The following is a 71,037-nucleotide window of genomic DNA, read 5'->3' as shown; positions in this document are numbered from 1 at the left end:
GAAGTATTATTTTATTTGAAAATTCTCATTATTTATCAAATTATAGATTAGATTAACTAAGTATATCAAGATGTAGAAATAAATATGAGCCTTTTTATCCACAAATGAAGGTTTTTTACTTACAAACTAAACTTTGAGATTTATTGTTGCGTCATATTTAACGAACGATGAGGCATAATTTCGCATACAATCGACCTTTAGTGGAAACTATGTTTGTACTTTGAACAATTTTCATTCTTTTTTCATGTTTTTATTTTTTAAATGTTTGTACCTGCTTTCAGTTATCAAACACATAATGCTTCATTTGTTTTCCCTAAATTTTGTAGGTTGTAGTAATTCCATAATACAGGGTTTTCCAGAAGTTATTATAGCTGTGGGACAGTTTATTAACTCTTACTTGCGTGAAACGAAACGAAACCAATGTAATGGGAATTGGACTCTATAGCACTCTTGTTGGGTAAATCCAAATCCAATTTCCAAGGAGCTTGTCCAAAACGGGTGACATAGAGTCCAATTTCCATCATATGAAATTCACTTCCACAAGAGTCAAGTGAGTGTCCCACAACTATGAGAACCCTGTAATAGACCTTACAGAGCTTTCCACGATTTATTGGTTGATTCTCATCAATTTTTGGTGGGTTCTCATATTTTTTGGTGCGTTCCCACGATTTTTTGGCCGTTTCCCAGAATTTTTTAGCTCAATTGTATTGATATCCAATCGGAAAATACCAATAAATTATGAGAACGAACCAAAAATCTATAGGATACGATCAAAAATTCGTGGGAACGCACCAAAAAATCATAGGAACTGATCAATAAATCGTGAAAAACCCTGTATATCGGGGTTGTTTTGTAGTTCATATAATTAATCTTATCATGTTATGTTCCTTACATAATTTACCTAATTATGCTACTAACAAATCACTGCTCCATCACTTCAGATGTTGATGTGTAATTGTTCCCGAAAAAAATGTTACATTAAATGTAAATGAAATATGAAGTAATTATTCATACCAATTCAGATGCAATGAACTTTTGTTATAACATTCCCGTTTCATTCCAACTTCCAACCTTCCAACAAGAGTCTTGCCGTGATAAAATGATAAAGTTTCGTGCTAGATGTTGATAAAGTTGAGAGACACTCGTTTTCATTGTTAGAAGCACAACCTTAAATCGTAGCAACAACATCAACCTCAAAAAATACACCCGAGCTCCATTTAATTCCCATTTTCACAACGGACCTTGTCCTCCATCCATCACCGCGTTGCGCTTGCAATGCACGAAAAATTAACCTGTCAATTCCCCATCCACACGCGTGTGTGTATGTGCTGGTTCTTTAGTTGGTACTCGAAAGCACGGTTGTACTCTACGCGGTTCTACTCAACCGGTGTTTTGAGATGGGCTACCTACTGATGGGGTTAACTGGGCGCTTCCACCCCTACTGGGCGCCTCCATCAACCGGGCGTCTCCATAAGCGATTGACCCTTCTGGTGAACAAAAGCGATATGCGGTTTGTGTTGAAAATAGAACACAACTAAAAACACACACCTACACTACAGAAAATAGAGAGCAAAATGCGCGATGGCAAAAGAGCAGCTGCGATGAATAAAATGTTAGAAGGTATAAATAATATCTTCCATTTGCTGTTGCTATTGCTGCTGTTGTTGCACAAAAGGAGATGGTCAAACCGCACTCATCGGTTGTATACGCAAGCTGGGGTTATACACGGGGGATAACCACACACATACACACACAAACACACACACATACACACACACACACACACACACACACACACAAACAACCCTTCCTCAAGGATGCACCAGTGCAATACTTTTTGATTGCTACACGGATGAGTTTACTAACGGTTGCACACGGTTTCTACAGCCCAGAGAGCCTGTCGGTGAAGCATGTGTTCTTTATCCGTTGCCCCTTTCGGTTACATTGTGTGTGTGTGTGTGTTAGTGTGTGTGTGTATGTATGAGTTTTGTAGATTTTTGCTTACTCGCGCGTGTCCGAAAAGTTAAACAGCGAGTCTGCCTGCGAGGTACGGCGGGAACGATGAAAAAAGTAACAAAATCCCCGCTAGGCCGAAAGTGCATCTCACTCTCGGTGCGTTTGTTTTTCAGACCAAGCGGTCTAGCAAGTGAATCTGACGCGCATTAAGAGTAGAGAAATTAGAGATATAGAGAGAGAGAGAGACTGTGTATAGATAAAGGGGTGTACAAATAGCAACGAACACACCTCATCCATGACAGAGAGATAGAGTAAGATAGAAAGAGAGACAGAAAAAGAGAGAGAGAGAGAAACTAAGAGGGAGAGAGGGAAGAAAAGAGAAAGAATCAGTGTTAGGGCAAATGATTTGTATTATGAATTTTATTTCTACCCATTTGGCATCGGTTCAGATTTTGGTTAAACTACCTCCAACCACCACCAGCACGACCAATACTGCCACCTTTACCATTCAAGACCTGGCTTAAAATCGAGCACACACTAACACACTTTCTTTAAAAAAAAAAAAAAACAAAAACAAAAAACGAACAACATCGTTTGTAGCACGCTACACGAGCGCGAGCATCCTTCCTCCCTACTCCAACCACTCCTCTACTCCTGCTACATTCTCCCATTTCCTTCTCCCTCTCAACCGTTCGGACAACGGTGTTGGAATTATTGGAGCGGTCCGACCGAGACCCAGCCGGGCTGGCACCTTTCCTCGCTGGGACAAGATCCGATCACGATCAGTATTACGATAGAATCGTTCCAAGCAGGATCGAAAAAGCACCATCCTCAAACTCCTCCGGACTCTGTAAGGATAGCGCATCTTCCGTTTGTTCGCTTTCCATTGTGTGTGTGTGTGCTTACGTGTTCGGTGGTAAAAGTGTGCCGAGGAGAATCGTCCTGTTTTCGATTAACCGCATCCCCGTGCGAAGTGCCTGCTGTGAGTGTGTTGACAGATTATCTGTACACCTAGTCAAGGGCAGTAAAGAAATAAAGAGGAGAAAGTAAGATAGAGAAATAGACAGGGAGAGAGAGAGATAGAGAGACATAGAGATAGAGAGAGAGAGATAGAAAGCGAGATTATGCGTGAACCTAATCCTAACTTGGTATGGGGAAGCAAGCGAATGTTTCTTGGCCTGGACTGTGCTGTTTTGTTTGATTACGTTTCATTCTTTGCTTGTGTGCTTGATGTGCTTGGTGTGAGTAACGCACGGTACGTACGGTAGTACTCGAACACTGATATGCAGTCTACTATGTGTGTGCATCCAGTGCCAGCAATTCTGGAACGGATCATATGATCACCAAAATCACTCAACAAAACAAAGTGACTTTCTCACAGAACCGTTGGAATAGTTACCAATGTGCTAAGGTGCGTGGTGGCTCATACATGTGTGTCATCTTGCCTGGGGAGCTCCAATCAACCTGTGCAAGCCATTCTGAAAAAAAAAGTGTCGTGATGTTCCCTCTCCATAATTGGAGTGGACGTCAATTCGAGGCGGGGAATACCTAGCGTATACGCTTGCTCTCCAACACCAAAGACGGCCATGATCGCTGGGACTGTATACTGCGCAGACTGCCATCAATCTACCCATCTACAACTCTTGTGATGCACACTCACGCACACAGTCGTGCGCTGATATATCAACCTCCTCTACGTCGGCTGTGTGTGCACAGATTGGAATGTTTGATCCACAGCCGAACGCAAAAGCCCCTGGACAAAGCCGTCCAAAAATAGTTTTTGCTCCTCCTAAACCGCCCCTGCCACGATGGGGAATTTTGTTTCGGGTTTTATGTTTAATTTTCCGATTGCCCACGGGCCTGTGGCCGCAGTGGTGCAGCGGTCAGCTCGTGAGCAGACCGAGCGTGCGCACATCCCATGTGCTATTTTGCACCACTAATAGTTGCGCCAGCAGAAACGGGGCTGCATGCCTGTCAGGCAATGGTGTGTGTCTAAGGGGATGTTTGTATGACGTTCTCTTTGAGCAGTTTTGAGCCAAACGATGTGCAATTTTTTATTTTTTTGCAGCAACGGGCATAAACAATGGTTAGGTAATGCAATTTGCGATGAGCCACAGGTTTGTTTTTAGTCTCCTTATTTCAACTGTGGCCAAGATAAGATCGCTTATCTTCATCGGCATTGGTGCTCGCTTTTTCTCTTTCAGCATCCTGCACGAAAAATCCATTAATTTTAAAATTGGATTTATGAGATCATCGCCATACGCGCAAAAGGGCATTCGGAGACAATCGATTGTCTTTTAATGGTTCGTCTAACCCTGAAGCGTATGTGCTTGAGCAGAGCGATAGAGATACAGATGGAGATAAAGAGAGAGCGAGATATTTAGAGAAAGAGAAAAGTAACATAAATTCCTGTCGTGTGTGTATGTGTGTGCTTCTCGTTTCCATTTCCTATCCATGGTTTTTTTGGTTGCACGGCTGCACTGCACGGCTATAAATATCTCTTTCGCCCACTGCGCAACTATTCCTTGTCCATTTCTACAATGAAAGGTGGTAGAGGAAAGCGTGTGATGTGAAGGAAAAGGGCGGGGATGGGGTTATGTCTGACTCCGTCTACTGTTTGGAATAAACTAACACACCTACATATACAGGCTTACCGGTTGTCTATCCCCTCCATTCCGTAACCTTGGATTTGGCCCGAGATGCGCGAGGATCCTGGTCACGGCACCAAGATGGCAAATATTTTAAAGCAGATGGAGGGAGGGCCCAACGAGTGAATCGTGCATATGTGTGTGGTAATGTGGGTGGGTGGGATTGTGTCCGAGTGATCCGAGTAGTACGGTTGCGAGCGACCCCCAGGCTTGCTAGTTGGCAGTGAACGCTCCGGCGACAACGATCGTATCCTTCGACCGAAACGGTTTAAGCTTTGCTGAAGTAGGTTTTACCCACAGGTTACAGCTGCACTACGCCAAGTAGGTAGTTATTAACGCAGGCACGCACGCACAGGCCATCACAATCAAACGCATCAGTGTTCAGTGAGCGAGATTTTGTTTTCCAGTAGTGGTGCATTGTGGTTCTAGTTTGATTGGTTTTTTTTTGTATAATTGTGTGAAATATTATTTGATATTATTTGATTGTTTCGGTACTACCTTACTGATCTGGTTAGTTCTCTGTGGGTAGGGACGGAATGTCCTGCCTTTTGTCACGTTCCTGCCGTTTGTTTATGTTTTAGTTTTTTGTATGAACAGCTATTTCACTAGTTTCACTAGTTGAGAACTAATGATTTCAGTGGGGCAGGTTTAGAATGTTAGTAAAACCTTCCCCGCCATCGCCATCAATTCAGTGAACACACAGTGGCCGCATCATGATCATCACGCGGTTTGGATGAGATTTTATTTTTAGACCATCCAACCGGAGCGAGAGCCGGAGTCTTGCTTTCCTTCAGCTTTGATCACAATGTATGTGTGTGTATGCGTTTGTATATGCGTGTGTATTTTTGTGTGAACTCATGTATATTTTACCATAGGAGTTTAGCAGGAATTTCAATATAAGGATTCCAAGACCGGTGGCAATGGGTGGATGTTGAAATGTTGTTTCACCTGCTCCGTGACGGCATTGCTGTACGCATGTGAAGAGTTGAAACGATTATTCAACTTTGAAAAACCGTTCCCATGTGCACTGCGCACATGGAATGAGCTATTCATTATCAAACATAGGTATAGCGAGCGTAGGAAAGAGAGATCAAAAGCCCTTGCTAGTCACAAACGGCTAGCCTGAAGGGGTGGTTAAAATGATCATTTTGAAGGATTTTACCTCTGAAACTCGGATCTCCTACCTATGAAAAGAAATGTACTTGTTGCATGGGAATAGGTGTACATAGGATACAAGAAGTAAAACTATACTTAATCTCTGTTCGCAACTGCATACATATGCGTGTGTGTGTGTTTTTAGTAGTTGTAGTGGTTCTGCGATATGAAATGTGCAGTAGGAAAAGTGCAACGCGTACCGAGAGTTATTTTTTCCCATCCAAGTGGGTGCCAAAGTCTCACACATGACTTCAATCATGAACGTGTCAATTGCAGTGTTGGCTGGCTCCTTAAACACCAACACCCCGGTCGAGCATACATTTTTACTTGTCCGGTGGATTGTCGGGATTCAGCTCACGTTTCTAGCAAGCACACCCACAAACACACACAAACACACATACATGTATACCGTACCATTAAGCATAAGCGAAAGTTAGGTACGGTTATAACAGCTCCTTCCAGAACCCTTTTTCCGCTGGGGTCGGACGCCGCGTCATTTGCACCGTGCGCCCGAGCATCTAGAAGCTGCCATCCCGCCGGGCGTTGTATTAGGGCACCGCTATAAAGTGCGGTGGAAAAATAATTTAATAGAGCGGCCCTGCCATGGGCAACCAGTGTCGATTTTGAGGTGCGTGCTGGCGCAACACATGGGATTTCCTTTGTAGCTGGGAGTGAAATGCACAAGCATGCAAGGGACGAGAGTGAAGAGGAAAATTTGAAATGTTCCAAAGCATAATATATCGGCTGCACTGGACGCTACGGAATGGGGAGGAATGGGTAGGAAGGAGAAGAGGAGAAGAGAATGTGTGCGGTGTGTAATCAATTACACATCTAAAACTGAAAACGGGCGGGTAGTTTTTCGTCCGTTGCGGTTGCTGTAGCGCTCGATTTCATACATTTCCGCGCTTACCGCTTGGGCTCAAACGATGGTGATTTGGTGTGCCGAAATTTTTTGTGCTAATTTTGCCGCTGCTCTCTAGCTCTCTCTCTCTTTCCTGCCTCTTGGTGAAAGGTCAGCAAGTTTGGGTGTATTGATGGGCCAAGTCGTGACTTTGATTGATTGATTAATGGTTTCCGCAACAGTTTAGAAGCGTTCCTCCGCTGTTTCAAGCAAAAATCGACCCCAAGGTAAATGGTTGGGGCTTTTCGTCGGTTAGGGTGAAATCGTGTGCTACTTTGAATATAACACACCACCAACAATGAGCGAAAAGCACTATCAGCTTATTTTGCCGCAATTAAGATAACGATCTTCATCTCCCGACTGTCTCGGTTCCAATCTGTCCGTTGGCCGCTTAGGCAATCAAGCTAATTGTTGACACGTCCTGTTAGAGTGAGAGTTTTTCAATTGTGTTGCAGTCAAAGCTCTAGCAGTGATGAATTTCTTGGCACAATTGAATGTTCCCTCTCGTTGAGTTTTTCTATGGGTAATCGGTTCGGGAGTGACGGGTCCAAAGGTGAAATTAATCGTTACTCATTTTTTTACTGTTTGTACAATGATTGTTGGATCGTACTGGCGAGAAGTAAAAAGAGAGAGAGAGAGAGAGAGAGAGAGAGAGAGAGAGAGAGAGAGAGTAAAGCACTAACAAAATCATTATTTGAACACGCGAGTTCACATTCCTGTCGGAACGCTACTATGTGGTTTTTGGGGTTTGCCTAATGAAGTCGTTCAACCTATACATACAATCCTGCTACCAATATAGAACCAACAGTGTTGTCGTCTTACCTTTGCCACCTTTGCCTGGTTTACGCAAAATAGGAAGAAATTATTTTCTTGTTTGAGCTTATGCAAACGAACCTCGCTCTCGGTTTTAAAGCCAAATTATCTCACCGGGTGCACTTGTTGCTCTTATTCTTGTTCATTTTTCCTTTTAGCGAACGAAACACTCGACTAGAACACAATCCCAAAATGTTCAAGAACCATCTTGCTATGATTGGCATGAATGAGACGCCAAACAAAAAGGCCAAGTTTTGGCAGTCATACATCAGATCCTTGAAGGGTAAGTATTTATGTGGAGTGTAGTTTTTGGCGCCTTGCTCGAAATTTCCCGTCACTTTCGTCACTAGCCGGCATTTGACTAGTTGGTTCAGTCGTTCAGCCGTCCAGCCAATCGTATTTTAACGAGTCTTAATGTATTCCTCCGTGTTTTAGGATCTGATGATATTCGTGCACACGACACTCCGGCCTACCGGCGGCCGATTCTGCTGTTCGACGAACCGGACACTGCTGTCGGTCGCATCAATTCGCCCGGTTACCATTACCTGCCGGTTCACCGCGAAACCTATGGCTACTCGCCTCGTCCCATCTACGACCATCACTACACGCGTTCGCAGAGAGCACGTAAGTACGGAAACGGTGGAAGGAAAACAAGACCCCTGTCCCTGCCACGGGAGAAAGCTAACAGAGCTAGTTTCATTTCCGATTAATATGCAAATCGAGCGAGTAAGGGAAACGGAAGCTATAGCGTGCCCTCCTAATTACTAAGCCTTAAATATTTATATTTGTTTGGCGGTGGCAAATGGAAAACGGCCGTTCCGTTCATTTTCGATTTTACAATTTAGCTATTCATTTAGTTTTCCAACAGCCGCAATGCGCGTCCAGCTGAGACTCAGAATCATGCATTGAATAACCTCATCTCCCAGGGCAGGGTGCAAAAGTTTGCCCTCAAAAACGCGCACTATTGATTTTTTGACTCGTGAAGATTAATCTAATTTCACATGATTTACCATCCACAAGCACGGCAAGCGGCCGGATGTAATTACACACCCTAGCTTTCGATCTCAACCCTCGGTGCTACTCGGGCCGGTTATTTTGCGTCAAAAACACACACGGTGAAAATTAATAACACAGATAATAAACGATCGGCAGTGCTACTATTTCCCATCACGAAGCGCCTCTGTTGCATACATTAATCCGACCGCTTTCCGTGCTCTCGTTTCCATTGTGCCGATGGGGGACAGTCGCACGGCTTATTGCATTGATTCTCATTATTTTGTTTCGTTTTTGTTACAGCAAGCGTAAACAGACTGGCCGATGCGGAGAAAGCCTGGGCTGACCATTTGGAACGGATGAGGGATATCGACCGCAGGTAGGGCTCTGTTCCATTTACAAGATTAAAATAGGATTTGTATGAGAAAATTTTAAATTAAGTTTTGGGAAGCAATTTTCCAGCGGACGGGGTGGACTAGATAAATGGGCTAATAATCAGTTTAAAAATCTCTATTTCCGAGTTGTCGTTGCTGAGGAAAAAATGCCTAACTCTAGGCGCAGTGAATGGATTGCCTAGCTTGTAGGCAATCGGTATAACCTGAGCGCCTAAAATTATGCCATTTTCATGCTTCCTATGAATGGTTTGTGCTAAAACAAAAGCTTTTACCCAAGAAAAAGGAAAATGAAAGCCCAGAATAGCACAGAGGCTACCATCGTACATTGTTTCGCGAGAAAAATGCACCACCAGCTCGCGCTTCCCAAGAACGGTTTTCCAGTACATAATTGACAATAACAATGCAGCCCCCGAAATAAAACCTCTGTTCATTTCCAACTTGCGAGTGGGGACAATTTAATTCAATTCAGCACACGCCATATACTACAATGCTCCCGATAGCACCACGACCCTCTCCAGGAAAAGGACAAAACAGAAACTCGAACACGAAAGGAAAACGCTACCCAGCCCAAATGCCCAGAAAATTAAAAAAAAAAACACCAACGGCTTGCGGGTACTTCACTCATAGCCGCGTTGGAAGGATTTGGTTGTTGTTATTTTTTTGGTTCTTTTGCCTCCTTCCAAGTGGGAGGAAATGACTGGAAATCTTTCGCCGTACCACCACGCGTAGTACTGCACGGTGCTTCACGTTGGAATAGTTTCACTTGGTCACGTAAAAAATGAACGACGGGACTGTTAGGGGAAGGCTGTGTGCAGTGGCAAAAGAGAATAAAAAGTAGAAACTGGTGGCCTTTCACGATGAGCTTAAAGTGTAAATTGTACCGACATGAAGTTTGGTCCGACGGTTTGGGATGCCCCCTAGTGTTGGGTGGTTTAGGGTGGAGTGGGACGCATTTTTGCAGTCGAAAATACGAAGAAGAATGCTGAGTGTTGAAAATATTCAGTGCGCTGGTGGTTTTCGCTTTTACTCCTCCCCTTGGGACCGACATGATCCGTCCTGGGAAAGGATATTGGATCGCGCACTGAGTTTCACCAGCGATTAGCATCATGGCACTGTGGGAGTGGCGACATGGCAAGAGTGGTCATAAAGCGATTCTGCTTGAACCGATGAAGCCGCACTTCTGTATAGGGAGAGGACCCTCTGAACTCAGAAAAATCAGACGCCCCGATTAAAAGATGAATGGCTTTTCCTTAAAAACTACATAAAATTATACACTTTACATAAACTTGGCCACCTACGTCCTCGCCATCCCTACTTTCACGAGATATCATAACGAACCAAGTGGATTATGAGGAACATGATAATACCCGTCTTCAAAGGAGAGCATTCCCAAGTTGTCGTGGCCCATCCGACATGTTGAGAAAAGTTTGAATTGAGCGCACGGCAAACAAGCAAGGGCAAGTTTTTCCACGCCTAAGATAGCCCTTATCATACCTCATCTGCACTGCAAGTGAATTGAATCGTGGTTTAAAGTGTGCGCTCGGCACATTTTACTACGAGTGGTCGGGGGGGGGGGGGGGGGGGGTACATTATACATGAAGCACAGCATCCCCCTCTCAGTAGAACCATTCGGTTTGCAAGGGAACGCTGTCATCGGATGCCGTTTCGAAATGTCACCAAAGGCTCGTAAATGCTTTACGGAAATGAGCAAGAAAGAAAGAGGGAGTATGATAGAGAGCAGGAGAGAGAGAGAAAGAGAGAGAGAGAGAGAGAAAGATACACACTTGTAATAACACACAGACACATTTAATAAGGAATAGAGAAGCTTAACTATTTTATATTTATTTTTTATTGCTTTTCTGGCGCTGGCACACGCTCGTTACAGATACCCATCGCGCTATGGACTGTACCTCAAGGACAAACCGAGCCAGGTAGTGTTCCCGCAGGAGATGGAGTACGAACCGGAGACGAAACCGCTGTACTCGACGCTGCACTAAGGCGAAGCCACGCCGTGCCCGGCCAGTATGCTAGAAGGCTTGCTGACACTCCCTATTCTGCTCCTTTATCCGACAGTTGAATAACTTTTCCTCCCCTACCCTTGTCTCTCCCAACGGCTGGCCAGCACAAATTTCCCCATTTCCCATTTCCGCTTACTTGAGAATCAGAAAAAAAAACAAAAGGATGGTGAGCAGAACGTACCCATGATAAGGTGATCAATAAAGCGAATACGCTCTCGACGGTTTGCACGAGGTATGAAATCTAAGTATGCAGCACGCAGAGTATAATGGCATGATAAGAGCCGAGCGCAGGTTCGGTTTATACGCGGAGAACCGCGGGCTACCGGGCGTCTGTCCGCGGATAAATAGTACGTAGTAGAGGATGAAGGAAAATGGTAAAAATGTTACTTCTTTCGCAGTAACTTTAACAAAAAATAAAAAAAAACATACTAAAAAACTCTCCAGTTAAGAGCAAAAAGGAGAGCGAGAGCGACAGAGCGAGAATCTTTTAAAAAACACAATCATGCATAATCACTAACAATCTTGACAGATGAAAGGATAAACGGACGAACGAGATGTTGTGTATTTATATTTATTTTGTGTTGGTTGCGTTGTTTTGCATAAACGATTTCTAAAAGTTCCCTATTTCTACTAAAAAAAGCACAACAGAAAGAGATAAAGGGATGGAGAGCGAAGAGCAGAGTACATTGAAAATTAATTACAAATATATACATATATATGTGCGGTGTATACCGTAAGGCGTACACGCGTAAACAGTTTAGAAAAGGACGAGAAAATCGAAGAAAAAAGAACAGTATCAGAAATGACGGTATTATTTGTTAACAGATTGCATACGAAAGAGCATAGATCAGGCAGCAACAGAAATACACACACCCACACATATAATGAACCACAGACAGATGCACACTCATAACTATATATCTACACGTACATGCAAACATACACGGACAAGCCACCTTTAACAAATGGAAGCAACCGCCTAGCGCGAACGGCGCATACCGGACAGGACAGAACAAGCTACACTACACGGCAGTAAACAGCACACACGCAAACACACGCTGTAGGCTAAACGAGAAGCCGAGAACGAAGAAGGGCAGTATATGAGCTAGCGAGATCGAGCTGAGTGGCGGAGTAGCGGATGTAGTTGCTATTTCGAATATTAGCGATTCTTTCCCTTTCCTCAGTTCCAACGGACCCTTCTTTATAGCCCTTCTTCTCACACTCTCTCCTCGTCTTTTAGACAAAATCTCCCTCATTCAATCCCCCAGCCGTATACACCACATCGTCCCGAGTTGTTCTCCTTTCAACGGCTGTTTTGTCGTCTCACGTTTTTGTGGCGCACTCCGGCGAACCATGCACATACCCGGGATCCTGGTTTACTGTGAGCTGCTCGCTAGCGGTGAGCATTGTCAAGCTCCTGCACTGAAACTCCGAGTAGAGTGAGAAAACCAAAAACAAAGAAAGGGATAAGGAAGGAGAACGATGTTGGCACGATGTATGCGTGTCTCGTTGATCAACGATCAAACGCTACGCTGGAGGCGAAGGCGCATGACATGTTGGAGGCGAAAAGGACTGTGCGCGAATGTGTGCGTGTTTGTATGTGTGTTTGTGGCAGTGGCTCTAAATGGAGCATTATAATAACTCATGTGAGAAATAAAATACAATTTAATAAAAGAAATAAAACGGATCAGAAACTGAACCAAAACAAAAACAACCAATGCGATTTTTTTATACAACCACGAAAGTTACCACGTGATTTTGAACTTTACTTTAAAATTCTCTGATAGTCTCTTTCAAGCATTACGCCTTTAGTGTGCGCTGAACTCAATATTTTGTTCCGAAACTGAAATTCTCTTTCAAAAAAGTCAGCAGTATATTATTGATTCGGTCTGCTATCGTGTTCGGTCGTGTGTGCTTTTGGTCTCTCACTTACATTCTTTCACCCTCTCCTGAGTTCTCGTTATTTCAGTATCACCAGTAATTAATTATCCACTGACAGGTTTGTAATCAATTCCAGCCACAACGTGGGGCATTTTGAAGCATAAATTGAAATGTGTGCGAGTGCGATGGACTCATTAAGTAAGACAGGGAGTGCAAAAATGCCACCCGCTCGGAAAGCTTCAGAACAACAACGAAACTCTTTAAACCCGCGGCCCGATTCTGACGGCAGAATGGCTTTTACCATCTTTATCGGGCTGTATTCATTCACGCACCACCTGCAAAATTGGTTTTATTTTTCCACAAAGAAGTGTTTAGAGATGGCAGTTTTTAGGACCAGAAAAAAACAAAATGAGACAACTTGCTATGCTTTGCGAGCAAGGATAATATAGGAGTATTTTTTTTTTAGAAAAAATCAACTAATTCAAACAAGTAACGATAAACTGGTCAGCAGAGTGGAACGGGTTTTTGTAATGAGTATTTGAGGTAACTAGTAGCACGTATGTAACTGTTCCTTGTAGCTATTCTTAAAATAAATTTGAAAAATTAAATAGGCTACACATTTTTATTCTAGGCACCCTTTACACCTTATTTCTAGCAGTTACAAAAAAATGCACATCTCTAGCGCAAAGCGTGTGCATCGTCCATCGAAACGCGACAGAAAGGTGTCCGTTGAAGGGGCAGAAACAGTGAAAAGCAAAATCCCATTAACGCTTTCGGTCCAGGTGTGAATCCCCCGTGATCATGGTTTCGGGATTCGGACAGGGGTTTCGCCCGCCCTAGAAATCCGGCAAATTATTCCATCTCATCGCACACCCGCGTCCCCGGCAATTCGGCACGCCAATCAAATGGGCAGTGGGGTGTGAAATTTGAAGTTTTGCACTTCCCCGCTCCAAATCTGTCTCGTTCTCAGTTACCATCGTTCCGCATTTTATCGAGCAGAACGCGGCTCGGACGGTTCGCTTCATCCGCTTCTGCGTGTTCGCTGTGTGTGCCATTATTTAAGCACATAACGATAGCGGAAAACAACTTGAGTCAGAAGCCTTTACGCAAAACTGCGTGGAAATTGATTAGATTACTGCACAACCACACTAACCGCTGCCCACCGGAATGAGTCGGGACAGGCGGTAGCGTCATCAGATGGCGTTGATGAGGGTGGGTTTTGGACGATTCGAGCTCACTTTATCTTTTACTAGCCCGCGAAAGTAGTGCCGGGTGACAGGTGTTTCTGAGCGTGGGGCAACGTTTGAATCAACTTGCTCACCGCGTCAAGGCCGTAAATTTGATCAAACGAGTAGAGAAGGGGTAGGGAGGTTGTGTCAAAACAAGCGATGAAGTTAAAAATATGTATCCTGTCTGGAATCATTTTTTAACCTGGAAAGCAACTCATTACTTGAAGAATTTTTCAACAGAGCAAAAAAGAAGCAAACAGAAATCTTTTCTTGCGAACATTTCAATCACCCGCACACGTTCGTATCAAATTATTATCGTACTGCTTGCAACTGCTCACGTGACAGCAGCGAGAGAAAAAAAAACGCGCAAAGTGTGCGCGAAGATGAATAAGCCACTTGTCGCCGCACTGGTACGGCAGGAGCAGAATACGTTAGGCTTGCTCGAGCTTGCGGCGAGATCCGAACAGTCACGGGGGGGGGGGGGCAAACACAGCCAAATCGCTTACGTTGACTTCCTGTAGCTTTTGCTTTGGTGAAGCACTCTCCGCTTCCAAGTTTTTTGTTGATGAGTTAAGTGGTTTGCCCAACTTTGGTTAAAGCTTTCTTCGTTCAACATATTTCGTTTCCGGCACCGGAACAGAGGGCCAGCGCAAGGAACAAGCAAACGCTCTGATAAAACAATTGCCCAGGCACTTTTCCGTGCCGTCAATGCGTTTGTTGTCATAGACACTCCTTAGCTTAGGCTTTACCCTCAACCCTCCAACTCCATTCCTTTCTTAATGAAATTTGGTACAATCAGCAAACCAGGAAATAGAGAGCAGCACGAAATAGAGAGCAGAAAGCGAGACAAAAAAAAACGCTGCAGAAATGTTATAAATCTGAAACTCTAAATTAGAATTGGAAATCCGTCCTCCTTTTTCAGACGCATTCTCCCGCCTCACCACTTCAAGAGTGAGATTGTGCTACATTCGGGAATAGAATGGAGTAAGAAAAAAGATAAGGGAACGCAAAGACACCAGCAATGAGTAAGAAGACGCACGTATTGAATGAAAGTTTCCTCGTTGCGTACGGCACCCGCATCGAGACGTTAAAACCGAAGCGATTCAATACGAGGGTGAAGAAAAGAAAAAGTATCACAAGAAAAAAGATACTACAAGGCTGTGTGGGTGTGTGGGAGGCATGGTTGTTGCAACATAAATAAAAAAAATCAGAGAAAAGAGAAAGCAGCCATTCCTCTTTCTTGCACGCTGGACGGTTTAGCTGTGCACTACCGTTCTACAGGCGTCGCAGCAGCGTAGTGGTGGTTTCGCTCCAGGCACTAGGCTCAAGGGACGAAAAAAGCATGCGAACCCTATAGGCGCAAACTGATGCCATACACACACACAGCGTTTTCACTTTGGAACTTTTATGAGTTTTGTGCTCCGACAAAAACATGCCCAAAACTTTCGATGGCGACAACGTGAAAGTTTTTTCTTTTTCTTTTATGGTTGGGTGGGGGCTTGGGGTGCTGTGTTTGTTGCGGACGTACCGTCGAAAAAGGGCGAGCTTGGCGGGGATTTTTGGGATCGCTACGGCTGGCACCATTTGGCCATACTCATTACAAATTTGTGGTCGCCATGACATCACGGCACCGCGTAATGGAGCCCGAACCAACTTTTACTGTTTTGTGCAGGTAGCACAATGTCCACTCCGTTCGGTGGTGCATTTTTTTTAAATATGTAACTGAAATTGCACCAGAAGGTGGAAAGGTGGATTGGTGGAATTTTCCAATTAGTTGGCACAAAGCTCGAGCACCCACTTCCGACGTGGCTCAAAGATCCGTGCGTTCTGGTAGTTCGATCGGTATGTCTGGAAGCAACGAAACAAGCCGTGCTCGGGCAACTTTTCATTCTCTTTCTCGTGAGATGGCGATGGTTTTTGGTCCTTCTTTAAAATTCATTTCATTTCGGATTCGGGTCTTCGGCAGAAGCAAGCCCCTAGAGAACATTTCTCATTCTTTTTTCACTATTTCCCAAGTACCTCTTTAAATAACTGCCACCACCACCACCCAAACAGTCAAGCACTAAATTACTGTCGAAATTAGTTGAAGCCATTGCCCTGGAGTTGCAGCACCAGCGTGAACACTCAGCAGTAATGTAGGGGAAGATGAGTCAAAATGGCACTGTAAAGGATTTCGCTCTTTACCCATTGGGTACACCACTTGACATTGATATTTCTAGCGCAATCGATGTATCATTGTCTTTTTCATGAAATAAAAAATATAGTAGACGTATTAACAACAAATTACATGTATAAAATGATAAATGTATAAATTGAAATATCATCATCAGAAGTCGTGAAAATGTATTGCGAGGGGTTAAATGGTTTCGCTATTACGAAAAATAGTCATATACGAAGTGTCAAAACACATCAAAACAATGGGGCATAAAGGACAACAACAACAGACTTTAGGCTATGGTTAAAGCTGTTGCATCTAGGTTCAATTTTAGTGGTTTAGATTGTAATATTTTTGATGGATTTTAACCTGTAGCACTGATTTAATTGATTATTGTCTCGGGCACTGCGTTTCTATGGACTCACTAACTCGCGGCAATCACTGTTGTTCTTGCTTTTGTTGTAAAAAAAGATTTTTTTTAGAACAAACTTCTTACTTACTTATCCGGCGCTACTCTAATTTTCCCCAAAAAATTGTCGCGCGTCCTTTAGAAGCTGTGTAAGTCGAATAACATGTTTTTCATCCAAAATATAGTTGTTAAATAGTTATTTCTGATCAAACTTAGTACATTTATACTATTAGTTACTTACATGGTACAATACATGTAAAAAGTCAACGAAAATCTTTGTCTTTTTTGAGATTATAAACTTTTAACAATAATGCAATTTACTGTGCATTTGATAATTGTTGGAGAAAGCTGTGAACAATTATTGAAGTAACTCGGAGAAAGGCTGCATATTGTAGCCACCTTTCCTTACATCACAGCCTCATGATTTTGCTCCTGCCGAAACAGGCCTACCATTTTGTCCCACGTGAAACATTTTTCGAACTTTAACTTTAAAACCATTGCATTCAATTAAAATGCTTACTTTTTCCATGGAAATGATAGATAAATGCCAAGTACTTGTATACACATCCTTTATTTTCTCTAAGTATCTGCTAAACGTTTATAATTGATTATTTTCGAGACGGTGGAAATAACATCGTTTTGTGCAGTAGTTTAGTTTCCTTGCTTATTCATTTATTTATTAAAATCTTACGTTATACAACGTTAATAGTGTGCATCACGCATTGTATTTTATGTTTTTCGATCTATAGAAGTATAGACGTTTTAATTGTGTTAATTTGCCAATGATGCAGGTGACCTATTCGTCCCACCTAATCATTTTGCCGCGCTTTCCCCTAAATCCAATGCCATTACCGCGTTTCTACCAAGTTTTCGAGCGCACTCACACAAAGAAACCCACAAGAAAAAGAGTGTAACAACTATCAACCTGTTGACCCTGCTTTGGGGGAAAGAATGGCGAGATTTCATTTGTTGTTCTCTTTTCTTCCGTTTTTTCTCGGCTTTCGCAAGTACCTTTCGATTTGTGAAGCACTAAATTGAAATTACCTTCCACCGTTCAATGTGCGAGGAAGAAAAACAAGTAACTAAACCAACAAACAGCGTCAAGTACAACAAAACAACAAACAACGAACCGGGAGGGAACGAAAAGCAACCAAAACCCCAGAACACCATCAAAGTAACTGGTAACAACAGTTATTTCCTCTTCGCCACCATTCTGGCTGGCGATGATGCCGACGGCGGAGGCCGGATGCCAAGAGGCTTTGGCGTGTTATTGAGACAGCATCTGTTGCACGGTGCCAGTATCCCGCAGTATTTCAGTGCTCATAATAAACGGGCTGAGCGGATACAACCAGGCTTGCTGCTGGAATTTCTTTTCTAAGGCGTTCTTTTTTTTTACGATGCTCACTTCTCGCCCGAACCAAACAACCGGTGTGTTGAACAAGAAGTTAGAAGCAAACAACCTTTCATCCTTGAGTCTCGTCCCGGACTACCGAGAATACCATATGTGTTTGTGTGTGTATGTGTGTGTGGAATAAACGAAAAAAACAAACAAAATCTACAAAATCAATCATAAGGCTTGTTGCAGAAGCGAGATGTGGTTCGCTCCACACATTCCTGAAAGCATTGCATACTTACCAGGCGCAATCGATCTCCAGTGGACCAAAGTGGGCCATAATTCTGTCCGGTTTAGCGTGTATGTGTTTTTTTTGTCCTTCTTTCCTGTGGTTCTTTTCAGTCAAGGAACAACCTACCATCGTTGGATCGTTGTGCCTCACGGATGGCAAGCTTCGTTGAACGTTTTCTACTGCCATCCACGACGCAAAACATATCCATGAATATTAATGAACAGCGCCGTGCACTACGTCCACGGTAGACCGGGCAGAAATCTTGTAATGTGTTCGTATCGTATGTTTGGATTGTTGTTGTGTTGTGTTATTCTTCACTGTACGTTTTTCTCTTCTGTAATAATGTTTCATTCGAATTGCGAGAAAAAGCGCCTCTAAGGTAGGCACGTCGCATGATAGCTACGGAAAAGCTAAGCAAAAACCCCTTAACGATCACACGTCGGCGAGCCAAGTGTGATACTGTCAGGAAAAGAGGCACGGATGTAAAAATCATACGGGATGATTATTATACCGGTAACCTTTTGCGATCCGTTGTGGGTTGAATGATTTCATCCCTAAATGCACTAGGTCCATGCGTTGCAATGCACTCGATTTTTCTCGTAGGGAAGAGTAAGTTGCTTCGTATGTGTTGCATTAACAACCCACACGGAACAGCAACTTTTACCGTGTGCCAAGATTTATCAAGACAATTTCACGGCGTGAAGTATGAAAAGTATCTGAAATCAACAATTGTCATCCTTTATGGTTCGATGAAGTTCGACGAAATTACGAGTTTTTCACGCACATGGCGTAAACATATTCGCCATGAAACAGATAGATTTTGGTATGAATTTCTCATCGAATACAACCGATTTCGGCTTCACGTTTCATGGCGCGGCACTATTTGGCGGAATGTCTGTTTGCACGGTTAGATATGTTGCCTCGTACCACCTTTCCACGAACACAACTTTTGCAACGGGCCCTCGTTAACCATATGATGAAAGGAGCTTTATCACAGCTACCATGTTGGGCTGGTAATACATCGCTTACCAGTGCAATTCCATCAGCAATAATAATAAGCAAAAACAAATGATCTGCATATTGCCGGACGATCTCGAGTTTTCCTTTGTGCACGAGACATGCACTCTCGGCAAACTTAACTACCGTACCTTCCATGTTCAATTTATGCGCCTTAATACAGTCACCCGGAATCTTCTCCACAACTACTAACGACTGCTGCTCAAGTGTTAGAAACAGACAAAGCATACTCCACCTGCTTGAAAATTGGCTGTTTTTTTAAGCCATATATAAAAAAGGAAGGGTTTTTCGTAATAAAAGTTTCATCCTTTAACAGAGTACATGTACATATCATTGAACACAGCTTTACAACCGTATACCTGTTTTATGACTCGCGATCATTCGATTTTGATTGCGTATTTGCTTTCGAGAAGCAGTGCGGCTGTACATAACTTTCAGGCGCGTTTACTCGCACAGCCTGCCAGTGTGAAGTGAAGCGTACGACATATGCTGGACGGTATCCCTGACACGATTGTCTTTGTTGTCGGACCATCAATTCGACACGCTAACGCACTGCTGTGGAAGATGTTATAATAATTGCCAACCAAGCCATTCTTTATAGCTACCAAAAAGGGTATTTTCTTGTAATTCAAATGCTCGAAACGACCATCAGAGAGTAATGGATGACCTGTTTTCCGAGGAAAAGTTTAAAAGGAACTGAAGTGCTTGTAATTCGAATGCTCCAAACAACCATCAGAGAGTAATGGATGCCCTGTTTTCCGAGGAAAAATTTAAAAGGAACTGTTTCGATAACTCGGCGGAAATGTAAGTTTTTATTGAAACCGAGATGTTTGCACTAAGTCGCAACCAATCACATTACCATCGCAATTGCCTTGGCCAGTAAAGGAACTATATTTTGAAGCAGTTCAGGTTGAGCACTGGACGATAAAAAACTCACAAAAATGGCCTTTTCATTTTAATAATCGGAAGGGGAAACGAAACACATTAACTCTAACTCTGGGCTCGTTCGGGGAAAAAGGGCAGTTTGTCACATCGTTGTCGAGACGCTCGACTTTTTTAATATTGTTTGTTTGGCCTAAACCGTTACGAGCCAGGCTTATTTCTTCATCGTCCAGGGTCTGCCGGCGATGTCAGTGGCCCGCTAAGATTGTTTGACACGTCTTTACCTTTCTTTGCCCCTTGCTTTTCAACCCCGAGCTGGATCACTTTTCCAGCTCGACCGGGTCGTAATTTGCATTTACGCTGCCAAGCGGTGCAAAAATTATCCACCGTTGGGCGGATGCTTTTCCTTCATGCCCTGCCATTGGACTCTTATTATTGGGAGCTGATGGCTGCCCGCCCAATGGGGCTATCATCTAAGGCCTGTACAAAAAAGGCGATAAATAAACGTTTGCTCAAAGTGATGATTGTATCCGAGACAGCAGAAAGAAGGACCCGGCGGCTTTGGCTATATTTCGAATGACGATGTTGTAGCGGCAAGTAAAACCAAGGAATTCATTAAGGCGGTTTTTGTGCAGCGAGACGCCAAAGTGGGGAAGTGTCGGAGTAACTTGAGGATTTTTTGTTTATATTTGCTTAGTAGGGAATCGAGGAACAACTTTTTGCTTTCAATTGCCGTGTGCTCCAAAAACGCTCATCTTTTACGACCTTCATTTGAAAATGGAGTAAAGAAGGAGGGAGTGTAGTGAGCGACACACCATCTAACAAAAATTAGCAAATTAACATTTGCAGCTTCACCGGAATGCGATGGGTTGGAAACGTAGTGCTTACCTCACTTAACGTGGCGCTTACTCCCTCCTTGGGCATAACAAAGGCTCATATTTTCGAAACATTATTTCCCCGTCCGTAACTCCCCTAGACGATTCTTTGTGGTCGTTTTACCTTTCAGAGAAGCATGTACATCAGCGAAAAAGTCCACCTGCCAACGGTCCAACCTGGAAGTTGGAGGTCAATTCGTGTGCCTATAGGGGCTTAGCCAGTTAACCCACCAATCGGTTCAATAACGGAAAAGGTGCGAACAATCCAAACCATCGAAACTGGGGCGAAAAGAAACCGTGCAGCGTGCCATAACTTTCAGGCGCAAGTTCCGAGTGCGCGCGCGTGTTCAAACACGGGCTTTAACGAGTGACCGAGCGCCCGTGTGCGTCACGTGTTATATTATCTTAACGACATCTTCAATATCTCACTCTCGATGGCCAGCACTGGTTGTGAAGATTTTTGTTTTTCCAGAACATCCATTTTCACATGGATGTCACCGAGTGGCAAACTGTACGCAAGAAATAAGAAAAAACGTACACAAACCGACACTATCGCTAAACGCCTTTTGCTGGTGGCAGCGCGCTAACATTATTGAGTACGGAAAGCACGACCCTCTGGCATTTATTTTTTCTGTTTATTCTCTCTCTCTCTCTCTCTCTCTCTCTCTCTCTCTCTCTCGCTCTCTATGCAGAGATTTTGTTGGAGTTTCTACCCAACGCGTGTTTGTTGACTACATTTAGCCGCCCACACGCTTGATTTGTCGATAAGAATCCGCTGGGCATTGGACTGGGCCTTTTGGTTTCTTTCTCGTTAGCAAGTTTTACTAAGCCAAGGGGTATCTGGCAGCGGAAGTAATTTGGACGGTAATAAAGCATAAATTTCACGCACCGCCAAATCGATATACCGCCCGGCTGAGCATCTGGGAGGTTTTCGGCAATAAAACATCAACAGCAGTAGCAACAACAACAGCAAGCAAATCGAACCACATTTTTCTCGTCGTTGGGAACATGTGTGATGAAATATTTAAATATATTTCCGGTATCTTTGTAATTACAATAACAATCAAATTTTGCCCTTCTAATGTTGATCACTCCCTTTCCTCGTACTTAGGACCTTTTATTTCTTCGTCTTCCTCTCACTGCTCCGGTTTCGTTTTTCGGATGGCTCCTTTTTTAATGTTTATGTACACTCACACGCTTAAAATCTCTCGGGAATTCTTGAGGCGCTTAAATATAGATACACGGACCTGCGCTCAACCTACAACACACGCGTCGTTCATCACTCATTCCTTTTCCTTTTGGGAACTCCCGCCACTAGAAATTGGCTCCTAAAGGGACCTAATCAACTAAAGCACGGGTTGATTCACTTCCGAACGGTTACCGGTGTTTTCTTCTTTTGCTTGTGCGATTGTAGTCTGACCTTTTGATTTTTTTTTTCTTTTTTGGGAGCTGCTCCTCGGTAAAAATACAAACAAAAGGGTGTTACGCGTTACGCGCGTAGGAGAAAGGAAAGCAGAAACAGATAGTACCGCATCGCCAAACATCCAGATGGGTAGGGGCAGTTATGCAACCGATTCTTCGTTTTTCTGTTTGTTTGTGACAGTTCTTGACTTGAAAGAAGCAGCTTAAATGTAGGCAACATTAATTCATCTTCCCACATTCTCGTTAGCCGAGGTATCTGCTCACTTTAATCGCTGTTTATCGGTCATGCAAAAGAACGAAACAATATGTGACATTGCCATAACCCGTAACGTTTATGAGCCAGTCCCTTGAGGCAGGGGAAACCGTAACTTCCGAAACCGGAGGCAGCTGGACTTTTGTTACCTTTTGCCGAGTCTAATCCCAAATGCTTGTTAGACTTGCACCTCACTTCTCCCCTCAGGTTTGCATTTACACACTTATGCTTCTGAGCACGCTTTCATTATTACGCTCCTTCACTGGGACTGCCACATGGTCACTGGGATTTTCAAAGTCCACATGAGATTATCGGGGATTTTATCGGTATTCCCTGCTCTACTTTCCTCTTCCTTCTTTCCTTGCTTTCTCCTCTTCCTCTTCCAGATGGCTGGTATGCACAGTACATCAGAGTATGGAAACCGGTCAAAGTTTTCCCAGCTCAACCATATTACAGATGCAATGTGCGCTGGGTGGAAGAATGGTCCATTCTTTCGTTCTCGAATATTGAGCGCACACACGCACATCCACACAAACACAGGCGAACAATCCAATCAAGATTATTAGATCCAGACCTGTTTCCCTGGAAGCGGTAGTCGATGGTACGAGCCCGGTAAGGATCCCGGGAAGGATTCAACAGTCATCTACGAAAGTATTTATCAATTTTCCGACTAACCGGAACCATTTTCCGAATGGGTACGCTATCAGAGACCGAATATGGACTTGTCTGACCGCTTTGCGTTGTCAGGGAAAAGTGAGGAAAAGCAAGTGATCGAAACGGAAAATGCCAACCTTAAACATTAGATTAACCGGGCAGCTTACAAACGCTGCCACTCTCTTGAAGTACGCGTCTTTCCTTATTCGCTATTCCAAAAACATAAAAACAAACACAGAAACTTCGGGTCATTCTATGCCCGTCAGCAACTGTTTTCTTTTTCGCTTTGTTTCGTTGTCTCTGCACGCAACAGAACGATAAGTTTGCTGCGAGCTGGGTGTGCACGAACGGGAAGCAAATGTTAGACATTGATTTCATTTCAATCATATTATAGCATCTAAACGACTTCGTGAGACGGCTACCTTGCCGCACTACCGGGAATAGAGTTCTGGAGTGTGCTTGCTCCATGCGACCCAGGATCAAGAGCGTTCAGAATAATCAGCAATCTCAATGTTCGTGTGAAGGAGAGAATTAAACTGCGCCTTGATTTTTTTTTGTCCGTAGCGGGATGCGTTTCTGAGCACACCTATTTTCACATTGTGTGCTGCAGTGCTGCTTGGTCCTTCGCGGTGCGACTGTGTTTGAAAATACGTCACCATCCCTCAATCCTGGTTCAACCATCCCTTGGTGGCAGCCGTCCGTTCTACGAGTAGCGTTCGCTATCACAACCGCCTGCAGTCTTTGAGTAGTTAGCCGAGGTTGGCTTTGACCACGTGATACGCAACCGAAACGAATCGTCATCCGGGTCGGTTTCGATGATCTGCCAACGAGTAACGCCGGTGAGGAGGGAGGATGGGGAGTGGGAGAGGACGGAAATGGAGGCGGAGGAAAACAAAGAGCTGTTAGCGACTTAGGGAAAAGAGAGCTTTAGCAGATTTTGCACAACGTTTCACTGCACCTATATCAAGCGAAAATGTGTTGCAAATTGCAATACAGGGTTTACCTAGCCAATCTGGCATCGTAATCGCGTTATCGGTCGCCGTTAATACTCATTCGGGCGACGTAAACCCTCAATTGGGCACTGTCATTTATATTCGGGCCTTGTTCTTTTTTTTTCTTCAAGGACTGCCTGAACCACTGGTGGGGGCCTAGCTTTTAGTGACTTACTAATTACGCATAGCAGGATAGTCAAGTCCTACGTATGGGAGCACGGTCCATTCGGGCCTTGAACCCATGACGGGTATATTATCATGTCGTACGTGTTGACGACTGTACCACCAGACCGGCCGTGGGATGTGATCCATAAAACTGTTTAAAAATACGTAGCTGGCGTATTGCGTTATTAAGTATGTATGATATTATTTGAAAATGGTAACCTTAGTCAATCATTCAACATATTGTATTATTTAAACTATATAAAACCATTTTGCATTGTATGGGCATGACTTATTTTTTTTTAAACAGGTATTTGAATCATTTTTATTAGAAATTAAGAAAGTATAAATATTATCTTTTTACAGATCAGTTAAACTACGCGCTGAAAAAAGCTTTGTATTAAAAAGCTTAAATCCAGAGTAGGCTGCTCATTTTTTTTCTATGCACAAATCATAATTTACAAAGCCCGCATAGAAATGACAGAGCCCAAGTTATTTACGGCTACCGATAACGCATTTACGATGCCGGATTGGCTAGGTAAACCCTGTAATATGGGCACTTTTACGATTTTCCTCTACAATTCTTTTGTTTTTTTTTATAACACAGGTTTTTTTTAATCCTGTCAAGAGTTTCATTTTTAACGCCCTTATTAATGCAATCAGCATAACAAAACAGCTTTTGTACCTTTATTTGCAGCTTATTCAGTGTTCAGTGGTGCCACTACTTACCTGCGCGATTCTCGCACTGCTGATCGAATTCACGATCGAGACGGAGCTGTTCACGTGATCGGAGCCGGTGCTAAACCCGATCCTCGGATTCCAGAATCAATATCTCTACCGACAGCAACAAAAGGGCAAACGGGAAAAATGAAGCAGAAGAAAAACAGAACGCGGAAACAGCGGTATTAGAACGGTTGGGGTCATGTTGCGATTGCCAAAAGGTACAGCTGGCCGCTCGCACCATTCCTTCCATTGCCTTCTCCTCTCGACAGTCTGTCCTGCATCCTTCCCATTTACATACACCCTCCCCCACCTCCTGCCTCTCCTACATTTTCAGGTCCCACGGCAGTGCGTTGTAAACTGCATCGCGATGGTATCGCGGAAACGTGCCCGAACGCCGCGCACACAACTTACCGGAACGCTGCACGAGCCCGCGTCCGACGTACACCAGCGAATCGTTACCGGACATGTCCGAGTTGTTCCGTTCCGCGCCGGACTGGTTGACGGTGTTCTGGCGCAGATAGGCGGCCGCCTTCGATTCCGCCCCCTCCATCGGGCCGTTCGACGACGCGCAGCAGAAGCAGCAGCAGATTGGCATGCTGGACATTGGCAAACACACAGTAGTACACGGATGTACAGTCAAAACATCGATAGTTCGAGAGTGGAGTAAAGGGGGTTTAAATTAGAATCAAAGAGTGAGAAGCCAAGTAAGAGAGATAGAGAACAAGAGAGAGAGAGAGAGAGAGAGAGATAAATAGCGAAAAAGAGAGGAAGAGAGAGAGAGAGAGAGAGAGAGAGAGAGAGAGATTGTATGAGAATATGGAAAAGTGGGAATCAGCAAACATGGGAAAACAGAGCGAAACGTCGGCAGAACAGTCAGAAACATCAAGAAATCGGTCCTCTAGGCGGCCCGCGGAGACTGTGAGGGTGGGCAGGAATACAGGAACAAAGGGAAGAGAAGGCATGCCGAGAGTAGGGTGCGTAATGTTTGAATGTGTCTATGTGCAAGTATCCTAGCGCGCTTGTGTATAGACGCATTAGTAGATATGTATGAGTGTATGTGTGTATGTGTATCAGTGGCATGTTCTGAGCAAGGTGTACTAATCCGAAGTTGCGCTAGGCTGTTGACGGGCGAGCGGCACTGTCAGCGGCAAAGCGTCAACACCTGCCTACTTACCGTTTGCGGTAGCAGCTGAAGACGCCGAGGAATGCCTGCCGGAAGCGTCGGTTCATGAAGCAGTACGTGATAGGATTGCAGCAGGAGCTGATGTACGCCATCAGCTGCACCAGGGCAATACCGCTGCTGTTCACGTACTGGTAGACGAAGGTCGGCGAGTACAGATATACCTGGACGGATGGATGAAGGAAGAAAATAGGACTGCGTAAGAATATAGACATCGGCAGGCTTCCACCGTGTACACCGCAACCATTAACAGCTTCCTGGAGCAAGTGTTCTGCTAACTATGATGCCAGCCTCATCGTTTTGCGAATATTTTTTTGTTCGCATACCGTGCACACTCTTTACGACCTGCATCGAACGAAAAGTTTGAGGCAGAAACCTAAAATATCTGGCAAATACCGGAAGCGCTATCATACGTGTGGGAAGGATTTATAGTCGCTGCCCGTGCTCCGGCACGAGTGCACGTATTCCATTTCCACACCTTCCTGACGGGCCAAAGCGGCACGCCTCTTTGACGGAAAAGCTTCATTTTAAGATTGCCTGCTACATTTGTTTCCCCGCCCAGTTTCTTCTTTCCCGCCTCACCCAAGATGGGGTAGAAAAGTCAATCATCCTTTAGCGCTTCGCGACTGCAGGGAAAGGGAGGAAAAGTGCGGTAGCGGCAATGTAGCAGGAAACAATAAAAGTAACAATAAATAACAGCAATTCGCAGTTTCTGCCCCTTCGCCGGAACCGTAAGCTTAGACCTTAAAGGCGGACGATTTCTGGAGGTTCCCCGGGCTGGCGAAATCACTGCAATGAAGTATTTATGAAATATTGCACTCAACAAGTATATTCGATCAATCTTGCCGAATCAGCAAAACCCGAGGGCACACCCCGGTGACTGTTCGGGGACCCGACGCGTCCTAAGGGTGTCATTTTACGGTCCCCGCTCGCTAGCTTACCAATGACTAAGCCGTGACGGGGTTGGGGAGGGGGGAGGGGGGGGAGCGTGTTACATCAATTCATTTCTCCCAGGCTGGAGCACGGTTTCTGGTTTCTGATACCTCATAAAAGTGCTATGGTTTGTCGTGGGTGGGGACGATAAAAGCGTTCGTCAGGTCGGTGTTAGAAAGGAACTTTTTTTTTTGCAAAAAAACAAAAAACCACCGAAGCGTACCAGAGCGACCCGCGTAGCTTCCGCATATATTTGAACCATCGGTAGGCGAAATGAAGCGAATGATGCATAAAACATTGATCAAATTTATTTACCAGAAAAGGCAACATTTCAACCGGTCGTTACGCACGGCCCGGTTCTAGCCAGGGGAAACCGTTCTGTTTGGTTGATTGAGTTTCCCATCCTGTCTGGTGAGCAGCAGCACGCCGCTGTTGGAATGTCAAGCGGACATAACGCTGCCAAGCACCACCGTTTATAAGGTTGTATGTGTGTGTGGAATGGTGGTAATGTTGTCGGAAGCGGAGCGGTAATTCAATTTGCCTCAGACGCTTCAGGCAGACCCCCGAAACGCTCATTAGCGGTCGTACGACAAGTGTGTGCAAAATGGCGCCAGCGGAGTGTTGGACTACGCGTGAGTGTGAGACTGAGATTGAAAATTAATTCACCTACCGTGTTGAGAATGTGTAGCGGTGCCCAACAAACAAAGAACTCGACGATTATCACGAACAGCATCCGTATGACCTGCAGCGGCGTGGTGTGCAGAGGCGAAGGGCCCATCGATTGATTTGTCGTGTTCAATAGATGAAACAACCGGAATGTAATACAGATGCGGCCGGCGAGGACGAGAAGGAGAGGAAGACAAAACATTCCTTTAATGATGATACTAACCAGATCTTTCTATCTCTCTGTGTGTGTGTGTGTGTGTGTGTGTGTGTGTGTGTGTGTGGTTCGTGTACCAACACAACTGGAATGTAACCTCAAGGCATCTACCATCGACCAATGAGTATTAGTACACACATACACACACACTCGTGCGTTCTTGCTTGAGTTTGGTAACATTGTTCCGAGCTGAAGTTGACAAATGAACCTTTCCCAGGGTCTGCTTCGCCCTCTCCCAGCTGTTGCTGAAGGACTTCGCAGCGATACGGTGGTTCACATGCGCTGCTGCTGGGCTGTTCGAAAACGCTCTCAGCGACACGGTACCAACAAATTGGAGCAGGGCGGCGAGTTTGCTGCACATATTGATTTTATCGGGCAAGGGGCCGTGGGCGACTTACCTTCTTCTTAGCCTCGATACTCTTGTCCATGTAGGTGGAGCGGATCGCATGCCGGGAGAACTGATAGGCCGGATCCGGGTTGAGAGCGGACGGATCACAGTCCCCCTGGCCGGTTTCCGGTGCGGTGGCAGCACTACCCGCCGGTGCGCCAGGAAGCAGCACTGCGTCACCGGCTGGTTCGAGCCCCGGTCCTGGTTCGCCCGTACCGAGCACGATCTCATGCTTGGCGTCCTGCTGTGTACTCTTCACGATGGTGCTGGTCGGCAGCCGGTGATGGTGATGATTATATCCGTGCGCATGATGACAGTGGCAGTGGAGGTACGGGTGCTGCTGCCCGACCGACGCACTTTCGTCGAACTTCGTCTCGGCCAGCTCAGGCAGACCTTCCGGCGCAGCGGTGGTGCTGTTGCGCTGGTAGCGCTGATTCCGACAGAGTCCCACGTGCTGGTGGTGCTGCTGGAGACAGTGATACAGTGAGTTTCGTGTATGTGTGTATGTGTGTGTGTGTGTATGATGATCGGTGTGTAAAGATGGCTTCTTAGCACACCCGAAAGCTATTTGCTCCAGCAGCTGGCAACCCTTCCCATACGGAAGAGTGAGTCAGCTTCGGCGCAAACTTTACAAGCGGGCCCATTGAGTTCGCGTCTACTAGCTGCTGGTGTGCGCTGATTGAAATAAAGTTATCTCCAAACTTGTGCTCCCGTAACAAGCATTAATAGCTGATAGGCGGCCTACTCCGCCTGCGGCAGCAAGTTTCTGCCGAGCAGAGCAAACTTTCACGATGACGCTCTCGTCTATCTTGGCACCTTCGGAATGCGTGCTTCGTCTCGTAAATAGTGCTTTCCAACTATTATTTAACTCGGGCAGGCTCGTAACGCCCATCAACATCACCCCCCCCCCTCCCCCTCGCAACACTCAACTCTCCATACCCGTCCTTACCTTGGCGAAGAAATGGCGAAAACCTCGAAGTCTTCCGGGCCTGGTTTCGCATCCGGCACCACCACAGTAGTGCGTTCGCAGGTCCGCCCCGGAACCGTTGCATCCACCACCGTTGCTACCATTGCTAGAGCCGCTGCTACCGGCACCATTGCTCGAGCTGCCGCTTCCAGCACCGCTGAAGTTGCTCTTGTTGATCGTGTTGTTGTTGCTGGCAAAGTTAACGACCGCTGTAGACGATTTGAACGGTGCCTTCTTCAGGCTGGACGTTAGCACGAACCCCGGCTCGTGCCGCTTACCACCGGCCGGCTTCGGTGGCTTGCCCTTATCGCCCGTGCAGTGCTGCTCCCCACTGGCAGTCCCCACACTGCCAGCCGCGGCACCGGTGGGAGCTCCCCCGACGCTGCCGCCCTGACCGCCCGTACCGTGCTGCCGGCTCGTCTGCTGGTACAGCGAAGAATGTTTGATCTCGTGCCGGAGTCCGCGCCACAGCTTCGAGACGATCATCGAGTAGGCGAAGCCCATGGTGAGCAGGGGCAGAAACAGCAGCCCGACGTCGTGAAACAGCACGTACGCCTTTTCCCAGGCCGGGCTGGGCCACTCTTCCCGGCACTTCATCTGGCCGGTGCTGCGGCCGACCGGCAGCAGCCGCTGCACGTACCCGAGCGGTGAGTTCGCGAGAAAGCTGACCGTCCACACCAGGCCGATCATTTTGTAGGCATGAAATTGGGTCTGCCACCGGCGGGAGGACAGTGGCCGACAGATGGCAAAGTAGCGCTCAAGCGAGATCGCCACCAACGTCCAGACCGCCACCGACACCGAGACGGCTGTGAAGGAAGAGGAAGAAGATGGGGAAGAAGATGTGAAGCTCGGGAACATTACGTTGTGTGTCAGTGACAAGGGATAATTCTACCGTCTGATGAAGGAAGGTACAATGTCAAGTGTCTAGTAATCGGAAGGTAAACCCAACCCACAGACGCCTGGCTGGTTGTGTGGGCCAAAACACACTGACGTTTACTATCACGGTTAATAAAGCAATCTGTGATGGGCGGGATGCATACATCCAGGCGCACGATTAGCTGTGCGGCAAATGCAAACGCTGCCTACATAAATTAAAGGGTTTTTTTTCCGTTTACATGGCAACACTGTTTACATCCGTTCGGCCCCAACCCTTCCAGCCAGCGGATATCCGCCGTGAGGTAAATCGGACTAGCTTTGAGCTAATGCCACCCACCCCCCCCCCCCCCCTCTTTGCCCTTTCCTCACGGGATGTTGAATCAACCGAACAGCTGTTGTGCCGGAGTTCAATTTCCTGCAGTGGAGCAAGAAGCCAGCGTGGGCTTTCATGTTGTCGCTTGGATACAGCACACAGCCTGGGAGCAAATGAAACGGCTCTCCAACGCTGATACTGAATTGCTCTCTGCCAAACCGGAAGAACAGCAAAACACTGTTTGGTTAATCGACAGTGTGCATCCATCTGACGCCCCGACAGGAATGCTTTTGTACCATTTACCATCTAGCCACCTGCGCTGCGTTAGCGTCGAATTGAAAAAATAAAAAAAAATAAAGAAAGCCGAGCTATCCAACTCCGACTGTAAATCACTCACTGCTCGCTACTACATCCATCGCGACGGGAGCATACGCCAAAATTCCCAATAAATATCGACGCCAAACTTAAACGAGCGCAAGTTGTTGTTTTTTTTTCTATTCAAGTGGACACCGACACAGCCAGAACCGGAAACCGGAAGCACATTGCGAGCACACGTTACAGCCTCCGTAATAACTAGAGGAAAAATGGCATCAACCAAAATCTGACACCTCCGCTGACGAGCTGACAAATGTTTTTTTTTTGTTATCCTCTTTCTTTTACTCTCCACCAGCTGCCAATTCTCGATTCACATCTTGACTTCAGGACGTCAGGTTTCGTCAGACGTTATTGTCGGTACGGTGCTTGCCAGTATGGCTAATGGTAGGCTGTTTTTTCCATCGAAAAAAAAACCCATGGAGGCTCCGTGATACCACTTTTCACCTAAGACGTCGGATACAAATGATTTCTTTCCTGCCGTTTCCTTTTCATCGCTCGGGAGAGTTGGGCACGGGGCACATCGGGATTGGGCATTGGACTGAGACGTAAAGGAAATGAAAATGCTTAAACCATCCCGTCTCAGCCAGCTCTCCCATCCTCCTTGGGGAAAGGTTGGAATGGTGTGCGCGCTTTAACGTATTGCTGATGCGGCCTCCTTTGTTCTTCCGACGGCGTTTCTGTGACGAAGGTTCCGCCGGGAACGCCAGCATTCCAAGGGACTCTTTATGTGGATAGCCTGTAGATTTCCATGCATTTTGTGTTCCGCAACGTTCCACGGCATGATGGGCCACAGTAAACAACCAACCGCCTCTTCCACTTCATGAAGTTCTGGCACTTTTGATTCCTTACGGAAGCTCTCGAGGCTCCGTTATTTTTAAGAAGCATTGTGCAACTTCTTAACCAAGAACCTTGTGCTTACAATAATCGTGGCACAAGTTCCCATGCTACGCAGATGTGCGGGTAGCTCACAACTGAATAGTCAAGTAATCGGTGCCGACGCCCACGTAGACAGCGTGAAATCGATGCTCGACAGCGAACGACAGTTTGCGATGGCATTAGCGAAAGTTCGTCGTGTTTGATGAAAGATTTCTAATGTAGACATTCGCTTTGGAAAAGACGCGTTTTGCTAGTTGTTGCTACATGCCGATGCACGCTGTTGATTTCTGCTGCGACCTTTGAACTTTCAGCCTTATGCTTGAAGGTTATATATTTGCTTTAAAGAGCTACGTCATTAAAAAAAACACAATCTAGTGGAGGAAATTTGATAGCTACAATCTTGTTCTCCGAACGAGCAATATAATGTGTTACACTTGTTACCACTTTCCTTCGAATCTTTATCCACTTGTTATGGATCGCAATCCATGAGAATGAACCGGTGTCAAAATACGCTCGGATCATTGTCAAATCAAATACGGAATCAAATACGTTCGAATTGTTTTCAAATACGTTTGGATCGTTTTCAAAAAAGTTTAGTTTTAGCAGTAGCTACACATTTTTCATCTGCAGCTCACCATTTATTCAACGTCACGCAACGCATTTGGTTTATGAGGATAGAATACAGCAGTTATTTGATTGATAAGAGAATATGTAAGGATATGTTATATATTGTTAACATGTTATATGTTAACAATCTATCCTCATGTATTGTGATCCATAACAAGTGGATAAAGATTCGAAGGTACGAAGGTGAGAACAGGTTAGGCGAAAAAGGGTAAATCAACCAGTTCTGTATGATCAAGCTAAACATCTCTTTCATTGAACTTTAAACTACATTGACTATTATTGTAACCAATTCCGTATTTTCACATAACGATCGAAAACAACCATACAGCTTTTAATACCGTCGGGAACTTCGATTTTGTGTATTCCTTCCATCCGGCAGTTGCAAAATACGCGTCACTAGTTCAATATACCGTACGGTTCCATTTGATGGTTCCACCGTTGTATGCAATCTGCTGAACCGGACGATGAACGTCCGGTCTAGCGACCTATCAACCGAATGAAGCAAACAGACTGGTGGGTGTAGCACACATAGCACAACATCACTGCAGACTTTTATTGCACATTAATGTCGATTTGCAATCGCCCAAAGTGCCTCGGGAGCCGTGGGCTCTGTTTGCTTCCACGATGCGCAGGCTGGAAGTCCGTAAAGTGCGTGGGAGATTTCAGCACCGGAATTCGGAGTCCGGATTGCGGAAAATGGTACATCATCGCGCTGTCATACAGTACGTGCCTATTGCGTGATGGTAGCATGGGATAGGTAGTGCAAATGGATACAGCTTTATTTACTTAGCGCGAGCACCGGCAGTATGTGGGGGAAATAGCAACAAGGGGACAAAAAGGGGGTTTGTTTGTTGGATTTTGTTGTTGTTGGATTCGCCACAATGTTTCGATCACGATTGCCGTGTGCTTGCCTCGTTGTCGGCTAGTGTCGTCTACCGTATGGGTCTTGCATGTTACAGCAAACCATAGCACTAATAAATGTATTACCTTCTTTTTTTGCTGTTTTCGTTTTTTTTTATTATGCTTTGTTGTAACTACCTTGAACACGCTTATGATCATGTCGGATGTAATACGGGTATTTTTATGAGATTACTATTTCAAAACCATACTTTCTTCGCTCTCCTCTCGGGGCATGATACAATATCACTTCAGATTACACACTCGCACAGCTTTTGTTTTAAAAATGTTTGCCAAACAATGATTCTTTGTTCAGGTGGCTACCAAAAAAAATAGTGACCGTAGGAGTAAACCGGATGAAGTGGCTGCTCAATTTCATGGCCAACGTTGTTATTGGATTGGAGCATGCCCATACTCAACAAAATAAAAACTAGATAAAACATAAGACAAGGTAAAACGTGTCAAGCTGTGCGAGAACCAGTATAAACAGCCTAAAGTTAGTCGCAGTTTAGTGTAAAATATACATCAAATACAATATACAAATATAAAATATACATTAAGTATAAAATGTCTTCTTCTTCTTTTTGGCTCAACAACCGTTGTCGGTCAAGGCCTATCTGTACCACTTGTCGGGTTGGCTTTCAGTGACTTTTGGATAACCCTGTGTAGCAGGATAGTCAGTCCTACGTATGGCGGCACGGTCTATTTTGGGCTTGAATTCATGACGGGCATGTTGTTAAGTCGTATGAGTTGACGACTATACCACGAGACCGGCTAAAATAAAATGTACATCACACAAATATTCGTTGAAATATTTAATAAAGTTATTTATGCAAGATGGGGCATACTTTCCCGAAGTTCATATTGCCGTTTTATTGCTTGAGGTAGGAACAATAGTAGGGGGAAGTAGTGGCACAGCTGTCTCAGATAAAGAAGAAAGATTTTTTGTCCCTCATTGGCTCATAACAAAATTGAGTCTTTTATACCTCACTCTTTTCGGTGAAAATGAGCAGCTCGATTACAATCAAACCTTTTACTATTTATCAATATTGAAGTTTCGCCTTTCATTTAACAGCTGTTTCTAACTGTAAAGGTCGATTCACCTAAGATCTGAGCTGGATCTGAGTGGACAAAAAAAACCCTGCAGAAACCCGAACACCGGTGCACGTGGCACCAAATTATCCTGAGTGTGTGGCAGAATGGGAATGCGACATTGTTCTTTCTCACCTAGCACCTACCACATGGTAATGAGAACGCAAAAGATATAGCTCGGCAGCCCACACACTTAAAAAACCCGCCAGTCAATCTCTTAAGCGCTCAATCTTTGGATTATACCTTCATCAGCGATTGCATAATAAATTCTTAATGAGCCACTCACGCCCCAATGCATAGCACGGGGACGAGTAGGAAGTTCGTCAGCGATAAGCTAAGTAAGTGCAAGTCGTGTGCGGGCTGGTAATTGGGCCCCGAGCATAGTTGCACCGGGGCAATTTCCGAGGCGCAGTACATTTCCAGCCTCGCATACCCCGAATCCACTCAATCAGCCAAATTTGTATTTAACGTAAGCTTTCTGGTGGCGTTTTTTTTATCTCTTTCCCCTTATATTCCCATCGTCTTCAATTTATCTTCACCTCCCCCCCTCCCCCCCCTCACTGAGGGTGTGCGTAGAGGATATTGCTATTGGGATTCGCTTCCGCTCCACCATCCGGCGTGCTGACGGCTAATCAACAGACAGAAAACGGCGACGGAATCGAGCGCCTTCAAAAGCACGTCTGTAACGTAGGCAAGAGGCACCGCGTCCCTTAAAAAGGCTTTGGCGGTACGGCAGGTTGCATAGGTTTCCGGCCCAGCGCAGAACCTATTGGGCGAGCAGTTGAAATCACTTCGATAGCTTGCGTCCCTTGTGACTGGGGAGGGGGTGCTCGGATGTGATGGCGAATAGTATGCTTACATACTTATGAATAAAAGAAACACACTAATGGAATCTGCGCCTGAGTGGCGGCGACACTATCTTACCTTGGAAATATGGTATTAATTTGCACATGACGCTACCGAAGACGAACCTCCGCAGCACCTGGCCGGCGAGTGTAAACGGCATGCAGAAAACACCGAGCAGCAGATCGGAAATTGCCTGCGTTTTTTCCAAGAAACAAAAATAAAAACACGAAAATGCGAAGTGTCAGTAACGTTTACGAGGCGTTTTCTCCAGTGCTGCTAGTGCTGCGTCCCTACCAGATTCAGCAAATATACGTTGGTGACCGTGCGCATCCGTTTGTTTTGGGCGAGCGTTAAAATTACCAGCAGATTGCCGACGACCGACAGCAAGAAGATAATGGCGTACAAGGGAATGATGAGCTGGTTCTGGAACGTGCCGTCGCCACCGCGCGCACCGCCCGTGCCCGTTCCGGTGGCTGGCGGCAGATTACCGGCCGCACTGCGCCCGTCCCCGGACAGGTTGTGGGTGCCGCCGATCACAGTGGCAGAGATGTTGTCTCGGAGCAGCTCGCCAAGCGCAAGCGACAGGTTGGTACCGTACAGCTCGTTACCGTAGTCGCCGGCCATGCTGTTAGGAGGACGGTAGAGGAGACTGCCCGGACCGAACAGCAGGTCGTACTGGGTGAGTTCGGTTGGGGCCGTCGGTGGATCCCTCAGCTCGATACCGTACACGAACGGGCCGTCGGTCATTCTCAGACTGGATAGGCTGGGCGGACACCCCTTCTCTTTCTTTCGCTCTGATTTCTCGAAACGAAATGTCCGCCGTTCAGCAGCAACTAACTCAATGGAAAAGCTGAAAGTAGAATGTAAAACATACAAAGAAAACCAGTACATTCAAGATGCTGTCATTAGAAACAGTGAGTCTAATTTCTCGGCAAAATGGACGTGCGTCCTAATCGAACCTTGCGTCGGGGGATCGCCGCAGAGAAAGCCTGGTGTTTTGTTATCTATCCCTAAAGTCTACCGCAATTAGCATCTTCAGGCGGCAACTCACAAACAAAAGTACGCATCACTTTGTCAATCGCTTCTCGCTGGCTTCGCACAAAAGGAAATGACAGTTTCAGTTACAGTTCTGCTCGCGTCACAGTTTGCGACAAGACAGGCCATGCAACAAATAAAAACCTGCGAATCGCGTGGCGTAATTGATCGCTTGGACACAGATAAGTTAGTGAGGGATCCTAGTTGAGTAATTCACGTATAGAGAAGGAGGAATTAAATTTATCTCGAAATAAGATAGAGAGTGTGCAAACCGACTACATTGGCAATCGAGAGTGAACGGTTGGGTAGAATTTTAACCATTTCCGGGTGAGCAACTCGCGTGGTTTAATGTAGCCAAGTGAACTGTAGTCTTCCTGAATCACCGTATACTGTGCTCTGTTGAACGTTTGAGCAAAGAGTGTCGTACCGGGATGAAATTGTTCGATTTTAAACCCCGAGCACCGATCTCCAAGGTCCCCCAAGGACCTTCAATGAGCCCAGAAACATAACAACCGTCCCATAACAGCTGTCGGCATTGGCAAGATTGTCAATTTATCTTGCCTCCATCAGGAAATACTTCGCTTGGCAGGTACTCGAGAATTTAATAGCTAATTGATTAATGTTCCGATTAGAATTGTGGTACAATTACCCCGATGTTGTTGGTGTTGCAGGTTCTAGCGGTAGCAGCCGGCCATTTCCCGTCACCCGTGTCATATCTCAATTGTCTTGGCAGAGAAGTACCGCTCGCCCCAATATATTTGTTTTATTTACAACCGGAGGATAATACGTGTACTTGAGTAGCTTCCCTGCTATCTAGATTATTAGTCACGCATTTGTATATGTCTGTGAGCCCGGTTGTGAGCAGAGCAGCTCTAGAACAAACAGCACCTACCTCCATGAAGTCATCAAAGGTTTCCTGGGCGAAAAATGGTCTGGTCGTCCTATATTTCCTAACCATCTTGAACAGAGGAGCATGCTCGCTGGCGGTGGTGGTGTGAGATGTGGGGAAAAGAAAAGTTTTACTATCACTAGAATGTTGTCTCCTCCCTCGGCACCCATCTTCCTCCTACTTTTCATCTTATCAGGCTCCATTGTTGGAAGAAGAATACAACCCTTCCCTAACTCCGTCTCCCTTTCACACTAGAGGAAAAAAAAACTCTCAGTACGGAAGCCGTGCAAGGTGGCCGAAGGGCTTAATGCCACTCATCACTTTGTCTTGCCTTGGTATCGGGTTAATGTCGGAAAGATTCTCCCCCGTCTCTGTTTCTCGGGTCCCGCGGGAAAGCCACAGACTATCGGTATCAGAGTGGCAACCAACGGAACGATGCTAATAAATAAAACGAAATGGATTCTGTCCTTGTAGTAGTGGGACCCGACACATACACACACATGCATGCGTACTAACGCCTTCCAAGGCGGGAAAAAGGGATCGACTCGAGCACCTATTTAAAGGCGTCGTTTTTGTCGACGACACTATATATACCATTGGCTTCTATTTGTACTGGCTTGCTCCACAGCAGCGGTGAAGCGTGCATGACGTATGTTTTCCGCCTACGCACCTCTAAAAAGCGAATGGATGCGGTTGTGATCTACCGGACACATAACCCCAAAATACCGTATACTCTCCAAATGAATAAATCGGTCTGGCAACGAAAAACCGCAAGGATGTCTTAATTTGCTAAAAACTAGATGCTTATCACACTTGTTTGTGGTCCCTAGCCTCAATTCCCAGCAATAACCGCAAAAAAGCAAATAACATAAAATAAACGAAGGATCGCCTTTCAAGTCCAATTTAATCTCGACCTCGGCTCCTCCAGGCGTTTGTCTCCATCTCCAACGCCAACTGTGTACACACTTACACCCCGACCAGTATCTTAAGGCTGGAAGCGGAAAACTTTTCATTTTTAAACACTTTCCTGGTGGGGTTATACGGTTCCTGACCGGGAGGGACCACATTTGCCCAGGCAAGGGGCAACTAGCTTGAGCCAGGACAAAAACGGCCTCCCTCTAACTGGAGGTTTTGTGTGTCATCGGAGTTTGAGGATAGTTGCTCGGTGTAGCTTAAATTATACAACAAGAATGTGCACCCAACCTGCCCGGGGTGTCCGTAAATCTGACTCATTTGTGGATATCGCGGAACTTAGCAAAGGATGACAGAGCGCTGGTTGTGAGTCTGGGGATTTTGCCAAGATTTTCGGCGGTGCTATTGATCCTACGCTGGATGTAGCGAAACTTGTACCGAATAGATGGTTCCGATTCCCCCGCCGGAATATCGGATGAGGTTTTCTCTTCTCTGGATTAGGGGGCGGATTTCTCCGTTACTTTCCACACACGACATCACTTTCCAATTTTCTTTATCGGGGCTAGATCGAACTGCATCATTTCGGGTTCTGTTCAGTTGCAGGCTCCATCCGCGTTTATTGCGGTCGTTGTCGTCATCGAAGTGGGAAACTGCGGAGGCACTGCGATGAGCGCAGACAAATCAAACTCTACGGGCGCTACGTGCCCGTGCTGTTGTTGCCCATAATCTTCCGGACGAATTTCTCGCTGTATGCTGCGAGATAAGCTCCCAGCCCCAGACAAAGGACGCTTTGGAAAGAGCTGCCCAAATAGACACACGCTCGCGGACCTATCAAAGAGGATCCATTTGCTCGATGGAAGAGGCTTTGTAACAGCCGGTGGAAAGTATCATGTGCGTGCGATGTTTGGGCTTTACAGACTTTACCCCACTGCGTATGGGTGAGTTAATGTGGTTCCAACGTGTGCTGCCTTTGCATGTTGATATCCATATGTCGCGCTTCAATCGCACACCATTGAGCAAAAGCCCCTTCCTCTATGACGATTATTCGCCCCAGCTACCCGAGCTGATTGCGATGGGTTCACAAGGCGGTTATTCAGCTCCCTAGCAACAGCTAGGTTGGTGGGAGGTTGTTAAACAGCATGCCAGAAGCAAAAGAGCAGTGGAGTAGGAAGCGAATGCTTCACGTTCACCGTTCTTCTCCTCGCACTTCAAGTAGGTTCAGAGTAAGTGCTTGATATCCTCCCCGATAGGACGTCCCAGAAGTACGATCCATTTTTTGTTTGCTTTGCTGTCGGCTCTTCCAAACGGGCCTATAACTTTACACACGCAAGGTGAGCGGACTAGGCTTGTTTTTATTTCTTTTTTTGCAGAACAACACGCCATAATTTACGCACCTAAACTTAACCTCTACCGATCTCCCGTGACACTTCAAGTTGGTCGTGGTTGTAAAACGGATTTTGCGACTCGGGGCAGCAGGGGAGCTATCGGAGATCAGTCTGTCACGGAGTTTACAGGGCCTAGTGAGCAGATAGCAACCGTGCCATAATTAATCTTGTGTGCCTTTTGTATCTTCGTATTTTTTCTTTTTGTCATACATTTTCCTCACTAGAGTTATCTCCGCGTTCGGAATGTATGTGAGATTTTTATCATGATTTATCGTAATGTGTGTTGGCTGGTATAATAAATAGCACCTGTGTGGTTTTCGGCCCGTCCACACTTCTTATATTCCCCCTCCTTGGCATATTTGTACTTGGGTAATGAGCTAAATTGGAATACTTTCAGATACTGCCAGCCACTTGTCAGTTTAGCGGATGGTATGACGATTGCATGGGCGTACAAAAAAACCCTCCCAATAGTAAACAAATCAGTGTCATAATGAATTTATTTCATTATGCGAGGTGAGTGAGAGCTAAATTGCGGAGAAAGTCGATGTTGTTGTTCGTTTCAGGTAATATTGTGGCAGTTTGCTTTCAAAGCAAATTTAAATTCTGTGAAAATTTTTACGTGCACTCAAGGTGTATTAAAAATCAGGTGGTAAAAAGGGCCTTTGAGGGGACGCCATATGTGAGGGACCTTATGTGATTTATAAACCGTTTACCGCTGGTTTCCGCATACAAACTATAGCAAATAGCATAGATTTCTTTATTATTTAATTGCGTTTTTGTATGTGTTTTAATAATGAGGGAAAAATGAATCAATTAACGATACAGTTGATGATTTTGATACTTCGGAGATTTAAAATCAAGTAAATTACAATATCTATTTAATTTAAATCGCCCATGCGCCTCTTAGATATTGATTAATGAATGTGAAAATATGTAAAATAAAAGATTTCTTAGTTATTATCCTTACATTGATATATGTACACGATACATTCACGTTATTTCGTGAATTATTCTTGTTTACCACAATACCTGTACTCAATATATGTTTTAATGTCAAATAAGAGCTCACAAAGCCCAAAATATGTTAAAAAGGTGTATTAAATTCTAAAAATGTAGTAAATAAAATATATGAACAAGTTGAAAAAAAAACGTAAGCAGCGGTTTGAATCCTGGGAACCTTATGTCAAATGACGATTTGTCAATATGCTCTATATTCCACCACCTTCTTTAATCCACCTTGCGTGCACTGTGCAAACAGACTTACTGTTCATCGTATAAACTACGCCTAGAAGTATGCAATCGGTGAATCAAAAATTCGCTTTTTATTTCGCTTACGGATGGCCTTTTAGTCTTCTTCTTCATTGGCACAACAACCGTTGTCGGTCAAGGCTTGCCTGTACCCACAAGTGAAGTGAGCTTGGCTTTCAGTGATTTATTGTTACGATAGCAGGATAGTCAGTCCTACGTATGGGGACACGGTCTATTTTGGGTTTGAACGCATGACGGGTATGTTGTTAAGTCGTACCAGTTTACGACTGTACCACCTGGCCGGCCCTTTTAGTATTTAAAAAAAACATCCGTCGAAACACGTAGAAAACCCGGTAAATAAACGGTATAGGTCTTATGTCAAATACTTCCCTACTGAAAATCTAGAAAAGTTTGTGTTTGGAAACCACTGCTCCATAAAATCGGACGTTTTGCTAAGCCTCACCGAGTGGCTGCCTTAAAGTAAGCAGGACATTCGGCAAACCCCCGTTCTTAAAATATTAATTATTTGCTAAACAAGGCTCATCAAGCAGGCCTTACTGCCAACAATTCCATCTGTTGCACAAATTGGTGGTTATTTACACGTATTGATGACGGTATTGTTGGTCGAGGCGCTTCAATTAATTTCTATACAAGATTCAGGTAACCTTTATCCACCAGGGGTGTGTTGAATATGCGCCCAATTTTCTGAAAGCATCCCAAACCGGTCTAATCAGATTAAATCATGCGTATTGCCTGTTTCCAATAAGCGCCGGGATTGCAGCTATTGAAAGGCATAATCAATAAAAAGCGTTATTGCAAGCTCATCAGTTCGACAGAAGGAGGGCCACACTTACTGGGCAATTATCACTGGCCCCGTTTATTAACGTTGCATAATCACTTATTGTTAGCAAACATCGTGCAATGTTGTATTCATTCTACTAGAGGCGCATAGCGCTAAACCAGAGGACCCGTCATGGTGGGAATTGCCCGCAGCAGTCAGCCGCATTGTGTGCTAGAGCAGTGCTCTCCAACCTTTTTAGGATCGCGGACCACTTGGCTTTGAATATACATTAGCCGCGGCCCATATCCATTGAGAGCATACATTTTGTAGACTTAGTTCAAATTTGTCATTAGCCGGTCTCATGGTACAGTCGTCAACTCGTACGACTTAACAACATGCCCGTCATGGGTTCAAGCCCCAAATAGACCGTGCCGCCATACGTAGGACTGACTATCCTGCTATGGGGGGAAATCAATAAGTCACTGAAAGCCAACCCCACAAGTGTGTTGGCAGGCCTTGACCGGCATCGGTTGTTGAGCCAAAGAAGAAGAAGAAGAAGAAGAAGTTCAAATTTGTTGATCAAAAATATGTTTAAATCTTATTCTAGACATTCCTGTTGAAAACTAAACATCCATTGTGGGAAAAAAGTATGACATGCATAGTAATGAGCTTTTCTTTTTCAAAAATAAATTGTTTCATAAACAACCGTTAACGCCACGAGCCACAGGTTAGAGACCACTGAGCTAGAGTGTGACGAAAGGTTGAATGGTTTACTTAAAGAAACGTTGCTCGCCCCCTTGGAGAGCATCCTTTACCACAGCTCATTATTTTCGATCCAAGCAAAGCGGTTTCCTCCGGCAGCGGCTTCCTAATGGAAAACCGAACGAATAAAGGAGGGGGACAAACTCCGCCTCGTCATTTTTAATTTCGTTTCTTCTTCTTCTTTGGCACAACAACCAATTCAATATCGTTTACTTTGTTTTATTTTTTGTATGCTTGTGTTTGTGTGTGAGTATGAATCTCTCTTCAAAGTGTAGCTGCTGTTTATCCTTTGTTCGTTTGGCAAACCACGCTTGGCGTTGACGCCAGCTTTTTCACACTCTTTTGTGGGCGATGGGGGTCAAGATAGCGTAAATCGTTAATTAGTTTACAAGAGGATGCTCGGCCCCTAGGTTAATCGGAGCGAGGCGAATCGGGTTGCCAACAGCTATTTCAGCAGCTTTTATCCGCGTTAATCATATCAAACCCCACTGAGCTTTCGCTTAACGCGCACGGACAGGTGGGCCGACGCACGGTGGTACAAGGGCGAATCTCGTCGCACGCGGACTGTGCCAACGGAGACCGAAAGCACAACGGCACGAGATTGGTCTGCGTAAAGGATTTTGTGTCATTTTTTTCTCTCACGCTTCTTCTCCTTCTCTCGGTATCTCCAGTGCTGCCGCTGCTGTTACCATTTCACACGCATTGCCTCAGGTTGCTGGTGGGGTTAAGTAGCACAGTTACCCGATAGCCTGGGGACGTTGAACGATTGACCCGGAGCTCGGGAGCGGCATCGTTCCATCTGCGAGTTCTTTAACCCTTTCACTTCTATACAGTTCTACACTCACGCTAAAAACACACTCACATAAACTCCCAATCCGAATACGAATATCATCTAAAAGGAACGGATAGGTTATCTACGATAAATCCCATTTTTTGGCATTGATGACCTTCGTTTTCCGATGGAATTCAATTTTGTCGGGCTCCGTTCCCGCGGAACGTTGTGTATCGTTCAAGTTATATCGCAAAAAAAGACTACATGAGTGTGTGTGCATTTCCCTGCGTGTGTATAAAGTAGATATGAAGATACCAAGAAAGTCGGCAACGCTGTTAGTTAGATACAGAGTTAAGTTTTTGTTTTGCGTTTCCGCTGGCCTTTTTGCATTTGGCATGTTTTGGCTACATCGCGCCATCGGGCTTGATTAGTATACGAGATACAATTAGCGGAGGCATCAGGAAAGGCCTACTTCGATAACTTGATGATGCGAGCACGAATCCGTCGATCACTGCTTGAAGTTTGAAGAGCTATTGTGCGCCATAGCTTGGCAAAAGTCACACAGACGAGCAGGAACCATAAAAAAGCATAATTATTATTTCGAGTATTCTTCACCATCCTCGATGTAATTGGGCAAGAGCATCCAAGTAGTTAACATGATTATGTAGCTTTTAGAACGTCTGTTTGAGCAAAATAAAAGTCCCCAGACGAATGGCACAGTCGCACTAGCACGCACTACCAAATCGAGCAGCTTAAGAATAACGCAAGCGTGGTCAAGTAGATTGTTACGCTTGATAGGCAACAGAAAAGAAGTATTAACGTATCCTGCGAGCTGGTCTCCACACGTTACGGGCTAGCGTACCGTATGATGATAACATAGCTAGCGTACCGTACATATGATAACATACTTTATCACTTAACTATCGCAAACTGAATTACATTTTTACTAAAATTTGTATTGAAACCATTAAATATGGCATTTGCAATATTTACATACTGAAAGTATTTTGGTTACACTTTTCGCATTAAAATAAAACAATGGATTGCATCACGAATGAATATCGTCAAAATAAACGACGATTTAAAAAGAAAACATCTGCTCGATTGCAGTGTTTTATCGTCAAATTAACAATAATAGTAGGCTAAGAGCAATTTGTTTTCCAATTAAATTGAGGTGTGTCTAGTGTGCATGTGTGTATATAGTAATGAGTTCAAGCTCCGAATAGACCATCTTGTGTATCCTATCAACGGACTATCCTGCTATGGTTAAAACATATGTCACTGAAAGAAAATTACAACAGTTATTATGCCAAAGAAGAAGAAGCAGGAGAAGAAGAAACGATTGTTGAATGAAATGTTGTACAAAGGTGTAACCGTTACGTTACGTTACGGCTATGTGCCCACTTTCTTCCTCCTGCATTACAACTACTACGCGGTCTTGACCGGTTGCAGGAGTGTCCAGAACTACACCACCAGACACCATTTTGACCTATCATCGTAAGGCGGAGAATGGAGCCTCTATAGAAGTCAGTGACTCGAGAATTAAGGCTAAATATGAAATTTACTCGCATCCTACACGATCGCTTAGTCTTAATCCGCCATACATCTCCTGGAACTTCTATCAGCGACCTGGAGTCATTCGGTTCGACCCGACAGGCTTAGTAAGTACAATAAAGCGTAAGCGACTTCGAGGTCGGGTCGAGCCAAAGTAGGTTCAAGGGCCCGACCTGAACTCTCTGCACCAACAAATCGATGTCACTTATGCTTCATTGCACCGACTGTCCCTTACCACGGATCGCACTTGATTTCGATTAAGGTCTTACGCTCAAGCTGCACCCCTGGGTCGGAATCGATTCCAATATATTCGCATCTGACTCCGGGTTGCGTCGTTAAATGAATAGTTTGACTCAATGCTAGTCCACAGTACTCATGGCCAAAAGTACAGAATGCCCAAAAACAGTTTTATAGCTGCGGTAGTGAAAGTCCTTGTTGATACTTACGAACTTATTTATCAAGCGCCACTTTCGCTATACGGCCTTGGCCTGCCTCAAGAGTATTCGAAACCGCTCACGGTCTCGCGCCTTCGTCTGCCAATCCGTTATCCCAGCTTTAATGGCAGACACCTCCATACCATCTTACCTCCACAATCTATGTCTATCACGCCTCCTCTGTCCTTATGGACGGCCTAAAAAGACTTTACAGACTGGGTCATCCGTTTCCATGCATACAACATGGGCAGCCTACCGGAGGCTGGCGAGCTTGATACTCTACACGAGAGTAAGGTCGCCGTACAACTCGCATAGCTCGTCATTATAACGGCTCCTTCATTGTCCTTCCACATATACGGGACCAAGAGTCCTTCTGAGCATCATCCTCTCGAACGCGGCCAAAAGGGTTTCATCAGATTTGGACAGTGCACATGTCTCAGAGGCATATGGGAGTACCTGTACTAGATAGGTGCTACATAGTCCCAGCTTCGTCCGTCGCAACAGATTCTTTGGGGTGAACTGCTATCTCAGACTATATAATGAACGGTTGGCAGCCAACGTCCTTGCACGCAACTCATCCATGTTATTATCGGAACTGACCCTTGATCCGACATAGGTGAATTCTAGGACGTCTTCAAAAGTACGTTCACCTATCTGTTAGTCATGCCTACGTAAGCTTGAATTTATTATTGGTAGGGTCGCTAAGGTTGCCACCATCAGTTTGGTCGTTACATCATTTATATGCAATCCGAGGTCCTCTGCCCTTCTGCTGAACCCTTGGTAGGCTTCTGCTACATAAGAGAGCCGCAAACCAACGATGTCTATATCATAAGCGTATGCAAGGATCTGAGTTGACTTATAGAAGATGAGTTTTTCACTTCTTCTTCTTCTTCTATTAGGCGTAACATCCTACGCAGACATGCCGGCCTATACAGGCTTTCGAGACTTAATTCATCACCACGCAGCCGGATAGTTAATCGTTGCTAAGGGGAGACGGTCCTTAGTGAGACGGGCTTGAACCCATAACGGGCATGTTATTGAGTTGTTTGAGTTGACGACTGTACCATGGGACCGCCTCCTACGAGTTTTTCACATAACGAGCAAATCGGATAAATACTCAAGAAATACCTCCCTTAACGAGTAAAATTTCGCAAAGTTCGTGGCACATGTTTCGGTGCCGATGTAAAATCAATATTGCGTTTACTTTGATCTTCTTTATTTTGATTGTCGCTCGGGCAAATTAGAGTTTTGATACTAAGAATTATTTCACATATAGAATAGACTTCCCCCGAGTTGCGCGAAATATGACAGGACTGTCGAAATGTTCAGCTTAAGGAAACAATTCATCTTGAAGAAACTACACGTCAGCACAATTTCATTGTAGTTCTGTAAACTTCAATTGCAAATTGCACCAAAAATAGCGATTTCTGTCTATCTCATTGCTCTCATCTCTGGACAGTGTTTACAGTTCGTGTTCTATTCAACTTGATATATATTTCTATCCCCCGAATTCGTATTTTTTCATGCGACCAAATTACAGTAACCTGAAGCAGCTATGACAAAAGAATTTCAAATCTGTTTGTCGTCTAGTTTGCTCCGAAATTCAGTGCATTAAAGCATACTCTGGCGTTGAACACCATTTTAAATTAGTTCACCAATCCCGCCTCTAATTCGATTTCGAAACCGAAACTGGTTCGTTTCAGTGCACCATGTAACAGTGTTATTCGTTGCTGATTTCGTGGTGAGTCGTTTTCACTACAGGAACCAATCGAACCGTGCAGCAAATCCGTTTGCAACCAAAAAAAGTGAGGGTCCGTTTGCAACCAAAAAAAAGTACGCATATGTTCAAACAGGTTGCCGAACGAAGTTCATGCCGAGCTAACATCCTTTCGAGGGAACGGGAGGCGATGGGAGAAAATGCAAACAAGGGAAAACTAACATGCGGCCAGCAGATTTTTTTTCGAGCTGCCCCATTTCAGCTTAATTACAGTGGCCACACCTTTGGTGGCGCAAACCAATAACAGCTATTGAAAGTTTGTTGCTTTACCGAATCCAAGCTACTGTCTGCACTGATTTGCATAGCGAAACGAAAAAGTCTTGCAATGAATTATGCATGAATCGTCGCTTTTATTGCTCTACCTGTTTTCGATTTCGATCCCAACATCGTTTGAAGCAAATTGAATAAATAATAAATTACCCCACCGTTCGTCTCACCCTTTCGATCCGAAAACTCCCTGTTCTCTCTCCTAGAACTGGCAACCAAATCAAGCTCGCGTTGCGATGCGGTGTTGCATACGTTTCGAGCGCATCGCGACAGTAAATTGCATACATTACGGCGCTATCTCATTCGGAGCAAAACAACCGCACGTGTTGATGCAGGTGTACTTGACACCAAGGTTTCTTTTTTTGCTGCCACCGTGTTTTGCTTGGCGAGTGTCATCCAAGACGCAGCACGAAATGTAAATGACCGCAAGGTGAATTGCTTTAATAAAACCGACACCTGATTGAGACGCCCAAGAAGACATTTAATTACACGTCATGATTTTCGCCATTTTTCTCGCTGGCTGGGGAAGGAGCACGTTTCGATTGATTGATGATTTTTTTTTGTGGTTTTATTGATAGATGGATCGGTGTTTTCGCCTCATTAACTTACCCGACAATCACAGCAATCCTCAACGCCTCAATGACAACGCTGGCCAAGCAGCGAGCGTTGAGCCTTTAACTGGAGGATTATAGGTTTTCTTTTTTTAAACTCTTCACCACATCTCACAGATTTCACTGACCAAAGACACGTTTTTCTTAAGCACCTGTTCTTGTCATTATGGCTGTGTCATAGCATTGCAAGCATTGAAATATATCTAATCCATCTTTAAAAACAAAACAATGGTGAAACTATTATCGAAAAATCGAAGAAGTATCAAAGCGAAACCGTTGCACTTTTCGGATGCCATTGTATGTCTCCTTTTGCCTGTTATCCTTTTCTGTAGTATCAAACAATCAAACGTCTAGCAAACCGAGTAAAGTCAATCAGCTGGATGCCCTTTTTTAAAGTTAGATTTGCTACTGAACCAGCTTCAAAAAGGGTAGAAATTCTAAGTACTGTCTGGTTCAATATTGACAAATCAATTCATTAGCTCCCACACACACACACACACACACACTCGTGAACAAGCAACGCGATGATATTTTTCAGGTATACCCACCCTCTCACACATATTCTTTAATGAACCAAACCGTGATCAAAAACTGCCTACAATAGTAGTTTGAATGTAGACATATTTGATGTACCCACGCTCGTGTGTGTATGTGGTTATGCCTGAAATGAAGAATTTAGCCATGTTCTCAAGCATGTTCTTTTTTTTCGGTGAAATTTTTTATTGCTTTCGGAGCAGTTTTTGTTAATGTTATAATGAGATTTTCAATCTCCTCACATTTTGCACACGATCAGCAAAACAATCCAAAAGACGACTCGTTAGTCTAACAGTTCGATATCATAAGATCCACTGTTTCACTTTCCGGTTCGGTGCAGCTTTTACTGTAAGCACTTGCGCTGCTGATTCCTGGGTTTTTGGTTGACAAAAAATAATTAGAAAAAAAAAACACCAACTACCGTTTGATTGATGGGCGTATGTGAGCAGTGCTCACCGCTTTTGATAGATAGTCACCCGATTCCGGCGAGTTCATTGCGGTTTTCTGTCATTGCGGTACGAGCTTTTCATCACTAAGGTCAGAAAGACCATTCTTCTCACGACCCACTGGCACGCACGCGACCGCCTGAACCGCATCGGCACGTTACGGGAGAGGGAGGAGGATGAAGAGTCCTGGTAAGCTTTCAACTTCCCCAACGAGCACACCCGGCGGAGTTATATGGATTGCGTTATGCTGCAGAAACCCTTTTTTCTCGACTTCCGAACACCCGATCCCCGGGGGAAAACGGAAACATCATTATTCTTCTGTACGCGTGTACGCCTTACAGTTACTCACACACATACACGCACAACCAATACGTTGCAATATGCAGTGCAACAAATTGGGTTTGCACTGGCTTACATCCTTTTACATTTTGCCACGTGTAATAGATGCCGAAGGAGTTTCTGAACCTCCAGTTTGGAGCATTAGGACCGAAGATCCTTCTTCCTGAAGATGTGTCCGCCACAGGAATATGTGCTTCCGGTTTGCGTAACATTTACGAAATTGAAACCACCTGCCGCATATATACGCCAGTCATAAAAATATGATCCCAACTATTAACCTCACACTTCTTACACCATCTTACCCAACGTAACCTGACACATACCGCAAGATTTTTTATTTCCCTCGGTTGCGATAAAAAGCACACGTTCGTTGCCACTAATCAACACACCATTCCGAACAGTCCGGATGTATAACTGACGTGTACACTTCGGTCTAACCGCCACTACTGCTGCTGTTGCGTTTGAACCATTTGACGCCCACGAGAAAGACGCAACACACTGTGGCGTGTCATACGCGACCTCCTGCGAACGAAACGGTACTGAATCCCCACAGCGTCGACAACCACTGTCTCGACGGCTTCTAGCGCGCGAGCCGACATTCTGGCATCAGTTGCTTCGGCTTCCGTTCGGGCGCGCTTCGGCTGGTGGCGCTTTGCACTGCTCTGCCTGCCTGCGGTGCTGGAACTTTCCCTTTCTTTTCAATGCAAACGCTCCGATCTGGATTGCCAGGATCAGTGGGGAAGATCAAAACAAACAAATGTTTGTGTCAAAAATTGCCATTCTCATCCTAGGGATGCTTAGTGAAAAAGAAACAAATTAAATTCATACATCCGCACACAATGTGCCCGCCCGTACCCATACCTATACCCATATTGAGTGACTCGTGCTTCCGGAAAAGGGTTACATTTTTGTCACCAAATGATAGTACACACTGATATCTCTCATGTGTCACGCTACATGTTCTCCTCAGCCTCACACCCACATACACCCAGCGGGAGATTCCTTTTGCCAAAGACACTGGGAGATGACCCATTCACCGTCCAACATCTCGACATCGGTGTGAGTTGATATCCTTTTGGCTTTTGGCCCCCTCCCGGCACTCAGTCCGCTTAATAATCGACGAATAATTGACCAGAGAGAAGGAAGGCAAAAATAACAACCAAAACAACGGGGAAAGAAAATCAATCAACCAAGATGTGGGGTAGTAGCCAGGATCGAGAGAGCGAGGTGTTAATGTGTGCGACGAAATAGCAGCGGGAGGCGAGCCTACACAAGCCTAACTTACTACAATCCACCAACTCCTTCGGCCACTGGCCTAACCGCTTTTTCTGCAATTAATTCAATAAATTTGTAGCTATACGCGTACCTCCTACGGGTTTGACCTGCCTGCCTGCCCTCGTACACTACTCCTTTGGTGTTCTGTTTTTCTTGTGTAATTCCCGTAGTGTGTTCGAGTCAACTGACCGACGCATCGGGGTGGAAGGTTCGCCAGGGGAGAGGAAATTAGCCCTTCGTATCGGTAAGCAGAACCCCTTGGAACTCTTTCCTATGCAAACATACCCCTTATGGACATGTAAGAAGAATATAACACTCAGCAAAGCTTCTTAAGCCAGTGGCTCTCAAGTAACATCCATTCCAGAGTTTTTTTCTTTGTGTTTTTTTATCCAAACTGTACTAACGCTAACTAAATGTATAGTATCACAAAAGAACCATGATTATCTGATTTAAAAAGCTTTAAGGCTACAGTTTTTATGTTTTGTTTCATGTACCATTTCCTGTTACATAAGAGTCAAACATAGAATTTTCATAAATTATTCGACACTTGTATTTGACGTCAGACACACTTACACTCATATAAATCACACTAGGAAATAACCGTAGTAAGCAAACACTAAAAGATTCAGAGAATATAAAAGAAGCTTTTAAATTTATAGGATAATTTTTGGCGACAAAGTTACATCTATGGGGCTTATACTGTTATGAATACGATTCGAGGCCATATATATATATATATATATATATATATATATATATATATATATATATATATATATATATATATATATATATATATATATATATAATTTAAATACGGAAGCCTTAATAATGTAAATTTATAAATGTTATTACCCAATTATATTCATACCCCAATCATAGAAGAAAACTAAAATATTTTACTTCAAAGCTTTAAAAAATCTATTATTGGTATTGAGATATTGAAAAAAAACAAGGGTCGAAAATGGAAAGCATAAATCGATTCTGAAATCGAAAAAACACGTAGCCATTTTAATTAACAAAACTTGACCCATTTCTATGGAAACCTCGAATAGCAATTAGAAGCAGGATAGTTGAAGTGCAAATTAAACACGAAGCGCGCCAAAGGTCCGCTATGGGAAGCACTGATACTAGTAGCTCTTGTCTGTACCGAGATCTGCCAGACCTGATTACGTTACCATTTATCGTTGGTTTTATTGGTCATTTAAGCAAATGTTTACTGTTATGATAAAGACTAGTCAACGCCAGTATCTGTTAGTGACTGTGAGTGTGTGTATGTGCTCTTTGTTCTATTCTAGGTTGAGTTTTTGTGTGGCTCGGTTGCTTCTTCGATTGACCACACACGCAGGTGGCTAATCAAGCACGTGGGAATGTTTGCATACACTCTCAGCTCTCCTCGCTCTTTTGCCTACTCTTTTGCCACCGCGTAGCTCACACACGACACGCAAACAATTGGCAATCATCAAATGAAGATCAAATGAGAGATTATCGTGTGCCTACAACTCTCGTTGGAAAATAATTGCAGCTACTACCAGATGGTTACTGCCTCTGTTGATCCAGAAGCCTTCTGATTCGGTTACATATCTACACGCCTGGACATAGGTGCAGTTGGCCACATATAATGTCTTGCGCGGCTTTTGGACCGGTAATAGTCGATATGAAACGAAATTGCTAAGCATTAAGCATGAAATTGAGCCGTGGCCTGCCTCTTCACCCGTCCACAGGTTAAGCGATACCCAGTGAAATTGGATCCGTTTCTCTTATGTTTCTATTTCGCCCGTTTGTTTACAGATTTCGCCTTCTCGTAGAGTACTGTGGACTGTGTATCCTTTCTATATGCGTATGTGTAAGTGTTTTTTTTCTTCTTTTGTTGCAACTACCCCCTCAGTTCTTGCCGGTGTTAGAACGTTTGCAATAAAATTGATGATTGGATAGTAATTTCGTCGTGGCACTCGCAGGCATGCGATATTTCTAGGGTAAGAGTAGGGAGGGAAGAAGAAAGTATACGTAGGGGCTACCAAAGGTCGCAGTTAATTCTCATCACACTGAGACGCGTTAGCGGAGAGGCGCAACCAGCAATCGTAAAACACGACATAATTTCCTGCGTGACTTCGGGCTTTCCTCCTAGCATTGAAGGGCCAAGGTCTTTGCCTTTGGTTTGTCCGAGATTTCCGAAGCGAAGAGAGATTAGTGAGGTAAAAATAACAACCATAAAGAAGGGAGAGGAAAAAAACAAACCAAAGTAACAGCTCCCCGGCTTTTGTGTAAAGCTCCTTGAATTACTCGGTCCGCCCGGATACTCGGAACAGTCGCATTTTTATTATTCTATATCTTGAAGCTTTGGGCTAACTTGTTAAAAAATCTTACTGAGAAATTTATCAGTTTCATTTCACGGAAATTAAAGAAATTAGTTCGGATCATCCAGCAGATGCTGTGTTCAATAGCCGTTTGAAAAAATTTCCTGTTTTACTCTGACATCAATAACAAGGTTGTTTTGGCAAATAATCAGAACGTCCTATTGAGCACTGGTTTGCATAAATTGATAAAAAACATATAATTGTAGAACAAACATCACTAATTGTCCCCAATGCGATAAGCACTGTTCCGCAAATTCCACACCTACCGAGCCATTGCCAAGTTTGCATCGCATGGGCCGAGGTCCATTCTTTGCATACCACAATCCTAATATCCCAGAATCTAGTGGTACTGCTGATATTAGAAAACATCACATCATTGCTGTGTCCCACATATCGCGCGTCGGAAACATTCTGCTCTTTTCTTCTTACCATTGAACGATAGCAGACCGTTAATGTGTAATTTTTTTCTAGCGGAAAGCTAGTATTTTTTCACAAGCGTCTGCAATCCATCGTCTGTGATCCTTTTGTGAGATCAGACGTCAACCTTTTTCCAGCTGCTACATAAAAAAATCGTAAACAGTATGTAAAATCAACCACCGTAGCAAGCATCCGTGGAAAGGAAGTAAAATCTATTCGCTTTTCCAGTTCGATAAACACTGGCGAAATCTAAATGTGTGTGTTTGCGGGGGAGGGGGGGGGGTAGATCCTTTAAAATACTCTTTCAAAGATCCACAACTACCAGCAAATGCACATCGCGCCCTAGTAGCTTCAAAAACTAACTTGCCCAAACGTACAGAGTGCAAACCTGATTATATGATTTCTAGAATCGTGCTCCATCCGCTAGCATCAAGAAACGCATTGCTTGGTAGCGCATCAATAGAAACGAATGTGGTAGTTTGTGAGCGAAGCTATTATGATATCGTCCGCAAGTTAAACCTGCCAGCACTCCACATTGACGAACCAGTTGCTTCAATCGCTCTAATTCGTCTCATCGTTTCTCGGACGCGATGGTGGTCCTGTCTGACAAGGTAGTGTTCGGCACTGCGCAGAGGATGCTGGTTGCCAACCGGTCATTCTCTTCTTCTTCTTCTTCTTCTTTGGCTCAACAACCGATGCCGATCAAGGCCTGCCAACACACTTGTGGGGTTGGCTTTCAGTGACTAATTGATTTCCCCCATAGCAGGATAGTCAGTCCTACGTATGGCGGCACGGTCTATTTGGGGCTTGAACCCATGACGAGCATGTTGTTAAGTCTTACGAGTTGATGACTGTACCATGAGACCGGCTTAACCGGTCATTCTACAGCCTGAAAAATCAGTTCACCTCAAAGAACCTGTCGCGACGGACGAAGCTGGGACTATATAGTATCAATATAGTACCGGTACTCACATACGCCTTTGAGACATGGACACTGTCGAAATCTGACGAAACCCTTTTAGCCGCGTTCGAGAGGAAGGTGCTCAGAAGGATACTTGGCCCAGTATGTGTGGAAGGACAATGAAGGAGCCGCTATAATGACGAGCTATACGAAATGTACGGCGACCTCACGGTCGTGCAGCGTATCAAGCTCGCTAGGTTCCGGTGGGCTGGCCATGTTGTACGCATGGAAATGGACGAGCCAACCCGTAAAGTCTTTTTAGGCCGTCCACAAGGACAGAGGAGGCGTGGTAGGCTCAAATCGACATGTCTTGACTTTTCCATTCTAAATGCACTATATGCAACACTGTGGATTACTTACGTTAAGCGTTTTAATTTTAGTAGCAGAATACTTTTACTCATTCTGTAAACTATAATTGAGGCCCTTCACCCTTCAGTTTTTTTAATGGAGTTAGACAGTTGGAGGCTGAAATCATGTAAACACTGCAAAGCAAGTGAAATAAAAAATGGCAAAGCAAGGTGGTGTTTACATTTATCCCAAGGATCTCATTTAAAGAGATCTGGTGATGGAATCTAGAATAAATGTGTATGTAGTCCAGGTGGTCTCATAGCATGTTTTTATAACCAAATTTGAATATCACGTTTTGACAGGATAGGTGAATTTTTTTGTTAAAACAAGCTTTCTGGAGGCTTGATGAATATACAAAACACTCTTAAAATCTTCATTCAAGAACAGAAGCGATAAAAATCATCCTTCTAAATTCACACACCTTGGGATAAACACTCCCGGCGCATCTCGCTCTCTCATCCCTTCGATCGATCAACTAAAGATCTACTATCAAAACGTAAGAGGATTGCGCACAAAACTAGACGAGTTACGCCTCTCTCTATCTGAGCTTGATATGGATGTGTTGGTGTTAACTGAAACATGGCTCGATGGCTCAATTCCGTCCTCTCTTATCTCGGAGGATGCGTATTTCATCTATCGCTGCGACCGAAATTCTCTCAACAGTAACCGTTGCCGTGGTGGTGGTGTACTAATTGCCTGCTCTTCCGTGCTGAACACGTCAACTTTATCACTGCCGTTCGACTCGTTGGAGTCTGTTTGGACAATTGTTAAGCTTCAAAACCTTGCAATCTATATCGGCGCCGTTTACATCCCACCCGATTTGCGTTCTTCCGAAGTAGTCTTTGAAGGTTTACATGAGAGTGTTCAGTTTCGTTGCTGGCAAACTTAAACCAAATGATCTTATGGTGTTACTTGGTGATTTTAATTCACCATCACTCTCCTGGCAACCGTTGGCATCGTGCGTTAATCACTTCATTCCTACTGGTGTATCTCGTAAAAATGTTTCTCTGCTTGATGGAATGTCGGTAAACGGTTTGCAGCAATTTTCTGGCATAAAAAATATACGCGGAAGACAATTGGACCTTCTATTTGCCAATGCTGCCTTCTTGGAGCGCTGCTCCTCCGTCATAGCTTCACCTGTTCCACTCGTCGCGCTAGACAAACATCATCCTGCTCTTGAGACAAGTGTGCTCCTTACGCACTCTCGCCCTGCATCCTCTCAACGAATACCTACGGTTCGTATGTTCAATTTTAGGAAGCTGGACTACGAAAAGCTTCATCGTATTTTAGCCGATACCGATTGGTCCTTTATTGATGCTGACTGTGACATAAATCAAGCTGTAGCAGCGTTTACTAATGTAATCACTTCCGCCTTCCCTTCCTGCTGTCCTCTCCTTAAACCCGCTCCTAATCCTAAGTGGCCGAACAGAGCTTTACGTCTTTTAAAATCGGACAAAAACCGCGCTCAACGCGCCTACCGTTTAAATAATACTTTACACAATCTTTGTGTATATAAATATGCAACTAAGGCTTATCGTTTCCTTAATCGCCATCTGTATCGTCGCTACGTCCGGCGTCTTCAAATGCGCCTCACTATTGATCCTGGGTCATTCTTTCGTTTTGCGAACTCTCGGCGAAGCTCTGCTAGCCTTCCATCCACCCTGTTTCTTGATTTGTCCTCTGCAACGTCTGTTTGCCAAACATTTCTCTAGTGTATTTGTCGATCCCAGTTCTTTTAAGGTTCCTTTGGACGTAGGCTTGTCTTACACGCCCTCTGATGTGATATCATGTAATTCAGTCGTTGTAAATGAAAGCCTAGTAAAATCTACTTTATCCAAACTTAAAACTTTGTTTTCACCAGGCCCCGATGGCATCCCTGCCTGTGTTTTGAAAAAATGTGGTAATACCCTCACTCCTATTCTCACTCGTCTTTTTTCTCGCTCGCTTAGTGTAGGGATTTTTCCTAGTCAATGGAAACTAGCTTGGCTTGCTCCCATTTATAAGAAAGGTGACCGCACACTAGCATCAAACTACAGAGGCATTTCTATTATTTGTGCGTGTTCTAAAATCCTCGAGTCAATTGTTCATTTATCTGTAATGCCTTGTGTAAAAAATTATATTTCTACGGAACAACACGGCTTTATGCCCCATCGCTCAGTGTCCACCAACCTAAAGTGTTTTTTGTCTTCTCTATATCATAACCTGTCTAGTGGTAAGCAAGTAGACACTTTCTATACCGATTTCAAAGCGGCATTTGACAGTATACCTCTGTCATTACTTGTTGCTAAGCTTCGAAAACTAGGTTTCGGTGGCTCTATATTGCCGTGGTTCAACTCCTATCTTGAGAATCGTTCATATACAGTTAAAATCTATGGCTCTTTCTCTGAATGTTTTCTTAGTTCTTCGGGTGTCCCACAAGCTAGTGTCCTTAGTCCCTTACTGTTCATTCTCTTCCTCAATGACTGTACTTCGATCCTTCCTCCTATCGGCTTCTTGCTATATGCGGATGACGTTAAAATTTTTCTTCCTGTATCTTCTACAGTTGATTGTCTAGTCCTTCAATCCTGGCTCTGTAAATTCTCTACATGATGTGCTTCTAACGATTTAGTCCTGTGTCCTGAAAAATGTTCTGTCTTGTCTTTCTTCTGATCCTCTACAAGTATAACTCATGCTTATAGTGTCTGTGATACCCCTATTCCCCGTGCGTCCTTGTCTAAGGATCTTGGCGTCTTCTTTGATCCGAGTCTTTCTTTCAAGGAGCACACGGACTATGTCATCAAAAAGGCCAACAAAAGTCTTGGTTATATTTGTCGCATGTCCACTGAAATTCATGATCCTTTTTGTCTTAAGTCCCTTTATTGTTGTTGGATCCGTTCCGTACTAGAATATGCCTGTGTCATCTGGTCTCCTGTCCAACTATCTCTGCTCCAAAGGATTGAGAGGATCCAGAGACGTTTTACAAGGATCGTATTTCGTAGGTCGCTGGGTCATCACTCAATTCCGCTTCCTTTGTATGACGATAGACGCACTCTATTAGTCCTTGCCAAGTTGGAGCACCGCCTCTCTGTCGCTCAGGCTTCTTTCGTTGCTGGCATATTGCTCAATACGATTGATACTCCTTCACTTCTGTCGCGCTTACATTTGTATGCACCTTGTCGCACCTTACGTTATCGTTTTCGTCTCCAGTTACCTATATGTCGTACACGTTTTGCTCGCAATGAGCCTTTTGTAAGAGCTATGTCGTCTTTTAATAGTACTTCAGATCTGTTCGATTTCAACCTATCCTATCCTGTCTACCGATCCCGTCTTCGCTCCTTTTCCGTACCATAAACTCCTTCCTACTCCTTCGTGAATAATTGTATACTATAGTCAGTAAGCACTATTGCTGTAACCCAACGTGGCCGAGCAATTAATAAAATAAAAATAAATAAATAAATAAATAAATAAATAAATAAATAAATAAGCCCACCTGTATATTATACCCACTTAAATAGCTGCTCGAAAACTGCTATAAAATGCAAACAGCTGACAGGCTGAAATTTCAGTCTACGAACTTAAAACGGAAAGGGCTCTATTATTTAGTTTTGTCCGTATTGAAACTGTGTGATTGTACAATATCAAAGATATTAAACACTATGTAAAGGATAGTTTAAAGTGATTCATACATAAAGTAAGCGAAGCGAAGAGCGTAATCAGGGCAGGTTATCTTGAATCTACGTTCTGCGTTTCGTTCTTTTTCTCCAGATTGGGAGGTTCGTTCCGTGCCTCAATTTAGGGGACTATTCCCATCACTAGTTCACATCGTCCCGCCTTGGTGCCTCGTCAAACCAGTTTTTCTATCTGAAGGAACGAACGGAAGAATGGAATTTTTGGATAACCCACACCAAGGAACCTCAAGCAAGGTCATCGCCGCTGTGCGTTTGTTAACTAAAGTCTCACTCTCACACACGGATATATCCACATGGTGGATGGCGTGTAGTGGAGGGAGAGAATTTATTCCCATCTCGGCAGTTGGCTAGATTCTCCATCAAACCCGCTCCAGCTGTACAGGTTATGAAAAATGATCAGAATTTAAATGGCCAGAATATGGGTAAGCACCGGTCGGTGCTTGTTTACACATGCATCGGTTTTTTGTTTCGGGTTTTAGTTTGATTTTCGGAAGTTTTTGGTGCTCAACCAGGCCACCATCGAGTTGCGCTATCAAGCGTTGAGTACAACGCAAGCGTGTCGGAAATATAGATATATAAATCACTACAGCCATTTGCAGGTGCCGTGCCTGGACTAGGATGCCCGTCCCGGGAAGTTAATGGAAAAGTTTCCTAATCATCTTTGACACAAGTTCGGGCTGCACCTACCCCTTACTTTTTCTGTGGGAAAATAAGTGACTACAATGCACAGGAGAACATTTGCGGTATGTCAGCGAGGTGGTATCCAAGTCCGTGATATCACGATAAGCAGTCCGGCGCATTGTTTGCCAATCTTTGGAAGTACCTCATCGGCTTCTTGGCGCCCGCACCGCGGCAGTTCCAGCGGTTCGGGAACTCGAATAGGGCTCGTCTAGATCCAAGTGTCAACGCTTGCGTTCTGATTAACAGCCGTGCTGTTTATTTGTTGTGGAGATAACGCATTAAAAAGAAGTTAAATTACTCATGTAAAAACAATACAATGCAATGTGTGTGTGTGTGTGTGAGAGAGCGAGAGTGTGTGATTTGCTAAAGCGCTTCAACGTTTGTCGGGGCACGCTTGGTTGCTAATTAACGGAGCTGGAGCTAATGGATCTTTTGCTGTTTTTGTGTTGTTTTGTTGTCGGGTGGGATGACAAGTAGCTTTGTTGGAAAGTCAATTTTAGTCTCTCTCGGGAAACTACGCTCAGATGTTGGTGTTCAAGATAAAGCATGTTTGATTTTTAACACCCTGATAAGCCTGTATAATACAACCAGGCAAAATGGAACTTTCGCTTTTCGACACGGCATCGTTCAATCAACAGTCTTTTTCCGATAGTGCTCTGAGTTTCCATTCGGTTACGCTACCATCTCCAGATCATCTCCAGAGCATCTCATCATATAGTCATCAGTGTGTGGCCGGTTCCAACAAAAACCCTGCTCCGCATGGGACAACCCCCCCCCCCCCCCCCACTCTCCACTTTGTCATCCTCGTCGCAACAACAGCGTATGCATTCCATATTGATTAGTTGTTGCAAATTCATCCCCGTGCACATCACTTTCCAATCAGTTCACTCCCGTCGCCGAGTTGCCCCGAGAATCCGTGGACCAGAGGACTTTTTCCATCCGATCTAGCCAAACTTTCAGATGCTGCGTACGGTGAACTTTTAAGTGCGTTTGGTGTAAGTAGCTGAAGCAGCATATGAAGAATGTGCAGGATCCTGAAGACTGGCGGACGTATTTCGTATAAGAGGGAAGAAGCGTCTAAAAAGGATGACAGCCAAAAACGTAAAGACCTACGGGGCATGCTTGGCGCGTGGATGCTGGGCGGGATATTTCCTCGCACTGCTGCCGGCTCGTTATCAATTCACACCACGCTTGCCACGGCTACCGATACAGGGATATATTGTTCCATATTCATCAGTGCCTGCCGGAGTGGAATGGAATGTCGCTCTGAAGGTTTTTGGTGGTTTTCTTTTCCTTTTGTTTTTCTGTTTTTTTTTTTTGTTTTGTTTTGGTGACGCTTTGTGTATCGTGCCTGTTGGGATGTTTTGGCTGTGTTGTGTAACTCGACTGCTGGAAGCAGATTGTTCTTTCACAACTGCAAAACAAACCCACCAAGCCAGCCCTGCGGGAAAGGAAAGCACTATGGAGGGGGCCAAGCCAACGGTGTCCGTGCGGGAGGGTTCGTCCCACAGCCAGCCAGTGCAATAATTACGCTCCTGCCGATCAAACGAACTTCCTACGCCGCATGTGTTTAGATGTAGAAATTCTGAAAAGCAAAATGATGCCATCTCCTGAGAACAGCACGGATATTTGTCTAAACGCTGTACTGGTATAGCGGTTTCGTTTACCACACCAACCAACCGTAAACAGTGATTTATGTCACTCGATGGGTTTCGGAGAGCCTTCTAAGCAGAAATGTGCCCTGCGTCAATCTCGGGCACTTTTGGGATGATGGCGCCTTTGGGCAAGGGGGGAATTATTATTTTATTAAATTTTTTTTGTTTGCTTGATTCTTTTTATTGCTAAAGACGAAATAGAAGCAGTTTAAAGAGAGATTTAGGTGGCGGGAGGGAGGAAGTTTTGGTGTTCACAATCGCAGAATCATGTGACGCACATGAAACAATGTGAACTTTTTGACATATGCGCGATTGCGGGGACCCGATCGGGTCCACAAGACTTTTATTTCACGCTTCGCCGGAACATCGCCAACGGCTGGAAGTGGCACCAACAGCAGCACCGTCTTTCTTACCCGTGAGGGCAAGGCAAGATGGATCGGTGCGGAGAAGATTTACTGACTGAACAAAGCTAATTAAATCAAAACCATTACTGAAATCGTACTCTGCGCATCCGGCGCTCTCCTACCCTACGCTCACCGTTGAGATCGGGTGGTTCGCACAGGATTATCGCATTTGGTGTGGTGTGTGTGCGTGTGTTTTTTTTTTCTTTCCACTTTTGCTCTCTGTGCCTGCAGCTCTCATTGCCTGCAGCTTCATGTCTAGACAAGAGTTTAAAAAGGCGAGAGTTGCTTTAGGTGGAGAGCGAGCAGAGATAATGCAATAATTCGAACCGCATTGTATGCCCTAAAATCGGTCGCCTTTACGTCTAAGCTATTCCGATTTAGAGGTATGGAATGTATCACAATCCAGCGGGTAGCGGTCCTACGAAGAAGGTTTGGAACATAATCGAATAATTCTACAGCTTTGCTCTCTCGACCACGAATGTTCTGAACCAACACGTACTCCAGTACTTTAATACGTGTTAGTAGACCAGGAACAGACGACAAAAAATGGACTCTTGGTGTAATGTTGGTAATTTCTTTCCTCTATATTCTAAGCAGCGGTCCCGTGGTGCAGTCGTCAAGGACTAGCAAGGACAGGCTACCCGGCAGTGTGGTACGTCGTAAATCGCGAAAGCCTGTATAGATTTACATGTCCGCATAGAACGACACGCCAAATAGAAGAACAAAAATATATTCTAATGTTACAGTTTTTGGCATAAGCAAAAGCTGCCAATGTGATACAACTTCTTCAGCGCTTCAAAGTATTTAAATATCTGTATAATCTACAACGTGGAACTGGAAGTGACGTGGAATAGGAACTCAATTCCTACGGCAGAAATTCCTGGATCGATGCACTTTCATATTTGTCTTCTGCAGAAACCCCTGCCTGATGATGCGAAGATAACGAGATCGTACAGGTATTTCATAAGATCATAGTTGACCTTGAACACTTAAAGAAGATCTAGCGCTAAATTAATCAGGTTCAGTATGCATTATCATTGCATTCCTTCCAGTTGGTTGTTCTCAGATGTTTATTGCAGTCCAAAAGAAATATTCAAAAAATGTCTATGCCGAAGATTGCATAGCTATATCCCAGACAAACACTCTACCATACCATCAGCTGTTGTACGAACATGAAGCCAAGAACATGACTAAAACCAGTCGAGTTTCAGGCCCTTTGTTTGATGCGCTAATCTCAATCTGCTAGAATCAGCCCTCCCAATACCAAGCCCAAGCCCGTATGTTTGACACATGTTAGCTGTGCGGGACGCTTGGTTGACCTCGCCGATACGACCGACAATCAATCAAGCCAATTGTCAATTGGCCCAGCTTTGCCAGCGTTCTGCGTATGGATCTCTTATCGCTTGCCACATACGCGAGGCGCGCGCGCATGAACGCAGCCAAACACACACACACAAACAGCCGAAGTTGGTTGATATCACATTCCCCTCGCGCTTGTTGCGTGTTGCCAGGGCCCGCACACAATCAGCTGCTAGCGACAACATTCCACCCGCCCGCCAGCTAACTACGCACACAGCACCGCTACGGCCAATCAGGTTCTTCGCGGTGGGTACTGCCTCCGTACGAGCCTCCGTCGGCTCCGCACACACCGGGACGTTCCACACTTGCGCCAGAAGGTACCAGCAGCGCGCAGAACATCATCTCGCATACAGTTATGTCGACGCGGTGGTATGTGGGCTAGACCGCGCATGTTGCGCCGCACGCTGGCCACTTTCAGTCTATGCTCAGTGTTCGAGCTGAGCAGCCGTGTGTTCGCTTTCTGTGTCGTGCGAGAGGCAACAGTGTGTGATCGTGCCTACGTACTAGGTAAGGTATGGGGCGAGCGGGAGCTGGGTTGCGTGGGACACTGTTAGGTGCTGTTAAGCAGTCCCACACCTGTCATACTGGTGAGGAGGCTGTGTGTTTCGTAGTTGTTTCGCTTGAAAGAGATGCTGGTCGAGCGAAAGTGTGTGTGTGTGTGTTTTTTTTCTTTTCTTCATAGTTTGTAAGAAATAAAGTGACTAATCATAAATACTTTCCCTTTTCATTCTATTGCGCCTCTACCGCTACGCTGACTGCTGAACACACCTTTGCCAGGGATTCAACTCAACTCCTTTCAACCGCCTAACGCTCCAGCCTCCAATCAACTGCTCGCTGTGTGCTAGATAGACGAGAATTGAAACATCTCAGCATGAGTTGTGCTAGTGTTTTGACCAGCAAAGATCTGCCGGACATTGAAGTAAGTGGGGCCGCCGTTAACCAACCCCCAATTGAATGCTAGCTGCGCAATTACGCCAAGCGTCGCCCGCGAGAACAAGAGCTCATTGTGTAATGAGCGAAACGCCGAATATGACGTTATCGTTCTCAGGGTCGCCTATTTCGCCGACCGACGTCACGCAGCCGCAGATCACGCGTGGCGAGCGAAATTCGACCCGACATCCGATCGCTTCTCGCTTATCTCGCCGCACTATGCCGTATCAGCGGGTGTGGGCATCGGGCATCAGGTCACTCTGGCTGTCTCTGTCGAGTGCTGACTCGCCTGTTTTGATGCAGTGCCAATAAATTGTAGCAGTGTTTATGCACACACTCACACAAACACACTCAGTACACTGCATCCGTCAAATGGCACATTACATCATGTGCCCTCGTTTGCACCAGAGGACCGTCTCGTTCAATCTCGTGTTTGCCCTTCCATTTCCCTTTGAAGGGTCGTGGCAACGCAAAACATTGCGTCTTGTGGGGTTGTTTTGCGGCTGTGTTTGTGTTTCCTCGTCTTGGGTAAAACCGCGCAGTCTGACTGCCTGCAAACTGAACAACAAACACTCGCCTTAGTGATGGGAATAACAACCACCGTTAGTAGCGTGAGTCACTTCAGAACGAAAGAGGCACAAAGGCGAGTTTAACGTTAAATTTGCTCTGTAACAGTGATGAACAACAGACAGTTGTACGTTGCATTGAGATTTAATTCTCGGAAGATTTATTTTTTCTACTCATCAATTACTTTTTTGAATGATTTCGGTGCTGAAAAGTTTTATCATTGACCGAGAATCAACAAACGAAATAATTAATTAAATGTACAGGGTTTTCCAGGAGTTCTTATAGCGGTGGGACACTTTATAGGCTCCTTCTTCCATGAAATTAACATAATGTAATGGGAATTAGACTCTATAGTACCCTTGTTGGACAAATTAAATAGGAATTTTCAAGGAACCTGTCTAAAAAGGGTGTCATAGAGTCCAATTTCCAACATATGAAGTTCACTTTCCATCAGAAAGAGTCATGGATGAGTCCCACAACTATGAGAACGCCTGGAAACCCCGGTAAGCTGCCAGCAGTCGCAAATTAAAAACAAAAACTTTCAAAGAGCTGTTCATGCTGCAAAGATGTACCTGACTCATTTTTAATAAATACGTACATCCCAAACCGAACAAAGTCACCACATTTTTCATTTTTTTTCTTTTTTTTTGTAGAGCCTGCTCGCTCTCAATCCGCGCGTGAAGCAGTCTTGCTCGCTGGTACCGACGACCGTGACGAAGAAGGTGAAGAAACACTGGAAGCGCAATGAAGACCGCTCCTGCACGTCCTGCACCCCACTTACGAACGACTTTTCCGACATCAAGCATACAACGCTGTCCGAGCGGGCAGCGCTGAAGGAGGCGGCCCGCTGCCTCAAGTGTGCCGATGCACCGTGCCAGAAGTCCTGCCCGACGCAGCTGGACATCAAGAGCTTCATCACGAGCATCGCGAACCGGAACTACTACGGTGCAGCCAAGGCCATCTTCTCGGACAATCCGCTCGGGCTGACGTGCGGCATGGTATGTCCGACCAGCGACCTGTGCGTAGGCGGCTGCAATCTGGCCGCAGTCGAGGAGGGCCCCATCAACATCGGCGGCCTGCAGCAGTTCGCGACGGAGGTGTTCAAGCGGATGGGGCTGCGGCAAATTGTGCCGCCGGGCGTGGCACCGCTGAAGCATCCGAACAAGCGCATTGCCCTGTTGGGCGGCGGGCCGGCCTCGCTGTCCTGTGCCACCTTCCTGGGGCGGCTCGGCTACCGGGACGTGACGGTGTACGAGCGGCGCCCGTACCTTGGCGGGCTGAGCTCGGCCGAAATCCCGCAGTACCGGCTGCCGGTCGAGGTGGTGAACTTCGAGGTGGACCTGGTGAAGGATCTGGGCGTCCGGTTCGAGCTGAACCGAGCCCTGTCGGCGCAGGATCTGACCGTGCGCGGGCTGCTGGACGGGGGCGTGGATGCGGTGTTTCTGGGCATTGGACTGCCGCAGCCGAAGGTGGACCGCGTGTTCGAGGGGCTGACGGAGGAGCACGGGTTCTACACGTCCAAGAGCTTCCTGCCGCAGGTCGCCGACGGTAGCAAGCCGGGCCTATGCGGGTGCAAGCAGTCGGCCAAGCTGCCCACGCTCCATGGCAACGTGATCGTGCTCGGCGCGGGCGACACTGCGTTCGACTGTGCGACGTCGGCGCTGCGCTGCGGTGCCCGCAAGGTGTTCGTCGTGTTCCGGAAGGGCAACAACAACATACGCGCCGTGCCGGAGGAGGTCGAGCTGGCGCGGGAGGAGCGCTGCGAGTTCATACCGTTCATGGCGCCGCGGGAGGTGATTGTGCGGGCGGGGCGCATAGCCGCGATGGAATTCTACCGGACCGAGCAGGACGAGACTGGAAACTGGGTGGAGGACCAGGATCAGATCACGCGCCTGAAGGCGAATTACATCATTTCCGCGTTCGGGTCCGGGCTGTACGATGCTGACAGTAAGTAGTCCAAGAAACATTTACCCTCCCTTTTATACTTAAACATGTCTAAAAGCATTCTTTATTATGAGTGTACTAACCCACATAGTTTTAACATGTCTTTTGAAGATGGTTAACAGTCTTTAAAGTTGCTCAAGATCTTCAAGATCTTCAAGATCAAGATCTTTGAAACGTTCTGAAGACGCTTGCAAGTCTGTTAAAACTAAAATTGGAGTTTTGGTGACTGGCTGGAATCAACCTGTAAACAATTACTTAAGCACGTTTCAAGACTTGTTATTTGGGACTAAGTCATCAAGATCAATTGATCTTATTAAATGCATATAAAGTCTTGGATGAAGGGAACTTGGAACAGACAATAAGGGATGTACCTGAATTACGATATAAACGCAAAACGCAGATAAGCCGAGAATTCCTAACCTCTGCGTAAGTAAGGCGGATGGCGGTTTTCAACCTAAATATATTTAATTTTATTTTCCTTTTGCTTCCAGTGGGTGGTTTTATTCCCTGCAAAGATTTTTAGATATATGTATAATTCTATTAATGTATGCAGGGGATAAAACAGAGAAAACTGCGATTATGTAAATATGCGTATACCAGGATCCGCGTATCTCTGACACTGCCGATACGCCGAGAGTCTTTATACTTATTAGTCTGCACTAGCGCTAAGTGTTGTTTAAAACGATCTTAGCCACACATATTGCACTATAAATCGACTAAACTTGTGGTCCTTCTGACCTAAAGCCAATGGAATCCATTTTTATGGATGTTGATTTGTGTGTCCAACCTGTGTCAGCCATGTGGATATTTTGATAAACGAATACATAGTTTACATGACAGATAGAAACATGGAAATTTCCAAAACGCTGTTTACGTCATGTTTATTATGACACAGCTGTTCATGCAAATTGGGGGCTTTTTAAACAAGTTTTTATGTTTAAACAAATATGTTTATTTAAACTAAAAAGATGCATATTATTGAGGCGCTTTGATATTTTTCAATTTATTATAATGTATTTCAACAGTGAAATTTTCTTGCTATGGATTTCTACTCTTCGTGTCAAATTTTATCAGAAAAAATATCAAGACAACATAATAATTCTCATATATTTCTCAATCATTATTATGACTTAATATTCATTACTTGATTGCCATCTCAAGAATATATCCATAGCAATAAGCTGTAATTTTGAAAGTTTTTTTTGCGCGTCATATCTTAAAGGTCTAGAAATGGTTTTAACTAGTTTTTAACAAAGTTCTGTAGATGGGCCCTTTCAATCTAAAGTAAGTTTTATTATTGTCTTATTAGGTCATACAAGACATTCAAATGAAACAGGAAGACTGAATGGAATAACCATAACAACATCATTAGACCTATGATAAGATTTAAAATGTTCCTTGGGAGACGACGAACCTGCTCATGCTGGCGGAAGTTGAGATCAATCGATAATAATCTTTGTTTGGTTTTGTATTATTTTTCTTTTTTGTATAGTCATTAGCGCACTGGACGGGTTAAAGATGAACCGCTGGGGACTGCCGGAGGTAGACCCGAAAACCCAACAGACCTCCCTGCCCGCCGTCTTCTGCGGGGGCGATCTGGCGGGCGCGGCTGAAACGACGGTCGAATCAGTGAACGACGGCAAGACGGCGGCCTGGTACATGCACTGCTATCTGCAGGGCATCCCGCTCGACGCCAAGCCCGAGCTGCCCCTGTTCTACACCGAGATCGACAAGGTCGACCTGTCGGTGGAGGTGTGCGGCGTGCGATTCGAGAATCCATTCGGGCTCGCGTCGGCCCCTCCGACCACCAGCACCGCCATGATACGGCGCGCGTTCGAGCAGGGCTGGGGCTTTGCCGTGACGAAGACGTTCGCGCTGGACAAGGACATGGTGACGAACGTGAGCCCGCGTATCGTGCGGGGCGTGACGGCCGGCCAGCACTACGGTCCGCAGCAGGGTGCCTTCCTCAACATCGAGCTCATCTCGGAGAAGTGCTGCGACTACTGGCTAACGGGCATCCGGGAGCTGAAGCGTGAATTCCCCAGTCGCGTGCTGATCGCGAGCATCATGTGCACGTACAGCGAGCCGGACTGGGTCGAGCTGGCGTCGAGGGCGGAAGCGGCCGGGGCCGACATGCTCGAGCTCAACCTGTCCTGCCCACACGGGATGGGCGAGTCGGGCATGGGGCTAGCCTGCGGCCAAGACCCCGAGCTGGTGTACAATATTTCGCGCTGGGTGCGCGGTGCCGTACGCATACCGTTCTTCGTAAAGCTCACGCCCAACATTACCGACATCGTGTCGATCGCGCAGGCGGCCAAGCGCGGTCAGGCGGACGGCGTGTCGGCAATCAACACGGTGCAGGGGTTGATGTCGCTCCGGGCGGATGGCAGCCCGTGGCCGGCCGTTGGTGCCGACCGGCGCACCACGTACGGCGGTGTGTCGGGCAACGCCACCAGACCGCAGGCCATGCGGGCCATCTCGCTGATCGCGAACAAGCTGCCCGGCTTCCCAATATGCGGCATCGGCGGCATCGACTCGGCCGAGGTCGCGCTGCAGTTCATCCAGTGCGGTGCCCCGATCCTACAGATCTGCTCCTCCGTGCAGAACCAGGACTTTACCGTCATCGAGGATTACATACTCGGACTGAAGGCGCTGCTCTATCTGCGCGCGAACCCGCCGCCAGAAGCGCTGCCCTGGGATGGCCAGTCGCCACCAGCGGCCAAGCTGCAGAAGGGCAAACCGGTCGCTCCATTGCGAGCTGAAGACGGCAAGCCGCTGCTGCACTTCGGCGAGTACAAGAAGCAGCGGGAGGAGAAGCTGGCCCAGCTGCGCCTCCAGCACGGTCCACTGTGGGATCCGTGTGCGCCCGAGCCCGGCACGAATGGGCACACGCCGGATAGGAACGAGCCGGCCACGCCGGCCGCTGTCCCGCGCGTGAAGGATGTGCTGGGCGGGGCGCTGCCCCGCATCGGGGATTATAAAAAGCTGGACAACACCAAGCAAGTTGTCGCACTGATCGACGATGTAAGTCCCACGGGACACGGGACGGGATGTGGCATTGTGGATTGAGCATGACATAATTTAACGCTTTCTTTTGCAGGATCTGTGCATCAACTGTGGCAAGTGCTACATGACCTGTGCCGACTCCGGCTACCAGGCGATCGAGTTCGATCCGGTTACGCATTTGCCGCACGTCAACGACGACTGTACCGGGTGCAACCTGTGCCTCTCCGTCTGTCCCATCATCGATTGTATCAGGTAAGATCTGCGGGACGGTTGAAAAATTTACCCATTCGGCCCCTTCACAGCGGTAACATTCGGTGTCTGTCTGCTTTCAGCATGGTGCCGAAAAAGATTCCACACGTCATCAAGCGTGGTCGTCCGAACGGGAGTGTCGCAGTGCACGCGCTCAGCCCATCGCAGTAGACAAACGAGAAGGGGAAGCCAGATCGCATTTTCCTCACGCGTTACTAAAGTGAAGAACACATCGGGTGCAAAAGCAGCTGTTAGATGAATGTTTACAATACGCTTAAGGCATTTAAAAGATATATATATATGTATCCTGTTTTACCAATAAAGAGATTTTCTAAACAAACATTGTGCATTCAGCGTTCAAATAATGACTCTTTCCAAATAATGTTTTAGTATCAAGGAAGTTGTAATGAAATTTCAATGAGCAAAACCATTTATAGTATAGAAATTTTTATTCTGCAAACACAAACTGATCTTACTTCAAAAAGTTTCCATCAAATATACCACCACAAAACACAAAGCGACAGTTTTTGCGACAAAAGTAAGGATCTGCCTTCTACGTTACATTGGTGAAGTGATTTTTTTTTATCCTTCTTTGATTTTTATTTGGATTCTTTTGAGAAACTTTGAGCCAATTGGCCTCATTCGGCCTCATTCGGCTCTTATTTCCCAATAATTGAATTAATTCTATACTTTAAATCTTTTGTGATATTGCGGGGCTTGCTAAAACGATATTGTACTTATTTAAAACGATACAATACAATAATATAATTTATTAATCCTAAATGCCCTTTTTGGTGTGACCGTCCCGCTCGACCGCCTTAATCCAAGAGAGCACGATCGTCCTTCCGATCGTGCTGAGTGGCCTCTCGGCTCGCTGAGTGACCAGCCAGTCGGAGCCGAACTGTTTGCGCAGGTTGGCTCACTTATCGCGTTTCGCCCTAAACGCCTCCATAACATCTCCCTCTCTTAAAATGTACGGTACACATCGAACCGACTGGGCAATCTTCTATTTCGAGAAGAGCGTCGTGGTTCCTGTACCTGATACAGCCTTCTGGGACGTGCAGTTGTTGTTTTTCCAAATGTTTGTGTGGATGCAGCAGGAGGAAACACCGGTACCGTTTGGTGGTCGCTGATGCTTGAAGATAACGGTAAGTCTTCTGGTGGTGACGGTGCAGGTGCAGGTGGATTTAGTACGCGATCCAAATTCCAAGCTTCAAGCAAAACATCTAGAGGTAAGCAAGGCTGAACTACTGTTGAAGATTCTTCTTGCGTCCGCCGACGTAGCTGATGAATATGCCGTCGAATGATCTTTCCATCGGCCGCCCTGACCAGGTACATGACTCTACCTTGTCGCTTCAGAACCGTACCGGTTATCCATCTCCATCCATTCTGGGAATAATGTTTAGCATAAACGTTTTGATTAGGGCAAAATTCTCTTTCTTCTACAGTAGGGCTTATCTGTGGTGGGTTTTGTAATGGTGTTAATAAATCCAGCGGTATTCTTGGGCGTCTACCCAACATGATCTCTGCGGGAGACTTTGATCCTTCCAGACAAGCGTTTGGGGTAGACCTGTAAGTTTGTAAGAATATGTCCAAACTCTCCCGAACCGTGTACCCATCAACTTCGATTTTCGTCATAGCTCGCTTAAAGGTGTCCACAAATCGCTCTGCCTGGCCGTTTGATTGTGGATGGTAAGGCGCCGTTCTAACGTGTATAATACCGCTTTTCTTACAAAATCGTTCAAATTCAATACTGGAGAATTGTGTCCCATTATCAGACACTAGCGTCATCGGCATACCAAAACGCGCGAAAATACTACGAAGAATAGCAATTGTAGACGCTGATGACGTGTTGCTAGTTTGAACTATTTCAGGCCATTTTGAAAAAGAATCCACTAATATAAGATACCACTCTCCCTTTAATGGACCAGCATAATCGATATGAAGGCGTTGCCAAGGAGCTGAAGATTTTGGCCAGCTGGTTTTATCGGTGCTTGGAGGTGATTTGGCGGCTGCCTGGCAGGCATGACACGAATTAACCCATTCAGTAATATCACGATCC

At 45.2% G+C, this 71,037-nt stretch overlaps 4 protein-coding genes across 17 annotated transcripts in view; 3 read left to right on the top strand and 1 right to left on the bottom strand.

The window, feature by feature from the left end:
• Nucleotides 1–114, top strand: part of LOC121597310 — a 6,887-nt gene extending 6,773 nt beyond the window's left edge. The window contains exon 2 of the mRNA XM_041922979.1: nucleotides 1–114. This exon is cut by the window's left edge and continues 659 nt beyond it. The gene's annotated coding sequence lies outside the window, so the exon portion shown is untranslated.
• A 2,587-nt stretch (nucleotides 115–2,701) lies between these two features.
• LOC121589267 lies at nucleotides 2,702–11,025 on the top strand. 5 transcript variants are annotated; one of them, XM_041908067.1, is made up of 5 exons: nucleotides 2,702–2,806; nucleotides 7,632–7,756; nucleotides 7,909–8,097; nucleotides 8,770–8,845; nucleotides 10,747–11,025. In XM_041908067.1, the coding sequence occupies exons 2-5, from the start codon at nucleotides 7,666–7,668 to the stop codon at nucleotides 10,856–10,858; spliced, it is 468 nt and encodes a 155-aa protein (XP_041764001.1). In that variant the 5' UTR covers nucleotides 2,702–2,806; nucleotides 7,632–7,665; the 3' UTR covers nucleotides 10,859–11,025. The 5 variants fall into 5 exon arrangements, with proteins under 5 accessions (XP_041764001.1, XP_041763985.1, XP_041763978.1 ...); XM_041908051.1 differs by lacking the exon at nucleotides 2,702–2,806 and adding an exon at nucleotides 2,843–2,938; XM_041908044.1 differs by lacking the exon at nucleotides 2,702–2,806 and adding an exon at nucleotides 4,777–4,887.
• A 9,953-nt stretch (nucleotides 11,026–20,978) lies between these two features.
• LOC121595373 lies at nucleotides 20,979–49,698 on the bottom strand. Of its 10 annotated transcripts, XM_041919336.1 has the most exons (12): nucleotides 49,478–49,698; nucleotides 47,834–48,047; nucleotides 37,336–37,423; nucleotides 35,703–36,258; nucleotides 35,487–35,601; nucleotides 29,489–30,312; nucleotides 28,550–29,005; nucleotides 27,942–28,013; nucleotides 26,333–26,502; nucleotides 25,570–25,754; nucleotides 25,165–25,269; nucleotides 20,979–24,101 (listed from the first exon to the last, which is right to left on the bottom strand). In XM_041919336.1, exons 3-11 carry the CDS (start codon nucleotides 37,416–37,418, stop codon nucleotides 25,235–25,237), a joined length of 2,496 nt encoding a protein of 831 aa, XP_041775270.1. In that variant the 5' UTR covers nucleotides 37,419–37,423; nucleotides 47,834–48,047; nucleotides 49,478–49,698; the 3' UTR covers nucleotides 20,979–24,101; nucleotides 25,165–25,234. The 10 variants fall into 10 exon arrangements, with proteins under 10 accessions (XP_041775270.1, XP_041775306.1, XP_041775236.1 ...); XM_041919372.1 differs by lacking the exon at nucleotides 25,570–25,754; XM_041919302.1 differs by lacking the exons at nucleotides 20,979–24,101; nucleotides 25,165–25,269 and having other exon boundaries at nucleotides 25,278–25,754; nucleotides 49,457–49,698.
• A 12,829-nt stretch (nucleotides 49,699–62,527) lies between these two features.
• On the top strand, nucleotides 62,528–69,315 carry LOC121592022 (dihydropyrimidine dehydrogenase [NADP(+)]). Its single transcript, XM_041913230.1, has 6 exons — nucleotides 62,528–62,786; nucleotides 63,057–63,198; nucleotides 64,430–65,723; nucleotides 67,213–68,744; nucleotides 68,821–68,978; nucleotides 69,059–69,315. Exons 2-6 carry the CDS (start codon nucleotides 63,151–63,153, stop codon nucleotides 69,144–69,146), a joined length of 3,120 nt encoding a protein of 1,039 aa, XP_041769164.1. The 5' UTR covers nucleotides 62,528–62,786; nucleotides 63,057–63,150; the 3' UTR covers nucleotides 69,147–69,315.
• The last annotated feature ends 1,722 nt before the right edge of the window (nucleotides 69,316–71,037 follow it).

This window comes from Anopheles merus, chromosome X (assembly GCF_017562075.2).
Source record: "Anopheles merus strain MAF chromosome X, AmerM5.1, whole genome shotgun sequence".
NCBI classification, from domain to species: domain Eukaryota; kingdom Metazoa; phylum Arthropoda; class Insecta; order Diptera; family Culicidae; genus Anopheles; species Anopheles merus.
Note: the sequence above shows the minus strand (reverse complement) of the source record. Positions and strands in the feature narration are given on the sequence as shown.

Bases quoted from the DNA above. Each gene is read 5' to 3' on its own strand.
- LOC121589267 (XM_041908067.1), top strand. From the start codon at position 7,666: ATGTTCAAGAACCATCTTGCTATGATTGGCATGAATGAGACGCCAAAC. The intron at 7,757-7,908 runs GTAAGTATTTAT...TCCGTGTTTTAG, and splicing joins ATACATCAGATCCTTGAAGG to GATCTGATGATATTCGTGCA. The intron at 8,098-8,769 runs GTAAGTACGGAA...TTTTTGTTACAG, and splicing joins CACGCGTTCGCAGAGAGCAC to CAAGCGTAAACAGACTGGCC.
- LOC121595373 (XM_041919302.1), bottom strand. From the start codon at position 37,418: ATGCTCCTCTGTTCAAGATGGTTAGGAAATATAGGACGACCAGACCAT. The intron at 29,006-29,488 runs GTAAGGACGGGT...CACTGTCTCCAG, and splicing joins TTCGCCATTTCTTCGCCAAG to CAGCACCACCAGCACGTGGG. The intron at 25,755-26,332 runs GTAAGTAGGCAG...GCCAATGTCCAG, and splicing joins TTCAGCTGCTACCGCAAACG to CATGCCAATCTGCTGCTGCT.
- LOC121592022 (XM_041913230.1), top strand. From the start codon at position 63,151: ATGAGTTGTGCTAGTGTTTTGACCAGCAAAGATCTGCCGGACATTGAA. The intron at 63,199-64,429 runs GTAAGTGGGGCC...TTTTTTTTGTAG, and splicing joins AAGATCTGCCGGACATTGAA to AGCCTGCTCGCTCTCAATCC. The intron at 65,724-67,212 runs GTAAGTAGTCCA...TTTTTTGTATAG, and splicing joins CGGGCTGTACGATGCTGACA to TCATTAGCGCACTGGACGGG.